The 70562-nt window shown below is 45.5% G+C and overlaps 4 protein-coding genes and 2 long non-coding RNA genes across 7 annotated transcripts; 3 read left to right on the top strand and 3 right to left on the bottom strand.

Annotated features, from left to right (window-relative positions):
- Window positions 1-2458: 2458 nt before the first annotated feature.
- LOC100136736 (tubulin alpha chain, testis-specific) lies at window positions 2459-5798 on the top strand. Its single transcript, NM_001124691.1, has 6 exons — window positions 2459-2569; window positions 2826-3048; window positions 3145-3293; window positions 4479-4631; window positions 4799-5326; window positions 5439-5798. Exons 1-6 carry the CDS (start codon window positions 2567-2569, stop codon window positions 5733-5735), a joined length of 1353 nt encoding a protein of 450 aa, NP_001118163.1. The 5' UTR covers window positions 2459-2566; the 3' UTR covers window positions 5736-5798.
- Window positions 5799-10174: 4376 nt separating this feature from the next.
- On the bottom strand, window positions 10175-13720 carry LOC118945263. The gene is made up of 3 exons (XR_005040329.1): window positions 13488-13720; window positions 11310-11372; window positions 10175-11198 (listed from the first exon to the last, which is right to left on the bottom strand). It is a non-coding gene; the product is annotated as an uncharacterized LOC118945263 (long non-coding RNA).
- Window positions 13721-19839: 6119 nt separating this feature from the next.
- Window positions 19840-23318, top strand: LOC110509613 (tubulin alpha chain, testis-specific-like). The gene is made up of 6 exons (XM_021590611.2): window positions 19840-20233; window positions 20360-20582; window positions 20699-20847; window positions 22000-22152; window positions 22323-22850; window positions 22963-23318. The coding sequence occupies exons 1-6, from the start codon at window positions 20231-20233 to the stop codon at window positions 23257-23259; spliced, it is 1353 nt and encodes a 450-aa protein (XP_021446286.1). The 5' UTR covers window positions 19840-20230; the 3' UTR covers window positions 23260-23318.
- Window positions 23319-23434: 116 nt separating this feature from the next.
- LOC110509615 (vacuolar protein sorting-associated protein 37B) lies at window positions 23435-31800 on the bottom strand. Its single transcript, XM_021590612.2, has 4 exons — window positions 31595-31800; window positions 27283-27454; window positions 26158-26240; window positions 23435-24898 (listed from the first exon to the last, which is right to left on the bottom strand). Exons 1-4 carry the CDS (start codon window positions 31706-31708, stop codon window positions 24521-24523), a joined length of 747 nt encoding a protein of 248 aa, XP_021446287.2. The 5' UTR covers window positions 31709-31800; the 3' UTR covers window positions 23435-24520.
- Window positions 31801-34504: 2704 nt separating this feature from the next.
- On the bottom strand, window positions 34505-70211 carry LOC110509317 (electrogenic sodium bicarbonate cotransporter 4-like). 2 transcript variants are annotated; one of them, XM_036967899.1, is made up of 27 exons: window positions 70094-70211; window positions 65495-65559; window positions 65085-65321; window positions 60739-60868; window positions 60244-60404; window positions 59847-60002; window positions 59345-59470; window positions 58309-58364; window positions 51672-51829; window positions 51508-51595; window positions 51113-51267; window positions 50782-50913; window positions 50401-50575; window positions 50179-50312; window positions 49878-50058; window positions 49713-49803; window positions 48933-48991; window positions 48502-48693; window positions 48196-48309; window positions 47268-47429; window positions 45957-46135; window positions 45693-45765; window positions 45535-45603; window positions 45231-45404; window positions 35620-35790; window positions 35011-35117; window positions 34505-34721 (listed from the first exon to the last, which is right to left on the bottom strand). In XM_036967899.1, the coding sequence occupies exons 2-26, from the start codon at window positions 65556-65558 to the stop codon at window positions 35013-35015; spliced, it is 3342 nt and encodes a 1113-aa protein (XP_036823794.1). In that variant the 5' UTR covers window position 65559; window positions 70094-70211; the 3' UTR covers window positions 34505-34721; window positions 35011-35012. The 2 variants fall into 2 exon arrangements, with proteins under 2 accessions (XP_036823794.1, XP_036823795.1); XM_036967900.1 differs by lacking the exons at window positions 65085-65321; window positions 65495-65559; window positions 70094-70211 and adding an exon at window positions 63696-64404.
- Window positions 45297-48226, top strand: LOC118945308. Its single transcript, XR_005040443.1, has 4 exons — window positions 45297-45422; window positions 45968-46120; window positions 47142-47414; window positions 48116-48226. It is a non-coding gene; the product is annotated as an uncharacterized LOC118945308 (long non-coding RNA).
- Window positions 70212-70562: the final 351 nt, after the last annotated feature.

Genomic DNA, 70562 nt, shown 5'->3' with positions numbered 1-70562 from the left:
CCACTGAATCGATAAGTAACACTTTCACAACAAGCTTTATTCTTCTGTCTTGATCAAGTTACAAATGTGAAGTATTTCATTCCTAAATACAGTTACTTGCATTCTCTTTCTCCAGCTAGTCCACCTTTTTCTTCTGGGGCTGCAATTGTCTTAGTGGCGCTCAGTACCTCTCCGAGAGCCATCACCTCCTTTTTCTGCTCCTCCACCTCCCTCACTGGCTGTCATTCTGGCACCCATGGCAGTCATTACATAAGAGAGGAACGTGAGTTAATTTGTCTCATAAACTTCATTTAATTCAAATATATATTTGCTCTTATCATTATCTGCATTCTCTGTGTCCAGCTTGCCAACTTAGTTTTTTAGGAACTGCACTTCATTCTTGGTGATTCCCAGATCTGTTGTTAGTACCATCGCTATGTTTGTCTGCTCTTCCACCTACCCCTCACTGTCCCCCAGTCAGGTCTCACATGTTCCTCAACTCCACTCTGCACCACCAACATGTCTCTCAGCTCTCTCAGCTCAGCCCAAATGTCAGGTGGTGGTGGTGGTTTGGCTGTTTGTTTGTTTCCGGGACATCTCTGCAGCTTCAGTCTTTCGGCTATCAAGTCCTCTCGTTCTGTTCTCTCCCTCAGTCTCTCTGACCCCTCCACTCTCTCCCTGAGCCCATGTCCCGGACAGGCAAAACAGCAGCAGAAATGACACTATAAAGAAATGTACATAACATCTTTACACAACGTGATAGAAAATGTGAAACAGTGTCAAGGACTGATAAAGAAATACTAGGTGAGCTGACCTCATAGCAGGTCATTAAACTAAAGGCTGTGGGAGAAGGTCTCTTCGACACCATAAAGTTAGTAGATCAAGTGCTAAGAGCAGTTAATTATTCATTTATAATGATTCATTACTATGGCCAATATGAGTTTTGATTTAGTACATTAGTTTACAGTGGACGGGAAAAGTACACAATTGTCATACTTGAGTAAAAGTAAAGATACATTAATAAAAAATGACTAGAGTAAAAGTCACCTGGTGAAATACTACTTGAGTAAAAGACAAAGTATTTGGGTTTTAATTAAATGTACTTAAGTATCAAAAGTAAATGTAATTGCTAAAATATACTTAAGTATAGTATCAAAATGCAAGATATAAATCATTTAAAATTCCTTATATGAAGCAAACCAGATTGCACCATACATTTTTAGTAATTTTTTATGGATAGCCAGGGGCACACATTATTTACAAATGAAGCATGTGTGTTTAGTCCTCCAGATCAGAGGCAGTAGTGATTACTGTGTGAATTGCACCATTTCCCCGTCCTGCTAAGCATTCAAAATGTAACAAGTACTTTTGGTTGTCAAGGAAAATGTATGGAGTAAAAAGTACATTATTTTCTTTAGGAAAGTAGAGAAGTAAAGTAAATATAAATAGTAAAGTACAGATACCCCAAAAAACAACTGACGTAAAACTTTAAGTATTTTTACTTAATTATTTTGCTAGTTTATGGCTTTAATGATGTCCCATGTTTGACTGCTTTTAGTGTCTTAAAACTATTTAATTTGAGTGGTCTACAATGTACTTTTTTGTATCTGTATTTTATATAGTCAACTATTGTATCATTTGTGGAGTGAAACTTTGTTTATCTAACTCTTTTTCAAACGTTTTTTAATAGAATAGCTGTTCTACAAACCAGATTGAACCCTATTGAATGTTAATCCCCAACACATTTGAGCTATGTTCTCTCCTCCCCTCACTCACTTCTCCCCTTCTCTCCTCCTGTCTCGCACTCCTCTGCTTTCAAATGATGCTGGAAAATATGTTGTCTTTTCATTTTTATACAGATGAGTAGAAGAACAAGGACAAGAACAACACACACATCAGAAAGATGATTTCATTTGAGCACTTTGTCCAGCATCATTATTGGTAACCCTGGACAAGTGCTATAGAGAGGTTTACTTTGGGCTAGAAGATAAAGCATGCTGCAGGACTAAAATAAGAGCTAGCCTTGACCTAGTAGGCTACTGCTGTTTCCAGTTCTTGGCCAGTTACAAGTTTACCTGTAAGTTTTTGTCATAAATAAGAGTTTGCGTTTTTTCTTTGAGCTGAATCAAAAATAATCATAAATTCCAATATTGCCAGCTACACAAGTAGTGAATAGCAGAAGGAAGCATTGAATTCACCTCACTGACTTGGGTAAAATTGAATTTTTTACATTTGACCTAAAAAAGCCCGCGCTGTCGTTTGAAAATGCAGGATTGGTCCAACCAAACATCCAAACTAGCCAATATAACAGCCGTAAATCAAGTTGATTTTTGAAACTTTATATAATGGTCCAATTGCAAAAGAGAAAAGATTGATTGACACATAATCTGTTTGAAATACACCCAATTGGGTTTAAAGGAAGGCGGGCTCATTCAGGGGCCTATATTATCGTGAATCGGCGATGTTTTTCAATTTTTTTTGTCAGTTAACCGTTGGAAGTTGTAGAGCCAAGGTAGCCTAGCTTAGCCAACTGTCGAACGCATTTTTGTTAAACATTAATTAGCTACAGGTCTTACTTATAATCAACATGGTAAGTTTTCTGTCAGGAAGATGAGTGACAAACAAAACAATTTTGGTCAAATGATCTAATGGTAGCCAACATTGGCTATTTTTTTATATATTTTTTTTACATTGGCTACCTAGCTTGCTAACTTAATATTAGCTACCTCGTAACTAATAATTCAACATTGATGTAATAGCTAGCTAAGTAACAAACACAAATATGCCAGCTTTTACACATTTGTCTGAAGAGCTAGCAAATTGTGTCAAGTGTTATTTCTCCACAGCGTGAGTGCATCTCTATCCACGTTGGTCAGGCCGGTGTTCAGATCGGGAATGCCTGCTGGGAACTGTACTGCTTGGAACATGGGATCCAGCCCGATGGGCAGATGCCCAGTGACAAAACCATCGGCGGGGGGGATGACTCCTTCAACACTTTCTTCAGCGAGACCGGAGCGGGAAAACATGTCCCCCGTGCTGTGTTTGTGGATCTCGAACCAACTGTTGTTGGTAATGATGACCATTTGCTAAAATATTGACATGACTAAGATTTTTTACATTTATTTTTCAAAATCTCCACTGAACTGAGTTCTGATTATTTCATAGATGAGGTTCGCACCGGGACATACCGTCAGTTGTTCCACCCGGAGCAGCTCATCACCGGTAAAGAGGATGCCGCCAACAACTATGCTCGTGGCCACTACACCATTGGCAAGGAGATCGTCGACCTGGTGCTGGACCGAGTTCGCAAGCTGGTTAGTAACAGCGATGTTTTTCCAACTGCTAGTTATGTAACTTTACTTGCAAGCTACTTGAACAGGGTTGTACACCAGTGAGGCCAGTCAGTCGCTAATCTAGTGTCTTGCACAGGTCAGTTTTTTGGGATCTGCACCCCCGAGCCGTTCACATCAATGCCAAGCCTAACCTGATATTCAACATCAGAGACTGTAATTGTTGGACTTAAAAAATACTGTTAAAACACCACCAAATCATCTTCCATTTAAAAAACAAAACAATTGGTATAATAGAAAGATATGTGATTGTAAGCAAGGTTTGACATGAGTATGTCTTAGCCAAATATTATCTGTTTGGGCTTGCAGTCTACAAATTGTTTGCAATTACGTTCTGGCCCGCTGACCATCAGATCGAGAAAAAATTGGCCTGAGGTGGAATCTAGTTGATGATCATTGGGTTATAGGGTGCAAAAGGGGCCTATTTATTTAGTAGGCTATTAGCTGCTAGCATTAGCATTTACCAGCCGCACAGGTTTAAGATTTTATATGGCCTGTGTGTAGTGTAAATGAACAAAAGCTGGAATTAATGAAATAATTATCAGATATTTAACTCGATTGTTGTAAACGAATACCTGCTTGCATTTTTGCAGGCTGTGTATCCATCTCCCGGGTTGTCCTCAATGACTCCAAAATCCTTCCAAACTGGGGAATTTCACTGTCATAATCTTTCTTTTTATTTCTCCTGTTACATTAGCCAATTTTGCATGATCTAGGATTCAGGGAAAATAAACTTAGTAATGTATTGTCAAGTGGCGGAAGGGAACATAAGCTCTGCGCTTGGACAAATTAGGAATGTTTCAGCACTACACAAATAGGCCTACGAATGGACAGTTCCTTGCTCCACTCTCACTGCGTGGCTTGTATTCTAGGCCTGGCTATGTCAGCCTCACTGCTCAAGTAGCCTAATGAAATTTGCACCACAATTAAAACTTAAGCTCCTGTGGTTGTAAAAAAAACAAGTATTATCTTGACTTAAAAAGTTTCTGGCCTGCAATATAATTGTTCTGAAACTTGGGCTGAAAGAATGTTTTATTTCCCACCAGCCAATTTTTTTTTGCGGGTCAACCGCAGCGAACCGTGAGTATCCAACAGATGCAGGGCTCTACCCTTACCCCTTGTATTCTTTCCCCCCCCCCCCCCCCCCAGTCGGACCAGTGCACTGGGCTTCAGGGCTTCCTGATCTTCCACAGCTTTGGTGGTGGAACCGGCTCAGGTTTTGCCTCTCTGCTCATGGAGAGACTGTCTGTGGACTATGGCAAGAAGTCCAAACTGGAGTTTGCCATATACCCCGCCCCTCAGGTATTTCTAAGGTTTAGTTGTTCACATTAATATTTGGAAGATTTCCATGTCAGCAAAATTAGTACTGTACTTTGTCCTTGTACTCAATACTTGTGTTTGTTTAATATGTACATTTTCATTATGTGTAACCTAAAGATGACTGTTCTACCTCTTGTGTATGTGTTCAGGTGTCCACAGCAGTGGTGGAGCCCTACAACTCTATCCTGACCACCCACACCACCCTGGAACACTCAGACTGTGCCTTCATGGTCGACAACGAGGCCATCTACGACATCTGCCGTCGGAACCTGGACATCGAGCGCCCCACTTATACTAACCTCAACAGGCTCATTGGCCAGATCGTCTCCTCCATCACAGCCTCGCTGCGTTTCGATGGAGCCCTCAATGTGGACCTCACTGAGTTCCAGACCAACCTGGTGCCATACCCCCGTATCCACTTCCCCCTGGTCACCTACGCACCTGTCATCTCTGCTGAGAAGGCCTACCACGAGATGCTTTCTGTGGCAGAGATCACCAACGCTTGCTTCGAGCCAGCCAACCAGATGGTGAAGTGTGACCCTCGCCATGGCAAGTACATGGCCTGCTGCATGCTGTATCGTGGGGATGTGGTGCCTAAGGATGTCAATGCTGCCATCGCCACCATCAAGACCAAACGCACTATCCAGTTTGTTGACTGGTGCCCCACCGGCTTCAAGGTAAACATATAATGGGTTTATTCATTCAGTGATCTATCTTCCTAAACCTTTTCAAGTACAATTGGTTAGTCAGATTATTCTACTTTATTTGTTTTGTTCTTGTGCCCTGTAGGTAGGCATCAACTACCAGCCACCCACGGTGGTGCCAGGTGGAGATCTTGCCAAGGTCCAGAGAGCCGTTTGCATGTTGAGCAACACCACAGCCATCGCTGAGGCCTGGGCTCGGCTCGACCACAAGTTTGATCTGATGTACGCCAAGCGTGCCTTTGTACACTGGTATGTGGGAGAGGGTATGGAGGAGGGGGAGTTCTCTGAGGCCAGAGAAGATCTGGCTGCCCTGGAGAAGGACTACGAGGAAGTGGGAGTGGATTCGGTGGAGGGAGAGGCTGAGGAAGGAGAGGAGTACTGAATCCTGACCTGATTGAAAAATGTTTTACTGTTGATTGGTAATTTTAATAAAAGTTCTGTTTTCACTCCATTCTCCTGTGGATTTTTCCCTACATGATTTGCGTGTAAGCAGGAAAATATACCTTATTTTTTCACAAAGTTATTCAATTAACAATTTCTGCACAGAAGATATAACACACTATGTCCAATTGATAGAACAAATGGAGCTTACTGGGACATTATGTTAAAAATATATATTGATTAAAAGGAAAATGGGTAAATCAACCAGCCTGCTAGTTTTGTTTCAAGATCATTGTAAATTCCTATGGAGTATAAAACAGGTGTACAGTACCAGAGGGGACTTTTGAAAGATTTGTAGATCAAGTTTAATATGAATAACCAAAGTCTAAGATTAACAGGCTTAGGAGATCTTATATGTTTTGTTCGATGAGATAATAGTCATTTAACATTACCTTTATGAGTTATGAAGCCTTTAGGTACTTTTTTTATAACAAATTCTTCAACATTCACAAAAAGTGACGTTAGCTGATGCAGATTATCTCAGGGGGAAAAAATGAGATTTTCTAAGTCTGTTTAACAAAGACCTTATTTTCGGTATTTATCTGAAAACGCAATTTGTTTTCTTAAAAGGCTTTGTCCAACAAACCGTGGTGGAGTTGGTGCCTACAAAAATACGCCATTACTATTTCTCACGATTGCGAATGTACCCATAGGAGCAAAGCAGAAAGAGTTCCATCAGTCTGCTGTGATTTGTTGAATCAATGCAACTAGCGTTACAAATACATTCCATTGCATGAGCCACATGAATTGTCATAATTTAAAGGGGAATGGAAACACTATGATTTAGAACATCAGCTAACTAAATCGTCATATTGGCATTGTTGCATCACTGGCAGGAGAGAACATTTTGGAACTCCCCAAAAATGGTTGAATTTCCCAAGTAGCGCCGAGTCTGAGAATGAGTTTATTACAGAGAATTAAATAATGTTAGGGAGCTAATAAACTTACTGAAACCGTTCATGTTTGAGCCGCTCGTAGCCCCTGATCAAAGAGTTTGTTCTCGTAGCAGTGACAACACAGATATGCCGCTTGAAACACCTCAGCTAGGAGGTCGGCGTAGGCAAACAAACTGGTGTGAGGGGATGCTGCCAGATAATGGCTAGGGTATGAGTGTGTTTTTTTAGTTTTCTTTATTTCACCTTTATTTAACCAGGCAGGCTAGTCGAGAACAAGTTCTCATTTACAACTGCAACCTGGCCAAGATAAAGCAAAGCAGTGCAACAAAAACATCAACACAGTTACACATACAAACGTACAGTCAATAACACAATAGAAAAATCTATGTACAGTGTGTGCAAATGTAGAAGATTAGGGAGGTAAGGCAATAAATAGGAGATAGAGACTAAAATAATTACAATTTAGCATTAACACTGGAGTGATAGATGTGCAGATGATGATGTGCAAGTAGAGATACTGGGGTGCAAAAGAGCAAAAATATAAATAACAATATGGGGATGAGGTAGTTGGGTGTGCTATTTACAGATTGGCTGTGTAAAGGTACAGTGATCGGTAAACTGCTCTGATAGCTGATGCTCAAAGTTAAAGGAGATATAAGTCTCCAGCTTTAGTGGTTGTTGCAATTCGTTTCAGTCATTGGCAGCAGAGAACTGTAAGGATTGGCGGCCAAAGGAGGTGTTGACTTAGGGGATGACCAGTGAAATATACCTGCTGGAGCGCTTGCCATGGGTGGGTGTTGCTAAGGTGACCAGTGAGCTGAGATTGGGCAGTGCTTTACCGAGCAAAGACTTATCGATGACCTGGAGCCAGTGGGTTTGGCGACGAATATGTAGCGAGGGCCAGCCAACGAGAGCAAACAGGTCGCAGTGGTGGGTAGTATATGGGGCTTTGGTGACAAAACGGATGGCACTGTGATAGACGACAGAGTATGAGTGTGTGTGTTGTAGAGAGATGGCAGCGATACAGCAGAAAATCCCAGCGGATGGTGGCTGTATTACATCCAGTCAGAGGTTCAAATCAAATTTTGTTGGTCACATACACATGGTTAGCAGATGTTAATGCGAGTGTTGCGACACGCTTGTGCTTCTAGTTCCAGTGCAGTAATATCTAACAATGTATCTAACAAATTCACAAGGACTACCTTATACACAGGGATGAATAAGGATATGTACATATAAATATATGGATGAGCGATGGCCATGCGGCATAAGCAAGATGCAGTAGATGGTATAGAATACAGTATATACATATGAGATGAGTAATGTAGGCATTACATATGTACATATGTAATATCTACATATGTAGACATTATTATTATTTTTTTTTAATTATTATTTTTTTGAATTTTTACCCCTTTTTCTCCCCAATTTCGTGGTATCCAATTGTTGTAGTAGCTACTATCTTGTCTCATCGCTACAACTCCCGTACGGGCTCGTGAGAGACGAAGGTTGAATGTCATGCGTCCTCCGATACACAACCCAACCACCCGCACTGCTTCTTAACACAGCGTGCATCCAACCCGAAGCCAGCCGCACCAATGTGTCGGAGGCTACACCGTGCACCCGGCAACCTTGGTTAGCGCGCACTGCGCCCGGCCCGCCACAGGAGTCGCTGGTGCGCGATGAGACAAGGACATCCCCACCGACCAAGCCCTCCCTAACCCGGACGACGCTATTTTAAAGTGACTAGTGATATCTTTATTAAATCCATTTATTAAATGTATTAAAGTGGCCAGAGATTTGAGTCTGTATGTTAGCAGCAGCCACTCTATGTTAGTGATGGCTGTTTAACAGTCTGATGGCCTTGAGATAGAAGATGTTTTTCACTCTCTCGGTCTCTCGGTCCCAGCTTTGATGCACCTGTACTGACCTCGCCTACTGGATGATAGTGGGGTGAACAGGCAGTGGCTCGGGTGGTTGTTATCCGTGATTATATTTTTGGCCTTCCTGTGACATTGGGTGCTGTAGGTGTTCTGGAGGGCAGGTAGTTTGCCCCCGGTGATGCGTTGTGCAGACCACACTACCCTCTGGAGAGCCTTGTGGTTGTGGACGGAGCAGTTGCCGTACCAGGCAGTGATACAGCCCGACAGGATGCTCTCGATTGTGCATCTGTAAAAGTTTGTGAGGGTTTTAGGTGACAAGCCAAATTTCTTCAGCCTCCTGAGGTTGAAGAGGCGCTGTTGCGGCTTCTTCACCACACTGTCTGTGTGGGTGGACCATTTCAGTTTGTCTGTGATGTGTATGCCGAGGAACTTAAAACTTTCCACCTTCTCCACTACTGTCCCGTCGATGTGGATAGGGGAGCGCTCCCTCTGCTGTTTCCTGCAGTCCACGATCATCTCCTTTGTTTTGTTGATGTTGAGTGAAAGGTTATTTTCCTGACACCACACTCTCGTCGTCGTTGTTGGTAATCAAGCCTACCACTGTAGTGTCGTCTGCAATCTTGATGATTGAGTTGGAGGCGTGCATGGCCACGCAGTCATGGGTGAACAGGGAGTACAGGAGAGGGCTGAGAACACACCCTTGTGGGGCCCCGAGCTTAATGACAGTTTGGAGCGCACTATGATGTTAAATGCTGAGCTGTAGTCAATGAACAGCCTTCTTACATAGGTATTCCTCTTGTCCAGATGGGATAGGCTCCTGTCAGTCTGTCAGTTAGTGGACTTGCCACTAATTGTTATGAAGGACTTCCTTGCAGAGATGTATTTTTTATATATAAAAAAATAAAATAATTGTGAGTGCACAACATTAAAAAAAAAAATATATATATATATATATACATTATATACATACATTTTTTTTTTATTATGAACACAACAAATACAAAATAATAGGTTACTCGACCAGTCAGCAGCCGAGATACCAGTTAAATAATTTGTCAAATGTAGCTTGATTATAAATTGTTTAAGGTTTAATATCAGTAGTGGGTAGGTGTTTATCATCAGCGCTGTTTGGCGCGTTAGTAACACATTACTAACGCGCCAAACAGTATCATGATTCATGAAATCTCATTCTTACCAATAATGGGGCGTGCTCATTATAAATACATTGTAATTTAGTTTCAGGCGAACTTTTCTCATGCTTTTGGTTGCAGAGCGTACATGCTGGCAGTTTATCGCCAGTTCACCCTATGGGTACAAGAGAGAATTGGACGAGGTGTACGGTATCTCATCCCTGCGTGTGTCGTTTCTTCCATAAAGCGCGCATAGCCAGAAGCAAAGCGATTGAATAAACGTTTGAATAAAACCAGTTCATTTAGTAAATCTAGCCTAAAGACATAGACCTAATGCCTGCACCTTATGTAAAAATATTATTTGTTAGCTTGTCCACTATAACAGGTTCAAGCGTAACCAGATACACTTGCTTTGAAGATAAAACTACTTTCAGTGCGCACTAATCATGTGTCCCTGTCGCTAGAATAGCGACTTCAACTAGATTTGGCTGCCATCTATTTGGAAAGGAACGGTAACTACACCGGGCAGCTAGTTGGCTGAGTAAAAGTAGACTTTAATAATATATGCCATTTAACAGACGCCTTTATCCAAAGCGAACTGGGTAGATGGTAGTGGAAACAGATCATAGAAACGGGATTACAATTTTGATATCATAGTCCTTGCATCTATAGCTCTGTCTATGCATTTGACAGAGCTTACATTTCTCCAGACCCATCCCTCAGCTTTTTACCGAAAGAGGAGCAGAGAGACACGTTGTTATTGTTTCTACTGCAGATTGCCACTTTATGAAGTTAAGATGCAGATTAAATACACACCAAAATACATTACAGATACTATTAAAATGTCCCAGCACTCAGACAGTTAGTGAATACACAGCATCAAGCACAGCAGACAATCAATCAAATGTTTTTATTTTATTTATTTTTTACAAAAGCCCATTTTACATCAAAATTAATAACCACAATGGTTATAGAGGGTGCAACAGTTCAACGCCTCAGGAGTAAATGTCAGTTGGCTTTTCATAGCTGAGCATTCAAAGGTTGGAAGAGAGAGTTGAAACAGCAGGACCGGGACAAGGTTGTACATCCATAGAAAAGGGTTTTTAAAAATAAAAAATCTGCGGAAAAACTATTCCACTCTGATTCCCTTTATGAACGGGTGTATCTTTGAATTCGCTGTTGAATGGCATGCTCCTTTCCCATTTTCGGAACGCCACCCCGGTACCCCAAAGTGATCGATAGTGTATCTTGGCTCGCACTGTGATTGTGATTCTGAGCTCTCAGGTTCATACAGGGAGTTAGGGTCTTCACTGTTCTCACTCTCCGTCAGCTCCATCTGTGGCGTATAGGGGTTGTATACTGATGGTCGTGAGCGTAATCTATCTGGGCCCCGAGCTCTTCAGTGATGGTCCCGGTGGACCACTTCTCCACCCACAGCACAGGAACACTCAGGCAACCAAGTGTCAGTTTGGCATGCTGTTCTAACTGTTCTTTCCTGTTAGTAGAAAACAATTGAGACATCTATTAGGCTATAGTTATATTCAAGAATCACTGCAGATACTTGAAATAAACAATAGCCTTAGAAATATCATGGATTTGCATGTACCTCCTCTGCCTCCTACACAGTCTCCTTCAGGATGAAAACCGTTTCAGGGATGAAGATGGCATCCTGAAAACAAACAAACGTTTTGTTAAGACAACTGAACCCAAATATATTAGTTGGCATTAACAAGCTTGTATGCTTTGTCAACTAGCACACACGCACACACACACACACACACACACCTTCCTATAATTGTGAGGACCCTAATTTCTGATAAAATTGGGAACAAACAGACACCTCATTCCAGCCCAAAGTGGTCACATAAACCCAGATAGCAATTCAAAACCTGAAAAACTTGTTAAAGAGGTTAAAGTTCAGCTTCTATCCCAGTTCTATCTGCCTGTTAAATCATTCTTTAAAAACATAACTGAGCCTTTTATTTTATTTTATAATCTTTCCACTGCATTTTATATTGACGTTCTTATGATATATTTGACTGTTTATGTGTATGTACCACAGGAGGTTGGTGGGACCTTAATTGGGGAGGACAGGCTCGTTGTAATGGCCGGAGTGAAATGAACGGAACGGTATCAAATACCTCAAACACATGGTTTCCATGGTTTCCAGATGTTTGATGCCATTTCATTCTCTCCGTTCCAGGCATTATTATGAGCCGTCCTCCCCTCAGCTGCCTCCACTGGTATGCACTTTCCTATATGTGAGAGAGCTCCTACAAGGAATTCCAATGCATGTATTACTTTTAATACCTGCAAATGGAAAATAAACTACTTGAACTCCTTATGAGTGTCTGCAGACGACTAGGCCGTTGCCATCTGACAAAAGGTGAAAGCATCACAGGAATATTCTGCAAATGTTGATGAAGACGTAACTCAGTACACCCGAAACATGCAGTCTTTCCAAAAGACTCCCATGAAGTTATAGTGTGACGTTAAAGTAACATACTCAGAATCTACTGCACTTTGCTGTACTGTTTTTGATGTTCCCTCTGTTTAAACATTTCAACTCTTACAATAACACTGTTGAAATACCAGTGGTATTTTTTTGGTTTTAATGTCTTTCAGGGTGAAAAACTAATTGTACATGAATATATTGTAGTTTTCATAATAAAACATACTTGAAACAAGAAAAAAGCATGTTAATTGTCAAAACAATTTTGTTATCGATTGCCTCTCCCAGTCACAGGTTGACATTTGTCATGAATCTTGCCCTGGAGGCAGAACTGCGCGATTATTTCTAAATATGCCGGCTGCAAAGTCGATATTGGCTATATCGTAAACATTTACGGAAAATCATTTTGTTTTATGGTCTTAATTTAAGTTAAGGATTAGCAGTGTGATTCAGATTTTATTACTTTATGCCTGTGCCAGCTAGTGACCACCTTGAAGAACTGCCTCTAGGGCAAGATTCATGACAATAAATGCCAACCTGCCTCCCAGTCATCCTCTCCTTATCTTTACAAGGCTGCAGAACATGCAAGCTAGTGATGCTGGGGTTGTCTCATAACCCACAGTTCCCAGACGGGTGGGTGGCATGCAGGTTGAATAAAGAGAAAACAATACACTGTGTACAAAACATTAAGGACACCTGCTCTTTCCATGACAGACTGAACAGGTTAATCCAGGTGAAAGCTATGATCCCTTATTGATGTCACTTGTAGATCAAGGGGACAGGACAAGTTAAAGATGGATTTGTAAGCCTGGAGACAATTGAGACATGAATTGTGTGTGTGCGCAATTCAGAGGGTGAATGGGCAAGACAAAATATTTAAGTGCCTTTGAACAGGGTATGCTAGTAGATTATTGCCAGTTTATATTCATAAATAAAACTTCACCAAACACATTCAAATTAATAAAAAATCAAATAAAACAAATTTCCCATCTCAAGAGGTTCAATAAAATAAATACTATAATAAGTGCCAGATAAAGTAACGGTTGCCTATAACAGGGTTTTATATTAAATCATGCATACATTCCTTGTGACAGGGGGAATAGAAGCGTGTTGCGTGCAACAGGAAGTGGCAATTGAATGCAAGCTTCACCCAAAAAATGAAATTGCAATTGTCTATGGGTAACAGGGTTGACGTGTTATGCTCGACACACTGTTTTCCACCACAAAAATAAAACACATTTTTAAAAAAAAGAGCAGAACCAGATCACAAGCTTAACAATGACCTGCATTTTGGAGATATGTCTAAAAAGCTTTTCATCTTTTACAACTCACCTGTGTGAACTTCATCGCATGCTAGCCTTTTACTGGCTGCGGAGAGCCTGTTATTTTCTGTTCTCCATGGCCTGAGTGCTGCCCTCAAATACGGCCACCCCTGCTTGGACTCCTTGTGCACCTGTTAACCTGAAACATGCTCTGTGCACCTGGTGATCCGCCCGCTTTTATCCGCTCAGAGACTAAGTCCCCAACCCAACCTCCACAGCCCAAGTGCTACCCCCTACTCTGAGTGCCCCTCACTTTGGGGAATGCCTCCTCGTGCACCTGGTGGCCTTTTAACTTCCACAGCGAGTCCCAACCTGACTCCCAGTCCCATCAGAGGACGGGCCCAGGTGGATGGGCAACCACCACCTAGACCCCTACCTATCCAGAGCCCAATGTCAATGTCTTATGCCTTCTACCCACCTGCCTGGGCTCTCTCACCCTGTGGCTGGCCTCTGGCCGCTGGCCCTTCTCCGTGCACCTGGCAACCCGTAAGTAAAAAAGGAGGATGGTGGAGGAAGACGCTTCTGTCCCTGACAAAAGCTTGGATCGAGGGCTGACTTTTAATAGATCGCAGCGAGTGAGCTGCTCCGCTACGTACGAAACCCTGACCCAAAATCAGGTCGTCTACGAATGATTTAGCACCAGGTTCCCCACAAACATGCGGTGCGCATCATGAGAGGGACAGCAACTCATCCGGCTACACCTCAACCCTGTCACGAACGGCTCTACTTGCCTGCCAAAAGAGGCTATCTCATGTCTCTTCACAGTGTCAGACTAGAGTCAAGCTCAAAAGGGTCTTCTTTATCTGCTGATTCCGTCAAGCCCGTTCCCTTGGCTGTGGTTTCGCTAGATACAGTGGGGCAAAAAAGTATTTAGTCAGCCACCAATTGTGCAAGTTCTCCCACTTAAAAAGATGAGAGAGGCCTGTAATTTTCATCATAGGTACACTTCAACTATGACAGACAAAAGTAGAAGAAAAAAATCCAGATAATCACATTGTAGGATTTTTTATGAATTTATTTGCAAATTATGGTGGAAAATAAGTATTTGGTCAATAACAAAAGTTTATCTCAATACTTTGTTATATACCCTTTGTTGGCAATGACAGAGGTCAAACGTTTTCTGTAAGTCTTCACAAGGTTTTCACACACTGTTGCTGGTATTTTGGCCCATTCCTCCATGCAGATCTCCTCTAGAGCAGTGATGTTTTACGGCTGTTGCTGGGCAACACGGACTTTCAACTCCCTCCAAAGATTTTCTATGGGGTTGAGATCTGGAGACTGGCTAGGCCACTCCAGGACCTTGAAATGCTTCTTACGAAGCCACTCCTTCGTTGCCCGGGCGGTGTGTTTGGAATCATTGTCATGCTGAAAGACCCAGCCACGTTTCCTCTTCATTGCCCTTGCTGATGGAAAAATGATACATGGCCCCATTCATTCTTTCCTTTACACGGATCAGCCGTCCTGGTCCCTTTGCAGAAAAACAGCCCCAAAGTATGATGTTTCCACCCCCATGCTTCACAGTAGGTATGGTGTTCTTTGGATGCAACTCAGCATTCTTTGTCCTCCGAACACGACCAGTTGAGTTTTTACCAAAAAGTTATATTTTGGTTTCATCTGACCATATGACATTCTCCCAATCTTCTTCTGGATCATCCAAATGCTCTCTAGCAAACTTCAGACGGGCCTAGACATGTACTGGCTTAAGCAGGGGGACACGTCTGGCACTGCAGGATTTGAGTCCCTGGCGGCGTAGTGTGTTACTGATGGTAGGCTTTGTTACTTTGGTCCCAGCTCCCTGCAGGTCATTCACTAGGTCCCACCGTGTGGTTCTGGGATTTTTGCTCACCGTTCTTGTGATCATTTTGACCCCACGGGGTGAGATCTTGCGTGGAGCTCCAGATCGAGGGAGATTATCAGTGGTCTTGTATGTCTTCCATTTCCTAATAATTGCTCTCACAGCTGATTTCTTCAAACCAAGCTGCTTACCTATGGCAGATTCAGTCTTCCCAGCCTGGTGCAGGTCTACAATTTTGTTTCTGGTGTCCTTTGACAGCTCTTTGGTCTTGGCCATTGTGGAGTTTGGAGTGTGACTGTTTGAGATTGTGGACAGGAACCAAATACCAATCGACAGGTGGGTACACTCCTTTCAATTTCATCAAGTTGACATTCAGTGATCCGTGCCCAGTGGGAACCCAGGCTTCTTCCGTTCGTTTTATGGTTCCGCAGCAAATCCATGGGAGTGGATGGTACTACCCACATCAGATGTAGGCCTCCCTCCCCAGACAAGCTGGAGATACCTCTCCCCACTTCACAGGGCATGAGCCAGATCCATGCAATGCCCTGTCACTGCGTGGACAATGGGTTTAGTTTAGCAGGACCCAACCCCCCACCGGTCCGCCTTTGGCCCGCCAGCGGACACCACCCCGACGAATCCCCGCACGCAGCCCCTTGTGAGAACACAGACGAGAGACAGCAAGATGGGCTGCACAACAAACTTCCAATGGTGGCAAGAGGAGGGTGATGGAGCGACTGTTCCCCCAGCCGCAGATCAAGCCCAGCCCCACTTCGCACTCGAGCCCGACCCAGCCCTTAAATCCAATCCTAATCCCGAAGTTAAGGATCATTTTTGCCAACTTCCCTTACCTACATTGTTATAACATGCCAGAGGCTGTTCACCTTGGAGACCTGCTGTGGATATCGGTACAGCCCAGCGTGAGATTTACACCTACTCCCCCGGATTTTCAAGGGCCAGTAAGAGATCACTGGACGATGCCAAAACCGCAATGTTTTCAAGGGCTTGGGCCTTACTCTCGGGGCGAACCCATTCCAGGGCGCCCTGCCCTTCACAAAGAAAAGAGAACTCTCCCCGGGGCTCCCGCCAACTTCTCTGGGATTGGTCGTGTTACCGCACTGGATGCCTCGCGGCGCCCGTCTCAGCCAGTACATTCGGAACCTTGTTTGAAGTCAGTAGGTCACATGACCTAGGAGGTATTGACATTTTGAAATATTCATGTAAAAACGTGTGAGATGAAAATGGACAAACTAAAGGGTGTGAAATGTGTAGGCCCACTGAGTGTACATTCTGAACCTTGTTTGAAGTCAGTAGGGCACATGACCAAAGAGCTATTGAAATTTGAAAATGTAAATAAATAATTTGAAAAGGGCGAGATGTAAATCAACACAAAAAAGTGTGTGCAATGTGTGTATATGCCATCGGGTTAGCTAGAATCAGTTTTGAAAATTGTAGGAGTAATGGTTAAAGAGCTATTGAAATGAGAAAACTTTGATTTGTCACTATGTTGACGGTCCCTAACTGCTGTTGGTGGACGTAAGGAAAACTACAGGCTAATATCCTTGAATATCCAACCGGAATCTGTCTTTACCTAGGTGATTCGGGACTGTATACTACAGTCAGCAAAAACACGATAGTAATTACTATAGTATATACTCGTCTTTTTTTGCTGCAGCATTTACTGTATACTATAGTAAACTGTAAATACTGCAGTATACTACAGTAAAGTCAACAAAAACAATACAGCGAATACTATAGTATTCCTACCATAGTATACACTGTAATATTTTTTCAAATTCATTGAGTTACTGGAGACAAGCTGAAACACGTCTGTATCAAGAGGTGTACGTAAATACTCTTAAACGAGCTAAGTGGAACAAAGATGACTTCATTCCCCTTACAGAAGATGAAAATAAACGTCATACTCATCTCAGGGGTGTGGAAGATGATGCAATACAACAGCTATCAACAACAACAAAAAGTTCCTGTTCTTCTCACAGACCGTACAGCATCCTCTATTGACATGCTCACACCACATAGGAGCCAGGTGGGAGTTCCCAAAGAAAACCCTCTTTGCCAGACTGTCGTCCAACACACCCATCAGGGGATCTGACTTCCTACGGCACTTTACCTCTGTCTGCGGAGTGGAATATCCCGAGCGCCTCAGGTCAACTAAACGTAGAAAACAGATGATGAATTCACAAGATCACAAAATGGACCAAGTCGTTAAGTTTATGGGTCATGATATTCGCGTCCCCCATGAATATTATAGGCTATCTGAGAACACCATGCAGCTTGCCAAAGTTAGCAAATTGCTGATAGCAAGCAATAGAAAAGGGACCACATGCATACTAAAGCAAGTCTTTGGATCAGATCGACTTGGATACAGATGAAGACTCAAGAAGACATGGAAGCAGGATCAGCGGGTGTTGTTCAGAACTCACTCAGTTCGGTAAGTTGGTGACGGTAGATTGGCTGCTTTCGTAAAGCAAGTGGAACGCTGTATTGTCGTTACTTGCTAATATGTGGATTTGTTGTTACCGTTATGTATGTGCCATCTTTTTGTGTTTTTCAAGCAAGCCAGAGAAAGAACTGAAAAAATGCACTACAGAGTCAAGACAGAGCCACCAGAAAGAGCCCCAATAATACTTGGACGCAGGATCAGAGAACAGCGAGGGTTGTTCAGAACTCAGTCAGTCCGGTAAGTTGGAGAGGGTAGACTTTGAGGCTGCTTCCCTGACATGAAGCCCCCCAAACAAATATTTGTATTTGTTTGCGATTAGGTTTTGAAGAGAATGACTCCTCAACCCAAGAGGCCCTGGAGCAGCTGTGAGAAAGCTTAGACTGTGAGCAGAAAAAAGCAGGCAGGTCACCAGGAGCACAGAGTCTGTTTCGGGTTACCAGATTCACAGAGCCTGTTTCAAATTCCCGCTCCTATAGACGTCTTAGTAATTCCAGGGAGTAAGCTGTACACTCTCAGGCCCAGGGAGAGGGCAGGCAGGCGGGCAGGGAGTGTAGGCCTAGAGGCCAGAAGTCAGAGGTCACCAGTTCAATGGGGGCCTGCCTGGAGGTCAGGAAGGCCCCAGGGAAAAGGCTCGAGTGAATAGGTGTATGAGTGACCAAAGAGCTATTGAAATTAGAATGTTTACAAAAATTCATGTAAAATTTTGTGAGATGAAAATGGACAAACTAAAGGGTGTGCAATGTGTAGGGCCACTGAGTGGCCTGAACCTTGTTTGAAGTCCGTAGGTCACATGACCAAGGAGCTATTGCAATTCAAATGTAAAAAGAAGTTTGGACTTTGTTTACACTCCCTAAATAATCTAGGAATACAAAATGTTGCTCACATTTCCAAGTTTATTAGCGTTGCAAATCGAATTAAGGTCCAAATCGTGAAAATAAGACCTGCGCAATGTTGTGCGCAATTTTTCCAACATCATGACACTTATTTGGAGTCTGTGGCACAAGTGGTTTGAAAGCTATTGAGGTTTGAAAGTGCAAATATCCAACCTGAAACTGTTTTTACCCTAGTTCCCGAATCCCCCAATTGCCCCCCAGCAAAACGTGCCTACATTTAGGCTTTTGTTTATGTCTATTTCACTCTGTTGAGGTATACATTGGAGAATAATGCTTGTATGGATGTCAACCCCAATACATGTTGACGTCATCAATCAACTGCATTACAGTTAAAAACTACTTTGACTACCACCACCGATTTCTATATGCTAGCTATGCTACCAGCTTATACGAATGGGAGTTAGCATTTCGCAGTCACATTTCTTAACCTGAAAAGGGACAGCTTCCAAATGTTATGCAACATATCCAAATCGGATTTTCCGATTGATAGATCAGATTGGTTGAATGTGCGCCAATCCAGCGTCCTTGTATTCCATTGACCTCTTTACAGCATTTACCTCCCCGATCTCTTTCCAGTTACTTCAACTGTACTGCAGCGCCAGCTGTGCCATCGGAGTCCCTGGGTTCGCGCCCAGGCTCTGTCGTAACCGGACAGAGCCTACATGAGGTACCATAAATCCCTACATGAGGTACCATAAATATGTTTTTTATTTGTGACATTGTTCTGAAAGCCTTGCTTTACAGTTCTCCATGTTTGTTGTCAACCAATCATGTCAATGCAGTGCAAAACAGAGCCCTCGCATTGTTATAAAATGCAAAATATGGGAGGAGCAAGGCGATTTGGCCTCTGCAATTGCATCACAACCTCTGTACAGAGCCACATGAAGCATAAACTAGCGCAGCGCTAGCTTGACCTGCAATAAAGTTAAGAGAAACAAGTTGAGGAAAACGTAACTAAACCAAACATGTTTTAATATCACATGAAGCAACATAATTATACTGACTCGAATAACAGGATCATATTATATTATTATATTATATTAAATAAATGCGATCTCTGACATAGACTCCTCCATTTTGCGTTGAAATATATTTATGCCGCGTTCAAAACAACTGGGAATTCGGAAAAAAGCAAGGTCCTACATGGGAAATCGATTTGAAGGGTCATCCAACTCGGAATTCCAGCTATTTCCAACCTGAAGATCACTGACGCAGTATTTTTCCGAGTTCACGCGGCACGAGTGTCCGAGTTGGAAGACCGTTCAAATCGATTTTTCCCAGTCGGAGCTCGTTCATTTCAGAGTTCCCAGTACTGAACGCGGAATATGTTTTGTCTGTTCATTCGCGGGGCTCGGTGAAGACGTTAGGCGTAACGAAATGCTTCGTACGTTGCATGATGTGAACGGAGCACGTCACACAGACAGAGAGACAGACGCAACCAATCGGGTTGAAACAAAGGCGGGGCTCATTCTGGGGTATATATCATTGTGAATCGACGTGTATTTTCGAAACAGTTGGGCAGTTGACCGTTTGAAATTATATAGTCAAGACCGACGTTTCTCAGCAAGCCATAATAACTGCAGGTCATACTTTATAGAATCGAAATGGTACGTTTCATGTCGAGAGTAACTTTAGTGGCGGTGGCTAGCTCAACGGACGAACTCATTTTGGTCTCGCTAACGTTAGCGGAATCAATTAGCCAGTCAATATAATGATTTCATTTCTACCCACAGCGTGAGTGCATCTCTATCCACGTTGGTCAGGCCGGTGTTCAGATCGGGAATGCCTGCTGGGAACTGTACTGCTTGGAACATGGGATCCAGCCCGATGGGCAGATGCCCAGTGACAAAACCATCGGCGGAGGGAATGACTCATGCAACACCTTCTTCAGCGAGACCGGAGCGGGAAAACATGTCCCCCGTGCTGTGTTTGTGGATCTCGAACCAACTGTTGTTGGTAAAGGACGAAAATAAAGTTGGTATTCAGATGTTAATCTATGTGACGTTAGATAGCGAATGTAACTTGTATAAAAAAGGCCCGTTTAAGAAATCGCGCCTGAACTGTTTTTGTAGATGAGGTTCGCACCGGGACATACCGTCAGTTGTTCCATCCCGAGCAGCTCATCACCGGTAAAGAGGATGCCGCCAACAACTTCGCCCGAGGCCACTACACAATTGGCAAGGAGATCGTCGACCTGGTGCTGGACCGAGTTCGCAAACTGGTTAGTAACGTTGTCTTTTTGTTACCCTGAACTGAAGCCGTATGCTTTCAATTCCTAGTTGTGTAAGCTAGCTACTATAGCTGCATAGCAGCGTTTTATTTTTGGGGAGGAACAAATAGTTAGAGTAACGTTAGCTTGTTGTATTGCATGGCTCTGATGACCCATTTTACGAGGAGAACGTGTACGCTCAAGTTGAGAAATGTACTGTTGACTAATCACATTCCGTGCATATTTGCGCAACCGTGGAATTCAAACCGAGGCTGCAATGAAAACTAGTGGGACTGTTGGCATAATATTGGGCGGGAACTACGTTTCTATTCAAGCCTTGCTTGAGATGACCCGATAGAATTGGAGGAAAGATGAGGAAAAAAACGGACCCCTCTGACGCTGTACGTTAATGTGACGTGCCATGACGTAACGTGCAGCACGCATAATTGCAACTCATTCTGTGTCGTATAGCCTCTCTCCACCAGGTGTAGCGCTTCTCGCAGATTTAAAAACAAGAAAAGGACAGGGTAAGAGGGATGGATACCTAGTGAATTGTACAACTGAATGCATACATTTTTGGGTCATCACTGCAAGCCAACATGACTCTCAAAAGCCGTGACAGCAGCTGTGTACTTCTGAAAACAGATGAGCATGCTTTGATGTTTCTACAACAATACATTGTATTACTAATAAGACTGTCTTAACCAAAATATCACAGATGAGACTAATTGCACCTGACCCTTTAAGGGCAGTAGGTTACCGTGGTAGTGCTACTCAAGGCCATGTTTGTGCCTGTCGAGTGTGAGCAATGAGCGGGATTTGAAAATGGCCTTAACCAGTACTCCATATCCCTTTCTACCACTGCTAAAATCTGCTCCACGCTTACACAAAAAAACCTGCTCCAAATTTGCTCCATTCATTACAATCATAATTTAACTAACACCCATCTATTTTTGTGACTACCTGGACCTTCAAATTGGTTTAAGTATGGAAACCAAACCATATGATTTGAAAAGTATGAATTTGCAAATGCTAGTGAAGTGCTTATACTGTGGAGCCCTGACCACCTGCCAATGTGGCTGGTGAAAGCCTTCTTAGCCACAAATGACAAATCTACCTGCGGCGGTTGTTAAACCTGTGAGGCCTGTCTGTTTCTCACCCCAGTCGGACCAGTGCACTGGGCTTCAGGGCTTCCTGATCTTCCACAGCTTTGGTGGTGGAACCGGCTCCGGCTTTGCTTCTCTGCTCATGGAGAGACTGTCAGTGGACTATGGCAAAAAATCCAAACTGGAATTTGCCATTTACCCTTCACCTCAGGTATGACAGTGGTTTAATTTACTTGCTCACATTAATATTTGGTAGATTTCTACATTAGCAAAATCGTATTGGACTTAATTGTCCTGTACTCAATACTTTTCTTCTAAATGGAGATGTTGATTATCAAACCGTGACACCAGATGACAGGTCTACCTCTTGTATGTGTTCAGGTGTCCACAGCAGTGGTGGAGCCCTACAACTCTATCCTGACCACCCACACCACCCTGGAACACTCAGACTGTGCCTTCATGGTCGACAATGAGGCCATTTATGACATTTGCAGTCGGAACCTGGACATTGAGCGCCCCACTTATACTAACCTCAACAGGCTCATTGGCCAGATCGTCTCCTCCATCACAGCTTCTCTGCGTTTCGATGGAGCCCTCAACGTGGACCTGACTGAGTTCCAGACCAACCTGGTGCCATACCCCCGTATCCACTTCCCCCTGGTCACCTACGCACCCATCATCTCTGCTGAGAAGGCCTACCACGAGATGCTTTCTGTGGCAGAGATCACCAACGCTTGCTTCGAGCCAGCCAACCAGATGGTGAAGTGTGACCCTCGCCATGGCAAGTACATGGCCTGCTGCATGCTGTATCGTGGGGATGTGGTGCCTAAGGATGTCAATGCTGCCATCGCCACCATCAAGACCAAACGCACTATCCAGTTTGTTGACTGGTGCCCCACCGGCTTCAAGGTAAACATATAATGGGTTTATTCATTCAGTGATCTATCTTCCTAAACCTTTTCAAGTACAATTGGTTAGTCAGATTATTCTACTTTATTTGTTTTGTTCTTGTGCCCTGTAGGTAGGCATCAACTACCAGCCACCCACGGTGGTGCCAGGTGGAGATCTTGCCAAGGTCCAGAGAGCCGTTTGCATGTTGAGCAACACCACAGCCATCGCTGAGGCCTGGGCTCGGCTCGACCACAAGTTTGATCTGATGTACGCCAAGCGTGCCTTTGTGCACTGGTATGTGGGAGAGGGTATGGAGGAGGGGGAGTTCTCTGAGGCCAGAGAAGATCTGGCTGCCCTGGAGAAGGACTACGAGGAAGTGGGAGTGGATTCGGTGGAGGGAGAGGCTGAGGAAGGAGAGGAGTACTAAACCCTGACCTACTTACCAATGTTTTACTGTCGAGTTTAATAAAAGTTCTTTGGTCTATTCTCCTGTGTCCTTTGTACCATCTGTTCTTAATGTTTGGTGTCCAGTAGATGGCAACGAACAGACCACTGGGACATTAGGCAGAGCACACAGTATCAATTATAACAAGTTTATTATGGAAAGTGAGCATGTCAACCAGTCTGCTAGTCTAGCATTACATTAGTTAGTTCCTAATGGAGTATAAAACCGGTACCATACTGGGGGGGGGGGGGGGGTTAATATTCAAATAGTTAATATTTGAACCCCTATATGCTTTCCCTACTTGAGGTGAGTTGTTCTGTAAGTGCAACTGAGAACCCACTGTACAGATTACAGCTAGGTGTGCATATAATTAGTCATTAAAATAATTGAATAGGATCAATCACTGATGCTAGTCCAAGAGTGCTGTAGCCTGGCTGGCGAGCACCCAGCCCATCAGGGAAACAATTACTTTGGCATACAAACACTCCCTACCCTGGACAAACTGACATCAACTTAAGCTGCATGGTTATTGCTCTAAAAATGTTACAATTATCAATTCCAGTTGGGAGAACTCCTTATACCAGTATACAAAACTAGCCAAGTGTGTAAGATTCATATCCACCCCAAATGTTTCTCCTTAAGAACACAGTACATTCCTAGTCTTGTTTCTATGAACTTTTTGCACGTGAACTCACATCCTCCCAACCAGCTGGAAAGAAACTGAAAGACTCATCGATTAGTTGATTTTAAAATATTTACGATGCCATGCAGTACATTTTGAATTCAAATGAAACTATGCTATTTGTATAGTTCTGTTCATTGTTGATGGACTAGGAACTTTTGAGCTAACTATGTTGATTACCAACCTCTGTGTGCGCACACACCCTTCAGAGAGGGACCTTTAGCTTACAAAAACATCTATACTGCAAGTTACCATATCTACCAGACAGATGGTTAGGCTTAGCTATGTGTTCAGAAGATTAAATCAGAAAGTTAGTCTTGGAATAAAACTAAAAGAGAACCAACCCCTAATGTACCGTCCAGGCTGTAGTCACTGGACAGAGTCCGTCTGAGAGCGGAGAGCCTCTGAGAAGCTGGTCAGAGGACGTTTCCCTCAGTGTTACTGACAGAGGGGCTGTAATTGGTTAGGTCACCAACCCTCATTGGGTCAACCCTTCAGTGTGCCACAGGTCAAAAGGTAGGGAAGGTCATCCATGGCGTTTCTATGGAGACGGACACCGCCTCACTGCATGATGAAGCCAGTCCTGGGGGGCGGGTGTTGCTGGGAGGTTTGAAGGTAGGGCTGGGGCATGTAAGGGCAGCTGGGGAAAGGCATTGGGGGATAGGGGGCGACTGGATAGGGTAGGCCGCTGTGCTGAGGGGAGGGAGAAGAGGCAGCTCGTGTGGATTGGGGGGAGGGGGCCCCATTGGTAGAGGGGAGGTCCTGGGGTCGGCTGGGCTGGGAAGGAATCTGGGGGGGCCGAGTGAGACCCTTCAGCGCCAGCTCTCGGAGTTTGTCAATCTTGACGCGGCGCAGGTGAGCGAGATGGCGCCTCTGCTGGTAGTCGTCGATAAAGCAGTCGAGAGGCAGCTCTCCATCCAGGAACGAGTCTGCCATGTTCTACACAGGGACGGCACAAGCAAACACACTTAAACTAACACACGTCAACACAAAATACCTTAGAGTGAGTATTATTGTACGTGTCGCAGGGGTGAAAATAAGGCTGTACGGTATCCCGGGCAAAATAAATAGTGAGGGTATGCCATACTGGTAAAACATGAACTTATCACAATAATTAAAACAAAATGTCAAGAAAACTGTAGGCTATTACACTCCTTTTTTATCATTACCGCATGTCTGAGGCATGAAAAATGCAAATGGAATTGAAAACAAGTGGTATAGCCTACACTCCAAAATCCGAAGTGGTTAAATGAAAACACGGACATTTTGCCAAGGCAGAGAGGAGTGGCCGGTGCACGGACTGAAGGGACAAACAATCACCAAATGTCATTATACTTTTTGCTGTTTTGTGTAACATGTCTCGTTCCATTCACCACTGTTTGGAGAATGGAATGTGTGAACGTGTGCATGTAGCCTAGTAAAGCCCTTTGGAGTGATTGTTTGACAATCAGATAAAAAAACATGACTGGTTGTGTTTATGCCCCAATAAAAAGGTCATACATTTTAAAAGTGAAATGACAAGTTTTTATGACAAGGCCCACAGAGATCCTATTGAATTAATATGGATTTTATATCAGATCGGTAAAACTTTCAGAGCAGCTTACCGATTGCTGCAGCTGTACACAACCCATCTGTAAATAGCCCATCCATCCAACTACCTACCTCATCCCCGTATTTGTTTTTGTTTTTCTGCTCTTTTGCACACCAGTATTTCTACTCGCACATCCTCATCCCACATCTATCACTCCAGTGTCAATAGCTAAATTGTAATTAGTTTGCCACTATTGACCTATTTATTGCCTTACCTCCTTACTTCATTTGCACACACTGTATATTTCTATTGTGTTATTGACTGTACGTTTGTTTATTCCATGTGTAACTGTTGTTTGTGACGCACTGCTTTGCTTCATCTTGGCCAGATCGCAGTTGTAAATGAGAACTTGTTCTCAACTGGCCTACCTGGTTAAATAAAGGTGAAATAAAAATAAAAATGAAATAAAATACGTAATTCTATGATTAGACCCATAAAAAAAATGTTGGTGCACGTGCAAATATAGGAGATCCTGTACCGGGAAGAAATGAATTATACTTTCACCCCCGAGTGTGTACATGACTGTATTAATCTGTGTTCGTGTGTAGTTGTGAGAATGTATTGTAGCATAAGTGTAGTTGTGAGTGTATTATTGTGTGTCTCTCACCTCAGTCTCTTCCTCTATCTTGGCTCCCTCCGCTTGCAGCAGAGCCAGCAGAATGTCCAGAGAACTGTTCTCTGTACCAGGGTCTGAGAGAGAGAGAAACAGTTAGAAAACACTAAAACAAACACTGATCACCACACAGTGAATCACTGTCCTGAATCTAAGTCGTGACCTAATTTCTGGGGCAGGGCTGGAATGTGACGGGACTACAGTAGCTGGCTGGCTGGGCCATTCAAAGGATGCAAAGCAGCATTGAGTACAGGAAAGCCAGGGGTATCAGGTAACAGCTGACTGACACAGTGATCACTAGATGGCCATGCTAGAAAGGACAAAGAAAATGTATTGAAGATCAAGCACATAAGATATCTGTTCTTGATTTAGGGGTTAATGTTAGGGCTTAGTTTGGTGGTGGAAACTGTGGTTAGAAAGTAGGTCCGGGACGATCGCGATACTTGTTAGTACTGTGGAAAGGAAACAAAACATGAAGCGGATTTAGCTTCTTTAGGAAAACAGCCCTAATGTTGGAAACAAAAATAATTATGTTGTCATCCAGAGTCACATTTATTTATTTTCCAAACTATAAAATCACACAATATTTTACATACAGCAGGTTTTTAAAAGACCAAAGAGTTTGGCCTGCTTCGTGTTTGAATTTTTGACATGGGGGAAGAAAAAAAAAAACATTGCGATACTGGTATCGTCACAGCCATTTTAGAAAGGCTGTGTGCTTCCCTCCTTTCTATCGTGGCCATGTTGTGACAACTCGAATGACAGAGGATCAGTATCTTGGAACGACAACTGACTGAACTGGCTAGACCAGACAGACATGTAGCTGGTAGAAAACAGTCAGCTACCAACACAGACACAGAGAGAGAAAGACTGGTCTTTCAGAGAGCAAGAGTGCACAGATGGAGATGTAGAGACAGAGACTGGTACACGCTGTGGACTTAGTAATGTGGACTAGCTAGGGCTCTTATCGAATGTGGACTTGCTAGCGTTCTTATCTAGTGTGCACTAGCTAAAGCTCTTACCAATGGTGGACTAGCTAGGGCTCTTACAGAGTGTGGACTTGCTTGGGTAGCGTGCTAGGGCTCTTACCAAGTGTGGACTAGTTACTAAGGCTCTTACCGAGTGTGGACTTGCGTAGCTGGTAGTTGTCGTAGAGCTCCTGTAGGTGGCGGTAGCGTGAGGTGAGCTGGTTCTTCTGCAGGTCCAGTCTAGGCTGCAGCTGGAGGTTCTGTTCAGCCAGGCTGATGTTACTGCCTAGGGTCAGCTCCTTCACCTGCTGCACCTCACGCATCTATAACACACACAGTGACATAGACACACACACCGTACACACAGGGAGAGAGGTAAAAGGGAGATAAGGAGACAAGGGGGAAGGTGGGGTCAGTAGCACTAAACACAAGACATGCAGACAGAGAGAGATCGACCCACCCAGACCTCCACGCCGTGGTATGTAGACCTATAGGTCAGGGACAAGCCAGCTTAGAGCCTAACCGCTGGAGGTTAAATATGAGTCTATTCTTATGGAGGACACTGATTACTCCACACCTTTATTGAGTGCTGTGTTTCAGCCTTGCATGGCCCCAGCCCTGCACCGGCTCACTATAGAGTTCAGCAGGCTATCAGTGACGGTGTTTAAACTGTGTATGTCCTGTATTGATTTCACTGCCCTCAGAGCGATCAGAGCTCTGCTTTCTGCAGCGATACAATGCAGATATAGTAGCCTACGACTCGTGTGTCTATTACAGGGATTTATAATCTGCGTGTGGGTTTTTGGTGAAGGGGATTGTAAAGATATCAGTACTAATGAACTAAGCTATAATTAAATCATAAATAACATGGTTGGGATAGTATGGTGCCTTGCTGGCATCAAGCCAGAGTAGCAGGCACTAGACAGCCTTCCAGCCGTAGAGGCAGCCACAACCACAGATTTGCATCTCTGCTCACAGGTTGTTTGTGTAAATATATTTCCACATTGGTGGGTAAGGATTAGCATCTTCCACCAGCGTCATGGTGGGGAGTCTTGATTCAGCCTCATACAGTACCGGTCAAAAGTTTGGACACACCTAATCGTTTCCATTTTTTTTCTTCATTTGTACTATTTTCTTCATTGTAGAATAATAGTGAAGACATAAAAACTATGAAATAACACATTAAATCATGTAGTAACCAAAAAAAGTGTTAAACAAATCTAAATATATTTTATATTTGAGATTCTTCAAAAGTAGCCACCCTTTGCCTTGATGACAGCTTTGCACACTCTTGGGATTCTCTCAACCAGCTTCATGAAGTAGTCACGTGGAATGCATTTAAATTAACAGGTGTGCCTTAAAATGTTCATTTGTGCAATTTCTTTCCTTCTTAATAATGCGTTTGAGCCAATCAATTGGTGTATACAGAAGATGGTGAAGGAAAAGCAGTCAACAAGTGCTCAGCATATGTGGGAACTCCTTTAAGACGGTTGGAAAAGCATTCCTCAGGAAGCTGGTTGAGAGAATGCCAAAAATGTGCAAGTGTAGCCGACGTGAAATGGCTAGCTAGTTAGCAGTGGTGCGCGCTAGTGGCGTTTCAATCGGTGACGTCACTTGCTCTGAGACCTTGAAGTAGTGGTTCCCCTTGCTCTGCAAGGGTCGCGGCTTTTGTGGAGCGATGGGTAACGATGCTTCGAGGGTGACTGTTGACGTGTGCAGAGCGTCCCTGGTTCGTGCCCAGGTCGGGGCGAGGGGACGGACGTAAAATCTATACTGTTACACAAAGCTGTCATCAAGGTAAAGGGTGGCTACTTTGAATAATATAAAATACATTTGGATTTGTTTAACACTTTTTTGGTTACTATGTGCTTCCATATGTGTTATTTCATAGTTTTGATGTCTTCACTATTATTCTACAATGTAGAAAATAAAGAAAAACCCTTGATTGAGTTGGTGTATCCAAAGTTGACTGGTACTGTACATGTCTAATGGATATACAAATACAGAAGATGAAGAAGCCAGAAGCCAGATTTCCCAAAACCTACACTACACAAGGCTGGCTAGGGATGGAGAGATGATGAACAACATAGTGGCAGAATGCTGTACAGTTTTTGAAAACACTGACATCCGTCCTCTGCTCCAGCTTCTCCAACCTAATGTGTGTATATCGGTGGGGTTGGATAAACATAGTCCATCTGTAAATAGCCCACCCAATCTACCTACCTCATCCCCATACTGTTTTTATTTATTTACTTTTCTGCTCTTTTGCACACCAGTATCTCTACCTGCACATGACCATCTGATCATTTATCACTCCAGTGTTAATCTGCAAAATTGTAATTATTCGCCTACCCCCTCATGCCTTTTGCACACAATGTATATACTCTTTTTTTCTACTGTGTTATTGACTTGTTTATTGTTTACTCCATGTGTAACTCTGTGTTGTTGTCTGTTCACACTGCTATGCTTTATCTTGGCCAGGTCGCAGTTGTAAATGAGAACTTGTTCTCAACTAGCCTACCTGGTTAAATAAAGGTGAAATAAAATTGTAAAAATAAAAAAGAAGACGACAAATGTCCATCTTGCATGGACTAATAAAGTATATCTTATTTAACCAGATGTCAACCGGTTGTGAGAAGTGTTTATAGGGCTGGGCGATATGGCCAAAATATTATAGCACTGTATTAAAAAGAAATAAAAAATGACGCTATGATGTTATTTTATGTTTGTTAATAAGAAATGTTCTAAATTTGCGTTATGAGTAGTGTGTGACCCTGGGGTGGCAACACATACATTCTAAGTGATTTCAATGGGTCTTTCTCCATACTGATTGTTTCATACTGTTCAATTCAACTTCAACCCCAAAAGTCATAATTTTCATTAATTTCTGCATTTGAGATCAACTCCACACTGCCACTTGGGCTGCACGATATGTGCAAGTAATCTGGGACTTATTTTTAACCAAATGTTGCAATTTGACTTGCGATTTAGAGCAAAACACTTGGGTTAACTTTTGGAATCATCGGAATAGAATGTATATTCTAATTATATTGTTAGAATATAATGGTGGGCACTTTCAATACAGTGTTGTTTGACATGACAACGAATGAAAATACCAGGGAGGAGTTATTGTGACAGACTAGGAACCAATGAGTTGAGAGGTGTTTCCTTGGGGACCCTATAATCTTTGGCAACATTGTTTTTTTTTGTTGGGCTACATTGAATGTGTTCTCTTAGCTACTTTATGTAGCTAACATATTATTGCTTTGCGTTTGCCTCTAATTTAGAAGACACTGTTGCAAAAACAACATGGTGATTTAGGTCTACACCGGCACTGGTATTATCATGCTGTATAGCTAATTACGCTTGCTCTGACTCAGTACATGTAATAGCTAGCTGGCGATTAGCATTAGCGGCTAACAAGATTTAGGAACAACTTTCTAACAAAAGACAAACTGGCTGTTTGCAGATGTAAGAAACACAAGATAAGTGTAATTATAGAATGCTAGTGTATTTATATTAAGAAGCAACGTGACAACCGCATCGTTGTCATCAACAGTGTTGCATATGCTGCATTGACCATGCAGACTGAATGCAAGTGTCCGGTGGTTGAGGAACATCAAATGCGCTCCTTGAGTGACAGGGGGGGCTTGGCTAGGTCCGTGTGGGAAAGCGGCATAGAGAGTGGAGATAGATGGCTCAAGTAGCGAAGTAAACTATAAAAATGGACGTTACACACTGCTTTTCACATTTAACAAACCAAACATTCAAATACCGGTATTGAGGGTCAAGTAAAAACCCGTGCATCAATACCGGTATACCGCCCAGCCCTAGGTGTTTATAGTCGTAATATATCTGCGTATGAACCTGCTGTGCTCTGTGTGCTAAATGTGTCAACAATGATGACTAAAGAGGTGTGCTCCACCTAGGTTACTCAATAGGAAAACCTCTCCCAACTTTTCACAGATGTCGCACCTTCCAGAGAGAGCTGATGGCCGGTTGTCTTGTGTGTACCCTTAGCATATAATAGGATCAAATACCACCACTACTAGGTACCATAAGACAGATCAGGGACCAGGTCCCCTCAAATCTGTTCAGTTCCTAAACGCGGGTGGGTCCATTACTTCTGTAAAAATGGGCATCAGATTGCATTTGTGCCTTAATGACAATGCCGCAATACCATTTGTGACCTGCTATATGTACACAAACAGGGTTATTGTCGAAAGTGATTCGACAATAGAAATATTGTGCCAAATGTTGAGTACAGTACAAGGAGCATGCTTCTCAGCTGTGCTGCAAAAAGGTGGATGTTGATGAGCTTGCTCAATGCATTCAAGAAGGAATTTATGAATGAAGCCAGGTCTGCCTGACGACATACATAAGTGCACAGCTAGCTAGATGTTTTGATTCTGGTTAGCGTTACTAGGGATAGCTAACGCTAGCAAAACACAATGGGAACTTACCTCGTCCATTTCTTTGACAATATCATTTAGTTTTTCATCGTCTTCAAGCAACTCGTTTAATTGAGTCATTGTGAATGAGCTAAATTTATCAGTGAGTTCTGCCATTTCACCCATGATGGTTGTTGTCTATCGATCCGTCTAGCTACAGTTGTTTCGGCTCAGAACAGAGAAGTGTTTGGATCACAAACCGGAAATAGGGACGATTTCTGGCAAATCAGAAGGGAGCAAAGAATCATGAAAATGGTTGTGGAATTTCTGATGTAGTTAGCTGGCAACTTTTTCAATAAACATTATCTTTACTTGTATGCTAGTTCTGTGTTTCTTAAAAACGTATCTGAGAAGACCATGACGTTATTAGGTTGTTTACATGCTAAAGGATAAATTCTCAGGGATAAAAAAAAATCACAAAATTCAGGCAAGACCTGTAGCATATTTGCATACCATTTTATTAACATGTGTTTGTAAATCTTCACAATACAAAGTAAATATACTCTGAAATGTATACACATACACTCATAAAGGTGAATGCACTGAACACAAAAAAATGAATAAATGCTATAAACCAGGGGTTCCAAATTACATTCAGCCGCGATTCGATTTTTTCTTGAACGTAGTTAAAAATAGTTATACATAATTTGTACACTGAAAATTGACCGAAAGAAGCTCAAACAGATACAGTATTTGACAAAAACAGAATCATTTCAAACCTTGATTACATTGGGATACGATCACATATGCCTCTATTTATGCGTGAGAATAATTGGTAACAGATTATCTAAATTAACATCACTTTCAGATAATTTTTTTAATTTACTTTTAATTTTATGTCCAAAACATTATTATTATAATACATTTATATATAAAAAAGAGAGAGAGAGCGAGAGAGACAGAGGCACACACACACACAGAACAAAAATGTAAATGCAACATGTAAATTGAGTGTCCAACGTTTCATGAGCTGAAATAAAATATCCCAGAAATTTTCCATCCACACAAAAAAAACATGTAAAAAATGTGCACAAATTCGTTTACGGATGTTAGATGCTGTTATGCTGTTAGGGTGAGCATTTCTCCTTTGCCAAGATAATCCATCAACTTGACAGGTGTGGCATATCAAGAAGCTGACAAAAGAGCATGATCATTACACAGATTAACCTTGTGCTGGGGACAATAAAAGGCCACTCTAAAATGTGCATTTTAATCACACAACACATTGCCACAGAGCGTGCAATTGTCATGTTGACTGCAGGAATGTCCACCAGAGCTGTTGCCATAGAATTGAGACGAAATCTAAAACAAAAATCCAGAAAATCACATTGTATGATTTTTAAGTAATTAATTTGCATTTTATTGCGGAGGCCATTGTGGAGAGGTTGGAGTCTGTTTGATTGAGTGTGTGGACAGGTGTCTTTTATACAGGTAACGAGTTCAAACAGGTGCAGTTAATACAGGTAATGAGTGGAGAACAGGAGGGATTCTTAAAGAAAAACTAACAGGTCTGTGAGAGCCGGAATTCTTACTGGTTGGTAGGTGATCAAATACTTATGTCATGCAATAAAATGCTAATTCATTACTTAAAAATCATACAATGTGATTTTCTGGATTTTTGTTTTAGATTCCGTCTCTCACAGTTGAAGTGTACCTATGAAAAAAAGTACATGCTTTGTAAGTAGGAAAACTTGCAAAATCGGCAGTGTATCAAATACTTGTTCTCCCCACTGTATGTGCTGTCAACCTACAGTACAATTTAGTTGCCTAAGTAATAGAGACAAGAGTGTGAGTGTTTGTATTGTTGCGGGCCTCGTTGAGTCTTAGAGGTCAGATAGCATCCATTTGGAGGACAGAGGTTAATGCGGGGGTAAAGGGCGTGATGAGGATCCGTAGGTAAGGCTAACCTGGGATTCAGCTGGTGGGGGGGGGGGGGGCAGATCTTCAGGTGCAGAGGGACTCTGAGGGAGGCACATTCAGGTGCAACAAGCCCAGGTTACACACACACACACACACGCTCTCACCCTCGTGAGCTCACACAATCACAGTCTCACGAGCACGCACAAACATAGTTTCACACTTAGTTTGTTCATCTTAAGATAACTACTGTAGATGAGACAACAACACATCACAATGGTATCAAGTACATTTTCCCTCAACAAAGTATTTATTGGCAAAGTCAGTGCCAGTGGAAAAAGACAGTGGTCTGGGGGCATGCAAATTGATAGCAATCTGATGGCTTCTTGCGGTCAATTTGCAGAGTAACACTGCATTATAATATTGGGTTTCCGTCACATTATAGCCGTTCCTTTGCTAACTGTGCCTTCAGAGTCGTCGTTACATTAGTACAAGAGGTTCCTGCTACAAACCACATGGCACACAGTGAATAAATTACACACGGGAGACATCATCAAAACAAACACACACAAAAAACTACTTCTGCATTGGTTTCAGGTGCATGGGCTCTGGTATCTAAACGACTGTCAGTCGGCCCTCACAAACTACAGTAGGGCCAAAGGATAGCGCAGGAAAAAACACACACAGCATCCAGTGGTTTTAAGCAGGCGCTGGAGATCAGAGAATATGTTGAGGGAAAAGAAACCTCAGTCCACACACCGAGATCTATGCTCCAACAGCCTCGGACAGTAAACTTATGGTTCCGAGCGGCGTGGGATTCATGTGTCTGGGTATGTCTCCCAGACCGTACTGTGATTTGTACAATGTTTAAAAGTGTAATAACTAACTACTATCCAGCTGAATGTAATAGACATATGTTTACATGTTAAATATCACATCATATCTACATTTTATAGAATATTTGTATACATTTATATGAAATTCAATGTGTATTACGTTTTTTATTTTTTAAGTAAAAACAGTGGTAAAGAATGCTAATAGTAAATGGATGTTTGCTAATAGTTATTAGCTGTGCGTGGGATTATACAGTAGTTGTCAGTAGTCTAGCTGGCAGTAGTAAGTGGATGTATGCGTGCGTGTGTGTTTTTACATGTGTGTGTGTCAGTAGTCATAGGTGTGGACATTCTGGCAGTGTAGTCCCCAGTCGATGTGTGCGTTAGGGCCGGGGGAGATGCATCCGGTGACTTTCATCTGGATTTACACTAGTGTAAACATTCTTCTCCTGTACACACACACACACACACACACACACACACACACACACACACACACACACACACACACACACACACACACACACACACACACACACACACACACACACGGTTGAATGGCAGAGGTAAGAATTGGTGAGGGGGGACAAAAAAATATATAAAACCTTCAGTGTCTCATAACATACATCAGTAACATCACAGTATTATGTGCTCTATCTGTCGCACAATAATGACATCACAGTAATACATACAACAGTCCACATTCATTGGGTCCCTCAAAAGAGAGGTTTTACTCACAGTCAGACGGGGGGCTGGGTGGGTGGGGTTACAGAGGGGTCAGGTGCTGAAGGCAGATCTATGGTGTCCATGGGTATCTTCACTGGAGGAGGGAGGGGACTCTTGGGCTGTGGCAGAGGGGGGAAACAGGGGGGAAACTATCAGCATGCAGGAGGAATTGACAGAGGAGTGGCTTAACAGAGACGTGAGGGATGATGCCCCAAATACACACACACACATCCAAGAACACGCTCACACACACATTGCATGCTTAAATCTAAGCAATACGGACCGATTCTACTACAAAGACAGGATTGAACCATGCAGGTAAAAGTGGGAGGGAGAAAGACATCAAGACACACCCACACACACAAAGACAGACCAACCAACATCGAGGCAGACAAACAGGCAATAGTAAGTGTTATACAGTGCCTTTTCAGCAACACTGTGGGACAGAGAAAAGAGAAAGGTATTAGTCAGAGATAACAATCCGAGGAACAACACACATCGATATAAAACACTCAACAAAACAGATGGAGCCACTCCTACACACCACACCGCCATTACATCCTACTCCCACTGCCATTCTGGCACTGTGTGTGTGTGTGTCTGCTAGTCCTCGTCTCTCACCTCCTCGTCGCTCTCCGGCTCTGCTGCTTTGGTCCTTTTGTGGTCTTTCTTTTTCTTCCCATCCTTCTCCTTCTTCTTGTCTTTCTCCGGCAGGATGTCGTCCAGCCAGGCCAGGTCGTGTTGAGAGAACATCAGGTCCATCATCTTACGCACCACCATCAGACCCAGGATCTACACATCGAGAAAAAAAAGGGTACGTATCCCCATCAACCCATGCACCGGCTCACATTTCCAATAGGAAAGAAGGTATAACCAAACGCACTTCAGCCCAGCTTAAAAGTAAAAGGTGGGATTTGGAAAATCCCCAAAACATTCCTTACCCCAGGATCCTCCCACCGGTACTCTATCCCGGGAGAATAAAGAAAAGGAGCGCTCTGCTTGCTGCATAAATCTGATTACTGATCCCGTCAATAAATCCGTCAGATTTATGCGGCAAGCAGAGCGCTCCTTTATTTTATTCTCCCAGATAGTCACCCGTTGAAGTATCCCGGGGTAAGGAATGTTTTTTTATATTGACATTTTCCTAATTTAGCAGACGTTTCTATCCAGAGCGACTTATAGTTAGTGCATTCATCTTAAGATAGCTAGGTGGGACAACCACATACTGTATCACAGTCATAGTTAGTACAATAAAGTAGCTATCAGAAAAGTCAGAGCTAGTAAACGGGGAAAAAGTCAAGTGCATGTGGGTTGTTTTTTTTGGGGGGGGGGGGGGGGTGGGGGGGGGGGGGCGTCGTGGTCTGGCATGAGAAGGGGATGCGAAGGGGGCGGATGCTGTGGGATTATTTAAGATACTCTTTGTAGAAGCAGGGTTTTGGATGTTTTCGGAAGATGGGCAGGGACCACTGCTTTTAATCAGGGCAAGGTGACCGGAAACATGACAGAATACAAACAGTGTAGCTATTCCCCCTGCAAGGCAATCAAACAAGCTAAGCGTCAGTCTAGAGACAAAGTGGATTCACAATTCAATGGCTCAGACACGAGAGGTATGTGGCAGGGTCTACAGTCAATCACAGACTACAAAAGAAAAACCAGCCCCGTTGCGGACCAGGATGTCTTGCTCCCAGACAGACTAAACAACTTCTTTGCTCGCTTTGAGGACAATACAGTGCTACAGCCCGCTACCAAAACCTGCAGGCTCTCCTACACTGTAGCCAACGTGAGTAAAACATTTAACTTCTTGGTGAAAGGGGGGCAGTATTGAGTAGCTTGGATGAATAAGAGTAAACTAGAGTGCCTAGAGTAAACTAGAGTGCCTAGAGTAAACTGCCTGCTACTCTGTCCCAAATGTGAATATATGTATATTATTAGTAGTATTGGATAGAAAACACTCTGAAGTTTCTAAAACTGTTTGAATGATGTCTGTGAGTATAACAGAACTTATATGGCAGGCGAAAACCTGAGAAAAATTCAACCAGGAAGTGGGAATTCTGAAGTTTGTAGTTTTTCAACTCTTTGCCATTCCAAGATACAGTGTAAATGGGGTCATATTGCAATTCCCAAGGCTTCCACTAGACGTAAACAGTCTTTAGAACTTTGTTTGAGGCTTCTACTGTGAAGTGGGGGCGAATGAGACGGGAGGCTCAGCTCAGTGAACGCGCGTTATTTAGCAGGCGAAACCCCTAGGACAAACCATTCAGATTTTTTTTTGAGGTCACTCTCTTTTCAATGGGTTTTCATTGGGAATCCAGATGCCTAAGGGACTTTCTTGCAGTTCCTATCGCTTCCACTGGATGTCAACAGTCTTTAGAAATTGGTTGAGGTTTTTCCTTTGTGTAATGAAGAAGTATGGCTATCTTGAACGAGGGTCACTTGAAGTGTACTGTTAGATAGAGGCGTGTGACAAGAAAGATAGCTACAGTTGGCAAAGTTTACAGGTAACTTTTGAGATATTTTGTAGTCACGTTGGGCAAGTTGGAATCAGTGTTTTTCTGGATCAAACACGCCAAATAAATGGACATTTTGGATATATATTGACGGAATTAATCGAACAAAAGGACCATTTGTGATGTTTATGGGACATATTGGAGTGCCAACAAAAGAAGCTCGTCAAAGGTAAGGTATGAATTATATTTTTATTTCTGCGTTTTGTGTCATGCCTGCAGGGTTGAAATATACTTTTCTCTCTTTGTTTACGGAGGTGCTATCCTCAGATAATAGCATCGTTTGCTTTCGCTGAAAATACTTTTTGAAATCTGACATGTTGGCTGGATTTACAACAAGTGTACCTTTAATTTGCTATCTTGCATGTGTGATTTAATGAAAGTTTGATTTTTCGCAATTTATTTGAATTTGGCGCTCTGAATTTTCCCTGGCTTTTGGTCAGGTGGCTAGCTAGCTAGCTTCCCACATATCCATATCTCTAATTCCATGTATAACACTTGTATTTTCATCAACATTTATGATGAGTGTTTCTGTAAATTAATGTGGCTCTCTGCACAATCACCGCATGTTTTAGAACTACTGAACGTAACGCGGCAATGTAAAATTAGATTTTTTTATATAAATATGCACTTTAGCGAACAAAACATACATGTATTGTGTAACATGAAGTCCTATGAGTGTCATCTGATGAAGATCATCAAAGGTTAGTGATTAATTTTATCTCCATTTGTGCTTTTTGTGACTCTCTTTGGCTGGAAAAATGGCTGTGTTTTTCTGTGACTTGGTGGTGACCTAACATAATTATTTGTGGTGCTTTCGCTGTAAAGCCTTTTTGAAATCATACAATTCTCATTAATCCAGCCACAGTGTATCTTTAAAATGGTGTAAAACACTTGTATGCTTGAGGAATTTTAATTATGAGATTTTTGTTGTATTGAATTTGGCGCACTGCACTTTCACTGGCTGTTGGCGAGGTGGGACGCTACCCTCCCACATATCCCAGAGAGGTTAAACGTGCTAACCCTCGCAAGGCTGCAGGCCCAGATGGCATCCCCGGCCGCGTACTCAGAGCATGCACAGACAAGCTGGCTGGTGTGTTTACGGACATATTCAATCAATCCTGATCCCAGTCTGCTGTTTCCACATGCCCATAACCGTAAGGCTCTCCAGAGGGTAGTGAGGTCTGCACAACGCATCACCGGGGGCAAACTACCTGCCCTCCAGGACACCTACACCACCCGATGTCACAGGAAGGTCAAAAAGATTATCAAGGACAACAACCACCCGAGCCACTGCCTGTTCACCCCGCTATCATCCAGAAGGCGAAGTCAGTACAGGTGCATCAAAGCGTGGACCGAGAGACTGAAAAACAGCTTCTATCTCAAGGCCATCAGACTGTTAAACAGCCATCACTAACATTCAGTGGCTGCTGCCAACATACTGACTCAACTCTAGCCACTTTAATAATGGAAAAATTGATGTAATAAATGTATCACTAGCCACTTTAAACAATGCCACTTTATATGATGTTTTCATACCCTACATTGCTCATCTCATATATATATATATATATATATATATATACACTGTACTCTATACCATCTACTGCATCTTGCCTATGCCGTTTGGCCATCACTCATTCATATATTTTTATGTACATATTCGTATTCATTCCTTTACACTTGTGTGTGTGTGTATAAGGTAGTTGTGAAATTGTTAGGTTAGATTACTTGTTAGATATTGCAGCATGGTCGGAACTAGAAGCACAAGCATTTCGCCACACTCACATTAACATCTGCTAACCATGTGTATGTGACAAATCAAATTTGATTTGATTTGACTCTGCTGTCCTAGCTTCAGGGGGAAGCTGGTTCCACTATTAGGGTGCCAGGACAGAAAAGAGCGTGGACTGGGCTGAGTGGGAGCTGCCCTCTCGTAGGAGTGGGAGGGCCAAGAGACCAGAGGTGACAGAACATAGTACTGGGGTTTGGGGTGTAGGGTTTGAGCATAGCCTGAAGGTAGGGAGGGGCTGTTCCTCCTGCTGCGCCATAGGCAAGTATCATGGTCTTGTAGTGGATGTTAGTTTCGACTGAAAGCTAGTGGAGTGTGCGGAGGAGCAGGATGAGAATTTTGGGAAGGTTGAACACCAGGCGGGCTGCAGCATTCTGAATACGTTGCAGGGGTTTGATGGCACAAGTGGGGAGCCGAGCCAACAGCGAGTTGTAGTCCCGACGGGAGATGACAAGTGCCTCGATTAGAACCTGCACCGCTTCCTGTGTGAGGCAGGGCCGTATGCTACGGATATTGTAGAGCATGAACCTGCGTTAGTGAGTCACTGTTTTGATGTTGGCAAAGAACAGCATGGTGTTTTCCAGGGTCACGCCGAAGGTTCTTTGCACTCTGGGAGGGGGACATTGTGGAATTGTCAACTATGATGGAGAGGTCTTGGGAGTGGGCAGCCCTACCCCGGGAGGAAAGGCAGCTGTCACGTTCTGACCTCTATTTCCTTTGTTTTGTATGTAGTTAGTATGGTCAGGGCGTGAGTTGGGTGGGCAGTCTATGTTTGTTTTTCTATGATTTGGGTATTTCTATGTTTCGGCCTAGTATGGTTCTCAATCAGAGGCAGGTGTCATTAGTTGTCTCTGATTGAGAATCATACTTAGGTAGCCTGGGTTTCACTGTGTGTTTGTGGGTGATTGTTCCTGTCTTTGTGTAGTGTTCACCAGATAGGCTGTATTAGGTTTCACGTTCCGTTTGTTGTTTTCGTATTCATTTAGTTATTTCATGTATCGTCAATTATTGATTAAAGAACATGAGTAATCACCACGCTGCATTTTGGTCCGCCTCTACTACACAACAAGAGAACCGTTACAGAATCACCCACCGCAACAGGACCAAGCGGCGTGGTAACGGGCAACAGCGGCACAAGGAGGAATGGACTTGGGATGATGTGTTGGACGGCAAGGGTTGCTACACATGGGAGGAGATCCTGGCGGGAAAGGATCGCCTTCCATGGGAACAGGTGGAGGCAGCGAGGAGAGCAGAGGCAGCCAGAGAGAGGAGCCGGCGATATGAGGGAACACGGTTGGCAAGGAAGCCCGGGAGTAAGCCCCAAAAATTTCTTGGGGGGGGGCTAACAGGGAGTATGGCTACGTCAGGTAGGAGACCTGAGCCAACTTCCTGTGGTTACCGGGGGGCTAGAGAGACCGGGCAGGCACCGTGTTATGCTGTGGAGCGCACGGTGTCCCCAGTGCGGGTGCACAGCCCGGTGCGGTACATTCCAGCTCCGCGTATCGGCCGGGCTAGAGTGGGCATCGAGCCAAGTGCCATGAAGCCGGCTCTACGCATCTGGTCTCCAGTGCGTCTCCTTGGGCCGGCTTACATGGCACCAGCCTTGCGCACGGTGTCCCCGGTTCGCCTGCATAGCCCAGTGCGGGCTATTCCACCTCGCCGCACTGGCAGGGCGACCGGGACCATTCAACCGGGTAAGGTTGGGCAGGCTCGGTGCTCAAGAGCTCCAGTGCGCCTGCACGGCCCGGTCTATCCGTCACCACCTCCACACCCCAGCCCTCCGGTGGCAGCTCCCCGTACCAGGCTGTCTCTCCGGCCCATCCGTCCAGAGCCTTCCTCCTCTCCAGCGCTGCCGGAGTCTCCCGCCTCTCCGGCGCTACCAGAGCCTTCCTCCTCTCCAGCGCTGCCGGAGCCTCCCGCCTGTCCGGCGCCTCTGCCGGAGCCTCCCGCCTGTCCGGCGCCTCTGCCGGAGCCTCCCGCCTGCCCGGCGCCGCTGCCGGAGTCTCCCGCCTCTCCGGCGCTACCAGGGCCGTCCTTTTCTCCAGCGTTGCCGGAGCTTCCCGTCTGCCCAGCGCCAGCTGAGCTTCCCGTCTGCCCAGCGCCGCCAACGCCGCCCGTCTGCCCAGCGCCGCCAACGCCGCCCGTCTGCCCAGCGCCGTCAACGCCGCCCGTCTGCCAGGAGCCGCCAGTTCCGCCCGTCTGCCAGGAGCCGCCAGTGCCGCCCGTCTGCCAGGAGCCGCCAGTGCCGCCCGTCTGCCAGGGGCCGCCAGTGCCGCCCGTCAGCCAGGGGCCGCCAGTGCCGCCAGTCAGCCAGGGGCCGCCAGTGCCGCCAGTCAGCCAGGGGCCGCCAGTGCCGCCAGTAAGCCAGGGGCCGCCAGTCAGCCAGGGGCCGCCAGTAAGCCAGGGGCCGCCAGTGCCGCCAGTAAGCCAGGGGCCGCCAGTGCCGTCAGTCAGCCAGGGGCCGCCCGAGCAGCTGCCCCTCTGTCCAGAGCAGCTGTCGCCCCTCTGTCCCAAGCTGCTGCCGCCCCTCTGTCCCGAGCAGCTGTCCCTCTGTCCCGAGCAGCTGCCCCTCTGTCCCGAGCAGCTGCCGCCCCTCTGTCCCGAGCTGCTATCGCCCCTCTGTCCCGAACTGCTATCGCCCCTCTGTCCCGAGCTGCTATCGCCCCTCTGTCCCGAGCAGCTATCGCCCCTCTGTCCCGAGCTGCTATCGCCCCTCTGTCCCGAGCTGCTATCGCCCCTCTGTCCCGAGCTGCTGCCGCCCCTCTGTCCCGAGCAGCTGCTCCTCTGTCCCGAGTAGTTGTCCCTCTGTCCCGAGCAGCTGTTTCACCTCTGTCCCGAGCTGCCCCTCTGTCCCAAGCAGCCCCTCTGTCCAGTGGGGTCATTGAGAGGGGTGGCCATGGTGAGAAGGCCACGGAGGCGGACAATAAGGCGGACTAAGACAATGGTGAAGTGGGGTCCGCGTCCCGCGCCAGAGCCGCCACCGCGGACAGACGCCCACCCAGACCCTCCCCTATAGGTCAAGGTTTTGCGGCCGGAGTCCGCACCTTTGGGGGGGGGTACTGTCACGTTCTGACCTCTATTTCCTTTGTTTTGTATGTAGTTAGTATGGTCAGGGCGTGAGTTGGGTGGGCAGTCTATGTTTGTTTTTCTATGATTTGGGTATTTCTATGTTTCGGCCTAGTATGGTTCTCAATCAGAGGCAGGTGTCATTAGTTGTCTCTGATTGAGAATCATACTTAGGTAGCCTGGGTTTCACTGTGTGTTTGTGGGTGATTGTTCCTGTCTTTGTGTAGTGTTCACCAGATAGGCTGTATTAGGTTTCACGTTCCGTTTGTTGTTTTCGTATTCATTTAGTTATTTCATGTATCGTCATTCATTCATTAAAGAACATGAGTAACCACCACGCTGCATTTCGGTCCTCTCTTTCAACAAACGAAGAACGCCGTTACAGCAGCTCCGTCTTTTCGAGGTTGAGCCTGAGGTGGTGGGCCAACATCCAATCTGAGATATCTGCCAGGCACACAGAGATGCGTGTTGCCAATTGGTAGGAGCGGCGTGCCAGGTAGGATGCAATTCAAGAGTGTGAAAAGCCTGAGATGCCCATCCCATGAGGACAGAGGAGAGAGAGTCAGCGTTGGCAGTGCGGAGAACCTCTGTGACACAGAGAGGAGCAGTCTTAGTTGAGTGAACCGTCTTGAAACCTGACGGGTTAGGGTCAAGAAGATCCTTCTGAGAGATAGCGAGAGAGTTGGTTAGAGACAGCATGCTCAAGTGTTTTGAAAATGAAAGAACGAAGGGGTACTAGTCTGTATTTTTTTTTATGTCAGAGGGACCGAGTGCTGATTTCTTGAGGAGGGGAGCGACTCTGGCCAGTTTGAAGTCAGAGGGGATGGTCAGGGAGGAGTTGATGAGGGCAGTGAGAAATGGGAGGTCTCCAGAGATGGTCTGGAGAAGGGAGGAAGGGATGGGGTCAAGCGGGCAGGTTGTTGGGTGGCCGGACCTCAGTAGTTGCAAGATTTTATCTGAAGAGAGAGGGGAGAAAGGCGTAGGGTAGTTTTGTGTGAGTGGGACCAATGGATTCTGTAGGCTGAGTGAATGAGGAGCGGATGTCGCTAACCTTCTTTTCAAAGTGGTTGACTAAGTCGTCTGCGGAGAGGGGGGGGGGGGGAGATTAAGGAGAAAGTCGAAAAGAGTTTCCTAGGGTTAGAGTGACAGAAAGTGGTTTTAGCAGCAGATACAGAGGACGAGAAGGTAGAGATGAGGAAGTGAAAGGATGATAGGTCCTCCGGAAGTTTAGTTTCCCTCCATTTTCGCTCAGCTTCCCGCAGCCCTCTTCCCGGGAGGCCCGAGCCGGCCGGGAGAAAAGGGGGACAGAGCAAGTCATAGGATGTGGAAAGGGAGGAGAGTAGGATTGAAGAGGCAGAATTCGGATACAGAGGGGGGAGAAGGATTAAGCAGAAGTGAGAGATAATAGGATGAGAATAGTGGGAGAGAGGGAGTGAAGACTGCGACCGCGCATGACCGTCTGGGTAGGGGCTGAGTGGCTGCTGGAGGAGACGGAGACAGAAAAGGAAACACAGTAGTGATCAGCGACTTGGAGGGGGAGGGGGAGGGGGGGGGTGCAGTGAGATTAATAGGCGAACAGCCTACATTAAAGATGAGGTCAAGCCTATTGCCTGCCTTGTGAGTGGGAAGAGACTGGGAAAGGGTCAGGTCAAAAGCGGCAAGGAGAGGGAAGAAAGAGTTAGAGAGAAATTAATTGAAGGCAGACGTAGGGAGTTTGAAGTCACCGAGTACGAAGAGCGGCGAGCCATCGTCAGGAAATTAGCTCATTGAGGAACTCTTAGGGGACCTGGTGGGTGATAGATAGCAAGTGACAGCATGGCATTTAAAGGAGGAGATGGACAGGTGTGCGAGAGAAAAGAGAAAATCTCCACTTAGGAGGAATTCGTAGCCCGTGGCCACCACCACCACGACCAGATGCTCTCGGACTATGAGAGAGAACGCAGTCAGATGAAGAGAGAGCGGCTGGAGTAGCCGCTTTCTCTGGTGTGATCTACTGAGATGTACTCAGCGGTCTTGACCACAGATCGGCAGTTCCAAAGACCAGGAATTTCACATGGGTTGTGTGCGCAGGGTACACTAAATTAAAAGGTATGTAAAGCCTACAGGGAGAGGAGGGAACATGTATAGAAACACACACACATAGTTGCCAAAACTACATAAGAGCAAAATGAAATCATCTGAAAATAACTAGGTAAGATAGTCCAATGAGAGAGTGGTGTGGAGTCTTCCTCTCTTTCCTTCCTCAAACAACTCGGCCGAACAACTCGTTCGAAGCGCCTTTGTTTCAGTGGCGGTCTTAGTTTGGCGATGAGACCGCCGCTGAGAAAACAGGGTAGACTGAAGTACTAACACTAATTGCCTTGTAGAGGTGAAGAGCACACCTCCCGGTACTAATTACTGATTGCCAAGGAGAGGAGTGTGAAGGAACATTTTATGTTTGTTTCTAATAACCAATTTGACTGGGTTCATGCAAGTGACTGATTGATCGTGCCTGGGAGGAATCTTCACTATCAGTCTAAGCAATTTGGCAGTACGCCCAGAACCAAGGGATATCTCAGTTTCAAGGTCTCAGCTTGGAGAGAAGAAGTCTCGTGAGGTATTGGTCGGTTGCATGCATGAATCAAACGTTAATGATGAATTTGTTATGAATAATGAATCATGTAAATCATGCAAATATGACCTGTCTGTGTAAGCAGTATATTGGAGAACTAATGGGACTCTCCCGGCCGACGTGTGCTATGCTGCATTCAGTATTATCCAGCTTGCTGATAATAAAGAATGACTCATTTAATATTGACTTCAGGTTGTCGCTGGTATTGCACTTCCACGACACTACCCCTCCAACGCAGACACACACACAGAGCGATCACCATGACAGGGAAGATGATGGCCGCTACGGTAGACTTGAGGGTCCAGAGGACAGCCAGACAGATAATCTGGACCAGGGTGAAGAGATGGACTCTCCTCAGAGGAACGTGACGCAGGAAGGAGAAGTCTGGCTGGTGCTTGGCTGGCATCAGATACAGCTTGATACGCTCCCAGAACTAGGAGGGAGAGAGGAGGTGGGTGAGTACACACACACATAAACGCGTGTGTGCGTGCAGACACATACATACATACACACACAGACAGACAGACACGCATACGAGTGCACATACACACACACAAATGTACCTGTATTCCTGCGAGTGAGGCTACTCCCATGTAGAGGAAGACACCGTAGAGAACAGGCATGGGGATGTACTGGGGGGAAACACAATATACAGGTTAACACAATCCTCCATAACACCACCCACTTTGTGATGTGGAGGCCCATTCTCTCACTGACTCACCTGAAGGACAGGAGCTAGGAAGATGGAAACTCCAGTTAAGACAAACACCAGAATACCCGTCAACCTCTGCTCCCTGTAAAACACACACACACACACACACACACACACACACACACACACACACACACACACACACACACACACACACACACACACACACACACAGTTAGAACAAACATCACCGTCAACCTCTAACACACTCACCCTGTCACCCACACCCACTATATCTCTCCTCACTCATACAAACCCTGTATCCCTCCCTACCTGACTCCCAGGAACTGGGGCTGCTCTCCTGGGGCGCTGGACTCACTCTCCATCTTCAGAGAGTCGATGTGGGCGATGGAGATGACAGTTGCAGCCACGTACCAGGGCAGGCCCAGGAAGGAACACACTGCCATCAGAATACCCACCCAGAACAGGTCCAGATGGTACCCACAACCTTTCTGTTAGAGGAAGAAGGAGGGGAGGGAGAAGGAGGGGAGGGAAATGGGGAGCGGAGAGAGAAGGAGGGGAGGGCGAAGGAGGAGAGGGAAGGAGGGCAGCGGAGAGAGAAGGAGGGGAGTGGAGAGAGAAGGAGGGGAGCGGAGAGAGAAGGAGGGGAGCGGAAAGAGGAGGAGAGCAGAGAGAGAAGGAGGGGAGCGAGGAAGGGAGGAGAGAGAAGAAGGAGGGGGAGAGAGAAAAAGGAGGGGAGTGAGAAGTGGGAGAAGGAGTGGGAGGAAGAAGGAGGGGAGAAAGACAGGAGGGATAAGGAGGAGAAGGACGGGAGGAATAAAGAGGGAAAGGTGAAGGAGGGGAGGAAAAATGATGAGGAGGAGGGGAGAGAGGGAGGGAGGGGAGAGAGGGAGGGAGAAAGTGAGAGGGAGGGAGGGGAGTGAGAGGGAGGGGAGGGAGAAGAAGCGGGAGAGAGAAGGAGAGGGAGAGAGAAGGAGGGGAGAGAGAAGGAGGGGGAGAGAGAAGAGGGGGAGAGAGAAGGAGGGGAGGGAGAAGGAGGGGAGGGAGAAGGAGGGGAGGGAGAAGGAGGGGAGAGAGAAGGAGGGGAAGAGAGAAGGAGGGGAGAGAGAAGGAGGGGAGAGAGAAGGAGGGGGAGAGAGAAGAAGCGGGAGAGAGAAGGAGGGGGAGAGAAGGAGGGGAGAGAGAAGGAGGGGGAGAGAGAAGGAGGGGAGAGAGAAGGAGGGGAGGGAGAAGAAGCGGGAGAGAGAAGGAGGGGAGAGAGAAGGAGGGGGAGAGAGAAGAAGCGGGAGAGAGAAGGAGGGGAGAGAGAAGGAGGGGGAGAGAGAAGGAGGGGAGAGAGAAGGAGGGGGATGGGGAGCGGAGAGAAAGGGAGGGGAGAGGTAGCATTCAAGAGTTATTGTGTTGCTGTTGTGTTCATGGTTTTATTTCATGGTTATTGAATGGCCGTGTTTATGTTGCATTTATATTTATGTTCCTATTTTTGGGGGGAGAAAACAGCCACGAACAGAGTGTGATGGAGAGGATTCGCCGACGGGCTACGCTCCCTTGGGAGAGACAAGCCTAAGTAAGTAAGTGTGTTCATGGTTGCAGTTGTGTTGTGTTGTCATTGTGGCCACACTGTACCTTGAGTTTGTTCTCTTTGCGGTTGACGATGACGGCGCTGATCTGTTGGTCCATGAAGATGAGGATGGTGACCAGGAGAGCAGGGACGGCGCTGGCCACATACACCCACCACGGGTTCTTACCAAACGGCATCACCACCCAGCCACGGTCTGGACGCGTCGGCTACAACACACACACACACATATTTATGTAGCCTTTATTCACACAGGGAGTTACTTTGAGGCCCAGGTCTTTTTTTCCAAGTGAGTCCTGTATGGTGCTGAACACACACACACACACACACACACACACACACACACACACACACACACACACACACACACACACACACACACACACACACACACACACACACACACACACACACACACACACACACACACACACACACACCATGCAGTTTACATGCATCACTAAATCCAACAAAAAGACACATGCAACTCATACACTACATATTGAATCACACTGAAAATGCATGCAACTCATACACAGACACATTGGGTTAAGGGTCAGAAATACCTGAAACTCTGTGGGTACAATTAATTTGGGCGTGTCCAGCCCTACAAGCATATCCAGACCCACAAACGTCATGATTGACATGAAGATGGAGAAATCACTGATCAGTTTCCTCAGCTAGGCCCACCCACACACACACACACACACACACACACAGATAAACAAGCAGACAGACAAAAAGAGGGGCGGAAGAGATGGAGGAAAAAAGACAGACGTACAAAACAAATACACCGACAGGAGAGAGGGATGAAAATAAAAGAGAAGTGTGAGTGTCAGTATGTTAATATCTCAAAATCATTCATTTAAAACTTTTTATCCCCGAATGATTTCAGGAAGAAGGAAGAGATCGAGAAGGAGAGAACGAGCGGAAGAGAGGGTGTGACAGAGCAAGAGATGAGGGGAGGAGAGGAACCTTGACTTCAGTGGGCACGTGCAGTTTGGGCGTGTCCAGGCCTAACAGGTAGTCTATCCCACAGAACACCAGGATGGAGATGATGATGGAGAAATCACCAACCAGGGAACGGCACTGGAGCACAGGCAGGAAGAGGATGGACGTGGTCAGGAAAGGACAGGGTGGGGGACGATCGGGGGGGGGGGGGAGAGTTGACCGTCAAGGGAAGAGGTTGAGTTTACGTGACCTACCCATCACCCAATAAACACCAAACAAAGATCCCCTGCATCAAATGTCTCACATTCTATGTCCCAGAGTGTCTCTCACCTTGGTGGGGAAGTAGCGGCTAGTCTTGAACTTCTTGAGGGAGACGGTCATGGAGTAGGTGCCGAAGAACAGGATAAAAGATATGAGGGCCAGGTCTGGGACGTACTTACACGCGTTCCCCAGCAGGGCGCCGCCATACTTCACACACTCCTTCTTACTCAGCTGACTCCAGTCCAGACCTGTTATGTTATACTACACACACAGAGAGACAGAGACACAGAGAGACAGAGAGACACAGAGAGAGAGAGAGAGAGAGAGAATACAGAGTAGTGCAGAAACGAACATGGACAGGCAGCACAGTGCTGCTAGTCCTGTGACTATGTTACGTCCTACAGTCTATTTTTTGGCCACAGGCAGACTGTCCCCCATAGACTCAACCATCTGAGAAACAGATGAGTGAATGAGTCCCCGTTAGCTCCCGAGCCACTTACCAAATCAGTCATATTATCGTCCGCGAGTGGAACTGAAACGTTAAAAGCCATCGCAGCAGCTGCAGAGAGAGAGAGAGAGAGATACAGAGAGAAGTCAGGTGCCCCAGCTAGATTACACGATGCCAGTTATATGGGAACATGACCGATTTGTAGCATGATGTAGCAGTATACTCACTCAGATAGCAGCCAGAGAAAGAGAGCGAGAGAAGCAGAAACAGACAGCACACCCATCAGTTACAGTAGTTGAGAGGGCGAATACAGACAGTACAAGGGGATGGCAGGTAGACTCGAGGTAAGAGTGTTGGGCCAGTAACCGAAAGGTGGCTGGTTCAAATACCGGAGCCGACAAGGTGAACAAAAATCTGTTTCTGTGCTCCAGAGGCTCTATACAATGGAGACCCTGGCCATGACCTCACTCCCTGCGGGTGTCTCAGGGGGAGTTGGAATATGCAACAAAAAAACAACATATTTTCATTACACACTTGTGTGTAGCAGACAAATATAAGCACCCTCCCCAAAGCATTATTATTATAGTATACACATCCCCCAAACGAGGGGATACGTCTCGAGTAAGAATGGGATGTGAACTCCCTAAACTGCCCTGCAGATGGCAATACTGCACTTCACTGGTCAGTTCTAGTGAAGCACCCAATTAAGGAGAGGAGGAGGACACGGAGGAGAAACAGGAGGAGTGGCCGGAGGAGGAACGGGAGAAGAGGAAGGAATGAGATATGGAGGAGAGACAGCCGCAGAAGAAGAGGAGGGAGAGGAGAGGCTCACCCTGGTCAGGTGCGATACATTCACACCTGTATGTGGTAACGTAGTCGGGCTTGAAGACACGGTTGATGGGGTAGTACTTAAAGGAGCCCACCTGTAGTAACACATTACGAAAACAGTTAAGACACCTCGTGAGTGTGTGTGTGTGTGTGTGTGTGTGTCACCCACCATCTTCTTGATGGCGTCCGAGATGAAGATGAAGGAGATGAGGCTGGAGAAGCCCTCCTCGGTGAAGCGGGTGATATATTTGATGATGTAACTGGCGTCCGTGGCGACCAGGATCAGACACTGCAGACAGGAGTGTAGACCAATCCACAGACGCAGCTCCATGTAGTCTATAGTGTTAGACCTGGGACACACATTCGCACCAGCGTCAGAAGAAACAAACTAAGTGCACAAAAGAAGGATCAGACAGATACAGCCTGTGTGTGTGTGTGTGTGTGTGTGTGTGTGTGTGTGTGTGGCTCACTTGCAGAACTCGTAGAGCAGTTTCTCGAAGATGAGGATGGGTCCAGTGGAACTGAGAATGATGAGAGGCTGACCTCCTAACAGACAGAACACTGTACCTGCTAACGCTGTACCGAGGAAACTCTCCATCACACCCTGCCACAGGGAGAGAGGTGGAGGAGTTGAGACCGGTGTTTAACTTACGCATGTTGGCGTGTAAGTGTGTGTGTGTGTGTGTGTGTACCTGGTAGTTGTCAGTGGCGTCTCCCAGCAGGCCTCCGAAGGTGATGGCGTTGGTGATGCAGCCCAGGTAGATGAACAGAACAGCAGAGATGGACTGGATGTGAAAGCCCTGGGAGAAATCACTAAGGATCCACGGAACCTTCCTCTTAATGTCCAGCCACAGGCCTCCACAGAACCTGGGACACACACACACACACACACACACACACACACACACACACAGAGACACAGGTAAGCACCCCCCCGGCTAGTTCTATTGGCCCCTGCTTAAAATGTTTTTTATTGGTTTCAAATTACAATTGTGACGCCAGAGTGCCTGCATGTTGCTTTGGGGGTCTGGAGATTCAATTATAGGAAAGTAAACCTCCCAGCACTCCCATACCTGCCAGTGAATTGCAGTTCCTCTCCCAATTCGTGGGGGATGGGCATCTCCTCGTCCTCTCCTCCCCCTGGCCCCCCAGCTGTCCCGGTCCCGTTCACCTGGCCTAGCTCGTTCAGGTTCAGCACAGACTTCCTTTTGGGTAGGGGGGAGGGGAGGGGGGGGGGGGGGGGGGGGGGGGGCGGTTCAGTGTTGAGTTTGGACTAACTAACAGACGAACTAACCCAGGAAGAATAGCTGCTGCTTATACCACATCTAACAGGGATCCAAATAAACACAACTTAATTCAATGTTTCAATTGATCAGTCAGTCACTAAATACATACAGTTTATACCTCATGTCAGCAGAGGGGACCTTCTTGGGGGGCTCAATGCGTATTTTGGGGTCCCACTCCCCTGGGGGCAGAACGATGACCTCATCCAGAAACTCATCAATCCCCGCGATCAGGTCATCCCTGTCCCGGGCTTTATACGCAACGTCACTGAACAACTGACAGGACAGCAGAGCACACTGTTATACACGGCACATGATGGTGTGTGTGTGTGTGTGTGTAAAATAAAGAGGACAGAGTTGAACTGCAGAGCCCTGTCTGTAACATACTGACTGAGTGCGTAAGGTAACATATCCACTCAATATCTAGAGGTTATATATTTTTTTATTTTTTTTATAAATGACAACAATCAATAAAAACGTTTGTCCCTCATTGTTTTGTTTTTGGCTCATTCTTACGTCATCCACCATGAGCGTGGCGATAGCTCGGCCAATCTCGTTGTAGGACTTGCCTTTGCCATGAGGACCCAGCAAGACAAACAGAAACCTGCCAGGAGACACGGGGTTAACACAGCTGTAGAGCAGCAGGAGACACACACACACACACACACACACACACACACCTGGTAGGTACGGGGACCTCGGTCAGGCCTCCCAGTGTGGTAGCCTGGGCCAGACGTACGAAAGCTACAAATGGTTTATCCAGGAAGTCCACTTCTCCAATCAGAACGTTGGATGCCTCTGCATCACGAGGTATCTTCTTCATGAACTTGTTTTTCATCTGGGGAGGGGGGGGGGGGGGGGGGGGGTAGGAAGCAGGATGGTCGAGAAAGAGAGAGACAGAAAATGGAGAGAGAGGTGGCAGAGGAACATGATAGATGTATTTAGAGACCAAAGAGAGACCAGGGCTGCATTCCAAACACGTAAAAGACACACGCTCTCCCCTCAGGTCTCAAATTAAGTGGACACTTCTGATGACGTATCATGACTTATGATGAGTTGACACTTGCAGGGCAAAGGAAGAATGAATTGATTTTAAAATGGACCGCCCTTGCCCTCGTTCGTCCCACGGTTTTGTTTTCAGTCATCACAGAACCACCGGTATCTATTGTGTGTGGTTTATCTGCCCTACAGTCAATTATGATTGCATTTCATATCTTGGCTAGAAGAGAAGGCATCTGCTGACATCGAATGCTAGCCATCCGATGATATCAGGTAAATCAAAAACTACAAGTGTGATGTCAGGGAAAGTTGGAATGCGCTAGCCAACGTTTCCAAAAGCTAACCAAACAAAAACATTTACATTTACGAGACGTGTTTGTGCCGTCATGTGCGTTAGTAGCACAATTCATAACTTATTCACGTTCGTTTTTACTTACACTTGTGTGTTGACTTCTTCATGTTGATGTCGGTTTTAAGTTTTGGCAGACTTTTCTTAACGGATGTACAATCATTGCGAATTGAATTATGGGGCATTTCAATAACCCAATGAAGGCGATTTGTAGCCAAAATACTGTTTATTATAGTGCACGAATAAAGCACGTAGGAACAGCATTTAAAATGTAAAGGCATGTTTTACTGTAATGTCATATGTCAGAGTGGCTGAAGTTCTGTCATTATTATGTCAGTGTTGAGATCTAATCGATAGCTGATCACTCACTGCATGTGATGCATAGGACACGAGGCACACACACACGGTACTGTAGCTCAATATTGCCACACACACACACACACACACACACACACACACACACGCACACGGTACTGTAGCTCAATATTGCCACACACACACACACACACACACGGTACTGTAGCTCAATATTTCCACACACACACACACACACACACACACACACACACACACACACACACACACACACACACACACACACACACACACACACACACACACTCCATTGGCCAATCAATACTGCTGCATACTTTACTGATACAAAAATCACACAAAGCTCAATGCGGTAAACATGCCTCGCTTCTACCTCCCAGTAGCACGTGGAAGTGGAGTGGTTGGTGCTGAGGTCAAAATCACCTGCCAATCTTTTAGTGTAGCTTTCAGAGTCAACTCACTATCTTGCCTCTCTCTATATCTCTCTCCCCCCTCTCTCTACCTCTATCCCCTCTCTCTACCCCCTCGCTCTCTCTTGCTATACCTCTCTCCCTACCTCTAACCCCTCTCTCTCTCTACGTCTCTCCCTCCCCATCTCTCGGTCTCTGTGACCTACAAACGTGTAGAAAAGAAGGTTCTATCTAGTGCCTAAAAGGCTTCTTCAGCTGTTCCCACTTGAGAACCCTTTGAATAACCATTTTGGGTTACAGGTAGAACCCCTTTGGGTGGAACCCTTTTCACAGAGGGTTCTACATGGAACCCCAAAAGGGTTATTCAAAGGGTTAAAGTGATTGCCGAAGAACCCTTTTGGAATCCTTTTTGCTAAGAGTGTTCTCTGGTCGTAATTTACTGCCTCGAACATGACGTCAACAATACCCCTATTCAGTATAACAGTCTACTTCAAGGAATACCTCCCCCCTTCTCTCTCTGTGACCTAGTCAGGTGCTGGTTAAAGCCGGGCTGTCAAAGCCCCTACATGTACAGAAGTTTGAATATGAGGACATGGATGTGTGTTTGTGTGTGTGTGGCAGGCAGGCAGGCAGGCAGTGCAAAGTTAATTTCTAAATGTAATCTGTTACAGTTACTATAATGAACAAAAATGTAAAATGAAACATGTAAAGTGTTGGTCCCATGTTCCATGAGCTGAAATAAAAGATCCCATTAATTTTACATACTCACAAAAAGCTTATTTCTCTCAAATTGTGTGGGCAAATTTGTTTACATCCCTAGTAGTGATAGTGAGCATTTTTCCTTTGCCAAGATAATCCATCCACCTGACAAGTGTGTCATATCAAGAATCTGATTAAACAGCATGATCATCACACAGGTGCACCTTGTGCTGGGGACAATAAAAGGCCTCTCTAAAATGTGCAGTTTTGTCACACAACACAATGCCACAGATGTCTCAAGTTGAGAGAGCGTGCAATTGGCATGCTGACTGCAATTGGCAAGTCTACCAGAGCTGTTGCCAGAGAATTGAATGTTAATTTCTCTACCATAAGCCATCTCCAATGTTGTTTTAGAGAATTTGGCAGTATGTACAACCGGCCTCACAATCGCAGACATTATGTTTCCATGCCAGCCCAGAATCTCCACATCCGGCTTCTTCACCTGCTGGATCGTCTGAGACCAGCCACCCGGACAGCTGATGAAACTGAGGACTGTTTGTAATAAAGCCCTTTTGTGGGGAAAAACTAATTCTGATTAGCTAGACCTGGCTCCCCAGTGGATGGGCCTGGCTCCCAAGTGGGTGGGCCTATGCTCTCCAAGTCCCAACCATGGCTGTGCCCCTGCCCAGTCATGTGAAATCCATAGATCAGGGCCTAATGAATTTATCAGTAAAAATCGATAAAATTGTTGCATGTTGCGTTTATATTTTTGTTCAGTATAGTTCAGTTGTAATCAGTAATGTAACCTTTGAATTGCTTTCAGTTACTTTTAGATTACTTTCCCGTTAAGATGCATTAGAAGACAGAAATTAATATTACCAATGTCAGTGAGGAGAGACGGAGCAAGGCGCAGTGGATGTTGAGTTCCACATATTTATTATAAAGTGAAACTTAGCAAGAACAAAACAAATAAATCAATAAACTAACAACGAAACGTGACTACGTGGTGCACATGCACAAAACAATATCCCACAAACACAGGTGGGAAAAATGCTACCTATATATGATCCCCAATTAGAGACAACAATTACCAGCTGCCTCTAATTGGGAATCATACAAATCACCAACATAGAAAATAAACTAGAACATCACATAGAAATAATAAACTAGAATACCCCAGTCACGCCCTGACCTACTACACCATAGAGAAACAAGGGCTCTCTATGGTCAGGGCGTGACTGTGGACCGTCGCAGGAGATTCCGGACCGTGGACTGTCGCAGCAGGTTCCGGTCCATGGACCGTCGCAGGAGGTTCCCGGACTGTGGAGACACGGACGTACCGGACTGATGACACGCTCTTCAGGGCAAGTGCGAGGAGCAGGCACAGGACGTACCGGACTGATGACACGCTCTTCAGGGCAAGTGCGAGGAGGAGACACAGGACGTACCGGACTGATGACACGCTCTTCAGGGCAAGTGCGAGGAGGAGACACAGGACGTACCGGACTGATGACACGCTCTTCAGGGCAAGTGCGAGGAGCAGGCACAGGACGTACCGGACTGATGACACGCTCTTCAGGGCAAGTGCGAGGAGGAGACACAGGACGTACCGGACTGATGACACGCTCTTCAGGGCAAGTGCGAGGAGGAGACACAGGACGTACCGGACTGATGACACGCTCTTCAGGGCAAGTGCGAGGAGGAGACACAGGTGGCACCGGACTGATGACACGCTCTTCAGGGCAAGTGCGAGGAGGAGACACAGGACGTACCGGACTGATGACACGCTCTTCAGGACAAGTGCGAGGAGGAGACACAGGTGGCACCGGACTGATGACACGCTCTTCAGGGCAAGTGCGAGGAGGAGACACAGGACGTACCGGACTGATGACACGCTCTTCAGGGCAAGTGCGAGGAGGAGACACAGGACGTACCGGACTGATGACACGCTCTTCAGGGCAAGTGCGAGGAGCAGGCACAGGACGTACCGGACTGGGAAGGCGCACTGAAGGCCTAGTGCGTGGAGCTGGCACAGGACGTACTGGGCTGTGAAGGCGCACTGAAGGCCTAGTGCGTGGAGCTGGCACAGGACGTACTGGGCTGTGAAGGCGCACTGAAGGCCTAGTGCGAGGAGCTGGCACAGGATGTACTGGGCTGGGAAGGCATACTGGAGACCTGGTGCGTGGAGCCGGCACAGATTTTACCAGACTGATAGCACGCTCCTCAGGACGAGTACGGAGAGCTGACTCAGGTGGCATTAAACTGATAACACGCTCCTTAGGGCAAATGTCGTACATCCTCCACCAACTCAACAACTCTCTCCGTTCTTTTTCCTCCAATATCTCCATCCACTCACTGACGGTCTCTGACTCTCTCCGTTCACTCTCCTCCAGTTTCTCCCTCTTCTCCCAGACTGGCTCTGGTTCACTCTTCGGCTCCACCGACCACCCCTTGTGCCCCCCCAAAATATTTTCAGGCTGTTTTTTGGGGCTTTCTTTGTGGCCACGAATCTCGCCGTCGTCGCTGTCCTCCTTGCGTCCTCTGTGACTCCTGCCAAGGAAGGATCTCCTGTCCTTCCATTATTTCTTCCCAGGTCCAACTTATTTCCCCCATTGTAGCACGCTGCTTGGTCCTTGGTGTGTGGGATATTCTGTCACATACGTGTGGAGAGACGGAGCAAGGCACAGTGGATGTTGAGTTCCACATATTTATTATAAAGTGAAACTTAACAAGAAGAAAACAAATAAATCAATAAACTAACAACGAAACGTGACTACGTGGTGCACATGCACAAAACACAAAATAATATCCCACAAACACAGGTGGGAAAAGTGCTACCTAAACATGATCCCCAATTAGAGACAACGATTACCAGCTGCCTCTAATTGGGAATCCTACAAATCACCAACATAGAAATAATAAACTAGAATACCCCCAGTCACGCCCTGACCTACTACACCGTAGAGAAACAAGGGCTCTCTATGGTCAGGGCGTGACAACCAATCTATTCCAGGATAAATCAGTTTACCTAACTTGCCATGAATGGATACTGCATTTTCCTTTATAGGTTGGTTTTGTAGGCTTCGTCTAACCCATTGCTTTCTACTACAGATAATAATATGATTGGGTTATATCGTTATATTAAAATCCAAAGTCCGTCAGAATTCCAGTCACTCCATTTAATACGCCTTGATCTTCAAGAATATGACTTGGAAGTATAGATTAGCCATATGGTTTTACTGAAGATTAACACCAAAACTAAGGACTTATTAGCCAGCCCTACTCTGTTGTTTATGATTGTGTTGTCATGGAGGACTGATTGGGATCATTGATTTCAGTTGAAAAATAAATGCTGCTCTCACGGAATGGCATGCTTTGAGCACTACTGAAAAGTGCTATTTGCATATGAAAAATGGATGCCATACGCTGCATTTGCTAGTGGGGCAAAAAGGTATTTAGTCAGCCACCTATTGTGCAAGTTCTCCCACTTAAAAAGATGAGAGAGGCCTGTAATTTTCATCATAGGTACAATTCAACTATGACAGACAAAATGATAATTTGCAAATAAATTCATTAAAAATCCTACAATGTGATTTTCTGGATTTTTTTTCTCTCATTTTGTCTGTCATAGTTGAAGTGTACCTATGATGAAAATTACAGGCCCAGCAATGGGATTGACAATGTTTACAAATATTGGAGAAAAACAAGCTTATATTTGGGTTCTCATGGGGTGGGTCATTTGTGTTTGTATTTTATTATTTCTGTTTATTATGGATCCCCAGAAGCTGCTACTCTTCCTGTGGTCCAGTAATATTAAAGCCATTTACATACAGTTGCTGGGCTGCTGGTTTTAAACATTACACATGATTACCCACTACTACAACACATCTACAATACACAGGAGGTTGGTGGCACTTTCTTTCAAAGCTGATCTGAATGTCATTGAGAATACAGAAAAGGTGTTGAAGATGTTCTCCCCGCTCAAACATCCTTTGGGAATGTAAAAGTAATCCTCAAAAGTATTTACAATCCGATTACAATATTTGTGCTGGTAACGTAACGGATCACATTGACCGTTTTGTAATCTGTTACTCCCCCAATACTGGTTATCAAGCCACTGTATGGGGGAGTAAATCATTCAAGTGGACTCAGATGGTGTACTGTATGTGTGTGGCTTTGAAGTCCCGCGAACTCTGTCAGGGTGGGCATTGACCCCCTGCACATACTCAGCGTCCCCCTCACACACACACACCATCTCCATCCACAGCTAAACAATAATACCCAAATCTGTCCTTTGGCCCACGTCGAAAGGAAAGGCAAGTGACTCCCATGAGAACAGTACTATTCTTTATCCTGCTCTCCCTCTCTCCCTCTCATTTTTGACGGGTGGACGCACCCAAACAATTAAGCCGAGACGAACAACAGGAGCTTAGGGTTATGCAATGTAATAACTTTTCCATCATCATTCACACACACACACACACACACACACACACACACACACAGAACAATGATCTTTGGCGTTACCTGGTCTGTGCTTGGCTTGTCTGAAATGTCGTTCATGCTTCGGCTTTGCGCGGGATCTGAAACATCATATGAAAAACAAGTAGACACACACCACTTTCTATTGCACTCCACACAAACTCACATGCACAATAATATGCTCACACGATTCCCCTATTGACACCAATGAATGACTTCGGTGGGTGGCAGTCTGAGTTAACTAGACGTGAAGTTAGCAGTCTCCTCAGCGTATTCACGGGTCGAGAGTTTGTGTAGTGTCATTTTTCATTTTGGAAGTTGCAGCAGTAGACGTCTCCAACCCATCTTTATAGGCAAATACCAGCTATAGATATAGTGTGAATGCGTCTTTCTGTGGCACTGTAGATGGCTTGGGGGGGTGTGAGCAGAGCTTGCCTGATTGTTTCAACGGCCGATTACATCTAATGGATCATTCCCCCCAAAAGCTGATTTATGATTTAGGGACAAATTAATTAGCAGAGAAAGAACCGGAACAAACCCCTTCCCCCCCACACACACACACACAAAAATGGACCCACTGTGTATTTAGTAAGCTGTCTGGCTCAAGAGACTACTGTGTATTAGGAGCTCTCCAAAATACAGTGTGACCAAAAACTTGCACACTGAAATCACACACATATCTCTATGAAGTTACGAGGTTAGATATGTGAATTGAAAACACATATCTCTATGAGGTTACGAGGTTAGATATGTGAATTAAAAACACACATCTCTATGAGGTTATGAGGTTAGATATGTGAATTACAAACACACGTCTCTATGAGGTTATGAGGTTAGATATGTGAATTACTAATACACGTCTCTATGAGGTTATAAGGTTAGATATGTGAATTACAAACACACGTCTCTGAGGTTAGCCGCCAGAGACAGGAAAGAGGGTGAAAGAATATTAGTTTGCATGTATACACGTGTGTGTATTGAGTGTGTGTGTGTGTGTGCCTGTGCACTTGAGGGTGTCCGTACACTCGCAAGCGTGTCTATGTGTCTGTGCGCTTGAGTATGTGCGTGCGTGTAGACTCACGCAGGCGGCCAAGGCTGCCTGACTTGGCTCGTAAGTCCTCTGTGGAGTGATGGAGGCCAGAGGCTGAACTAGGAAAGCGACTGACGTTACTACGACTGACATTATGAAAAGACTGGGGACTACGGCCTAGAGAGAGAGTGAGAGAGAGAGACAGAGGGAGGGAGGAGAGGGGGAGAGAGAAAAAGGGGGGAGACACAGGAGGGGGGAGAGAGAGAAGAGGAGAAAAAGGTGGAGGAGAATGAGAAGAGAGTAAACAGAGGAGAGACGGTGAGGCAGTTTGTGAAAAGAGGAGAGAGAAAATGTTATTGCTGTATGAGTCAAATCAGCATGATACTACGACAGAGATGAAAATCAACAAGAGAACACAACACAGCACACACACACACACACACACACACACACACACACACACACACACACACACACACACACACACACACACACACACACACACACACACACACACACACACACACACACACACACACACACACACACTCACTGGTGGGGGAATTGTTTGATTTTCCCATGTCGGCTAGCGAGAGGTGGATGGGTTTCTTATGCTGGTGGCGATGTTTCCGTAGCAACACAAAGCTGACCTTCTCCCTCAGTTCTGGACCAATCAGACCGTCTGCCACCTGGCGGTCCACGATGTCATCTGGGGTCAGAGGTCAGGGTGAGAGTTCAAGAGTCAGTTGTGCTCAATCCCAAGTCGACCCATAGCCCCTGTCCACTTCCTTATGCACTTCCAACCGGCCAATCAGAGGGCAAGATGGATTTGAACCATATTGCTTACACCTATAAAAATCGTTTGAGTCTCCAGAAGTGCACAGGGCATAGGGACGACTAGGGCTTGATTTGGGAATGGGCCATGGTCTGGGTCACACATACACACTCACCCACTATCTGTGGCAGGGAGTATCCCTCCAGATCCAGCAGTACACTGCCAGTCTGGATGCAGGTCCTCAGCTCAAACAGACTGTGGAGGGTCAGGGTGGACACATGGGGCTTACTCCACCTCTCTCCTCCCTCCTCCACCTTCTCCTCAAACTTCACCCACCTGGAGAGGAAGGAGAGAAGCCCCATGAAGTCTTTCGATGTCTGGTTATTAAGGCAGGGTGGACCGAACCCAGCTCCGTGACACTACCGTAGGGCTTTGCTGCTAACACTCTTCTAATGAAACTATCTACAGGTTCCCTACCAACACCTCCCCCTAAATCCACAACTAAAGCCCCCTACAATCTCAAACTAATGAGGGCACACACTCCAGGGTGGACACACACAAATGGTTGAGGTGTGTGTGTGTGTGTGTGTGTGTGTGTGTGTGTGTGTGTGTGTGTGTGTGTGTGTGTGTGTGTGTGTGTGTGTGTGTGTGTGTGTGTGTGTGTGTGTACCTAGCAGACTCTTTCCACTCCATCTCGTCTCCATCGTGTTGCAGCGTGTCCATCTCCGTAAACAGAGTGGGCGTCGGCATGTCGTCATCTTCACCCAGGATGTAGCGCAGCCTCTCCGCCGCCGGGGACACTGGGAAAGGGAGTTCACGAGAGAGGAAACATCAAGCTACAGAAATAGAATTAAAACACGTACGTATCTAGGCATCAAACACATTTCCTAACAGCGTGTGTGAGAACTGTATAAGATATTCCACTAGGATGTACGGCTGATTGACAGTACTGAACGTGTACTAAACTAGGGCATCAGGTTATCAGAAGTCTTAAAAGAATGTGTGTGTTTATTTCTTTGCTTATTTGGAACTATTAGGAACCCTTTTGAAATGTTCAGCACACAACTGTAACTGAATAGGACTGGAAAAACTGTAGTACGACCAACCCAGGACTCTCAGAATCTCCTGGCGGTGGATCAAAGCTCATTATTATGCTCCTAGCCCCAGGGCTCTAATCACACTGCCACACCACTGTGTGTGTGTGTGTGCGTGTGTGGGGGGGGGGGGGGGGGGTTGAGTGTGTTGCTCCGCTCCTGGGTGTCCTAATGTAGCTTACTTTGATCCTGTGTGAGTTCCCTTCGACCCTTAACCTAAAACAACACCTCTAATCTTTAACCCCCCCCGTCCCGTCCCGCCGTCAGTCACAGAGTCACATAGTCCCAGTCAATGTGGGTAAATACCCCCTGCACCCCTCTATACAGTACATGAGTAACAGCCAATGAATAACCTTCCTCTCGTCACTGGGTAGCTAAGCTAAGCAGCACACTGCCTAAGAGCACTGCCCAGCACTGGTCAAGAGTTAGCCAGCGTGAACACATGGAAAGGTCCTGTTCCTAAGAGATTACTGCCCGCTGAGCACACACTCGTTGACTCAGCGTTGTTTCCATGTCATTTCGATAAAATTACATGGAGCCAATGTGGAATAGATGTTGAATTGACGTCCGTGCCCAGTGGGTGAGGACAGACATGCAGACCTCGAGGCCCATTTTTAAGAACAAAGTGAAAATCAAATATAGTTCACAGAGAAGGGAGTGAGAGGAAAAAAACCCAGAGTGAATCGGAGAAAGAGAGAGAGGGCAGACAGAGAAAGACTGGTCCTTCGGAGAGCACTGAGGCGAGTGGCCTGCTCTTGACCTCAGACTCCAGTCAAAGACAAAACAGACACCGCATTATGGCTCTTCACCTTAGATTAGTTCTCGCGTGATAGTTTGAATCTATGTTCAGTCTACCCGAAGGGACCGCTCAGTAACATCCTGGGGACCGGTGCCGGTCCAAAGACCAGAGGTTGAGAAACGCAGGCCTCAATAGGACATTCCGAATGCCACGGCCATGTGACAGCGACGACGCCCATGTGACAGCGACGGACACCTATTACGTGCAGGTCGTCGTTCAACGTCATTCATTGAAATCAGTTCCAACGTGGTCGACGGTGACCATACACCTGACAAGTCACCCCTGAAATACACCCAAATAAGAACCAAGACTCAACCAAGTCTTACTACACAGCAATGACACAAACAACATTGTTACAATAAGAAAGCAAATAAATATTAAGATCGAGCTGTCCCCTCCATTCTCCTCCTGTTCTCTGTACCTCTTCCCCTCCATTCTCTTCCTGTTCTCTGTACCTCCTCCCCTCCATTCTCTTTCTGTTCTCTGTACCTCTTCCCCTCCATTCTCCTCCTGTTCTCTGTACCTCCTCCCCTCCATTCTCTTTCTGTTCTCTGTACCTCCTCCCCTCCATTCTCTTTCTGTTCTCTGTACCTCCTCCCCTCCATTCTCCTCCTGTTCTCTGTACCTCTTCCCCTCCATTCTCTTCCTGTTCTCTGTACCTCCTCCCCTCCATTCTCTTTCTGTTCTCTGTACCTCTTCCCCTCCATTCTCTTTCTGTTCTCTGTACCTCCTCCCCTCCATTCTCTTCCTGTTCTCTGTACCTCCTCCGCTCCATTCTCTTTCTGTTCTCTGTACCTCCTCCCCTCCATTCTCTTCCTGTTCTCTGTACCTCCTCTGCTCCATTCTCTTTCTGTTCTCTGTACCTCCTCCCCTCCATTCTCTTCCTGTTCTCTGTACCTCCTCCGCTCCATTCTCTTCCTGTTCTCTGTACCTCCTCCCCTCCATTCTCTTTCTGTTCTCTGTACCTCCTCCCCTCCATTCTCTTTCTGTTCTCTGTACCTCCTCCGCTCCATTCTCTTTCTGTTCTCTGTACCTCCTCCCCTCCATTCTCTTCCTGTTCTCTGTACCTCTTCCCCTCCATTCTCTTCCTGTTCTCTGTACCTCCTCCCCTCCATTCTCCTCCTGTTCTCTGTACCTCCTCCCCTCCATTCTCCTCCTGTTCTCTGTACCTCCTCCCCTCCATTCTCTTCCTGTTCTCTGTACCTCCTCCCCTCCATTCTCTTCCTGTTCTCTGTACCTCCTCCCCTCCATTCTCTTCCTGTTCTCTGTACCTCCTCCCCTCCATTCTCCTCCTGTTCTCTGTACCTCCTCCCCTCCATTCTCTTCCTGTTCTCTGTACCTCCTCCCCTCCATTCTCTTCCTGTTCTCTGTACCTCCTCCCCTCCATTCTCCTCCTGTTCTCTGTACCTCCTCCCCTCCATTCTCTTCCTGTTCTCTGTACCTCCTCCGCTCCATTCTCTTCCTGTTCTCTGTACCTCCTCCCCTCCATTCTCCTCCTGTTCTCTGTACCTCTTCCCCTCCATTCTCTTCCTGTTCTCTGTACCTCCTCCCCTCCATTCTCCTCCTGTTCTCTGTACCTCCTCCCCTCCATTCTCCTCCTGTTCTCTGTACCTCCATTCTCCTCCTGTTCTCTGTACCTCCTCCCCCCCGTTCTCCTCCTGTTCTCCTCCCCTCCATTCTCCTCCTGTTCTCTGTACCTCCTCCCCTCCTCTCTTTCTGTTTTTGTTTGTTTACCTGTGTGTGAGCCAGGCAGTGTCCAGCGAGAGGCCATGCTGGAGGTGATGGAGGAACCAGAGTCCTCCATGACTAACCACTGGAACCACAACCAGAGACTTTCGGTATACACCTGTACTCCCAGCAGCTCAGAGAGAGAGATATCCCCAACCAGCTGATAGGTCAACACACAACAGGAGGCTTCTGTCAATGTCCGTCCAGCCCAGAGAGGTAGCAACCTACGAGACTCGCGGTACCAGACGAGTCCCTGACACCGTATTCCCGTTTGACAATTGGCTTGTTCTGGAGAAAACTAGAGATACCGGAGTCAAGGCTAGACCTCCACTGATGGGACAACCAGGAGAAGAGTGGACAAACTCCTTCTTTCCTTCCTCTCCACAACTTTCCTGCTCTCTCCCGTTCCGCCTCTCAACGCCTTGCTCCGTTGTCGTCCTCTTCTTATAGCTTTATGCTCTTCTCTTTGCGCCAACTCTGCCTCAACACCTTTCGCTATCCAATAGGCCTTCGTTGTTTAGTGAGCCATGTTCTGCCGTGTGTGGGATGGTGTGTCGTCAGTCAGAAACCCAGCGGTCCAAAGGGCTGAACACTGTTCTGTGTGTTCCGTCCTGCTCCGGAATTGTTTTCCTGTGGAGTTGTTTTGGTCTGCTTTAATCTGAAGCAGAAATCCACTGAAATCTCCAGAGCAGCGAAGGACCAGAGGCTTAAGAGGCCAACACACACCCCACAGCACCCTGAAGCACTCTCCACCCCCTGACACACACACACACATGCATGGACACACACATGCACCTGCGCACAAACACCCACCGCAGCAGCCTCAAGTACCCTTAACCCTGTGACACACATGCGTGCACACAACAACTACATCAACTTCACTCCACTTTTGTCTGTACGCCCCTTCCTTCCCCTTTTGTGTCCGGGTTCTTCTCCTTGCCTCCGTCCATCCCGGGATCTATACTCTGATGAGTAAAATGACGTGACATATTTCTCCTGTGGAACTGGGGCAGTGGACCCCCTTGATCACATACACACACACACACACACACAGAGGACCGGTGGTATACCAGGGTTTGAGTTCCTCAGCTCTAATCAGCTTACCAGCTTCAAGACGCTGGTCTCCACGGGAACAGGAACCACGCTTTGACACATTCATTACACACACGCGTGCATACACACACACACACACACACACACACACAAACCCTGCTGCTAGTTATAAGCACGCCTGGAAATGACAGGGGATCATTCCTCAAAACAGCAACAACTGTGGCTGGTCATATACTTCTCACATGTGTGTACTACTTAAAGTGCGCGTGTCCGCATGTGTAAGTCTGTGTGTGTGTGTGTGTGTGTGTGTGTGTGTGTGTGTGCGTGTGCGTGAGTGCCCACCTGTGGAGTCAGGGTCAAATATGTCATGTTGTTCCTGCTCCTCCTCCTCTTTGTAGTGTTCCTGGTAGTCATGGTGATTGTCATGGTGTATGTGTTCGTGACGTGTGTGTTCATGGTGTGCGTGTTGGCCGCGGTGTGTGTGGTGTTTCTCTTGTTCGCGCTGGGAGCGGTGTTTACGACGTCTCCTTTTGCTGTAACCGTGTGTTACCGGAACACCAATATACACTGGCTGGGGCTCTGAGAGAGACAGAGAGAGTAGACAGTAAGGAGGAGACAGAGAGATGGTTAACATCCACGCAACATTATTTTCCCGGAACCCTTTTCTTGACTTAATGAACGTACGCGCGTCTGCTCCTTCCATACATTGGACAATGTACACACTAAACAACCGTGTGTGTGGCCATACTCACCCTTAACATCTTCCTCATATCGGTGGTGACTCCTACTTCTACCTCCCTGCCAATCATGTGCCATCCTGAAAGAAAGAAAGAAAGAAAGAAAGAAAGAAAGAAAGAGAGACGTTCAATTCTACAACCACCTAAAAGGAAGCGATTCACAAACCTTCCATAACCAAGCCAACATCTACAGAGAGATGAACGTGGAGAACAGTCCCCTAAGCAAGCTGGTCCTGGGGCTCTGTTCACAAACACAAACACACCCCTCATTTTACACAGACCCACAAAGAATTTGACAACAAACCCAATTCTGATTAACTCCTATATCTTTCGGGTGAAATACCACAGTGTGCCATCACAGCATTAAGATGCGACCTGTTGCCACAAGAAAAGGGCAACCAGTGAAGAACAAACACCACTGTAAATACAACCCATATTTATGTTTATTTACTTTCCCTTTTGTACTTTAACTATCTGCACATAATATGAAATGTGTACCGTCTTTATTTTTTGGGGGGCAACTTTTGTGAGTGTAATGTTTACTGTTATTTTCTTATAGTTTATTTCACTTTGGTTTATTATCTAGTTCACTTGCTTTGGAAATGTTAACATGTGTTTCCCATGACAATAAAGCCCTTCAACAGAATTTGAAATTGAGAGAGAGAGAGAGAGAGAGAGAGAGATGAAGGACGAGAGCCTGCACACTTCTTCCTCCTTTGATTCTCTATCGCTCCACCCTGCCTGCTTTCATTACGGAACCCTTTGATATAGGTTTCCCTTGAACACACACAGACAGATGAACTACACGCCGATAACAGGCCCTTCAGACCTCTCAGACACAATACACTGACGAAGCGACGCAGGCACAAACTCCATCTTAATCTGACACAGCTGTATATGTAGAGGCATGTAGATCTCAGTGGAACAGTTTGACAGCGGGTGTACACTTCTGATCTGCAGTAGTGCATCACATATCTCCCATAATGTTTGAGTCTAGAGATCTATGGCTGTGGCGTGAATGAGGCAAACAGGTGAACAACTTTGTTCTTCGCTGTTGCATGTTGTATTCAAGTCATCCCTTCATACAAATTGTTCAAAGAAGAACCTGAATGACCCCCTGTTTATTCCCCAGGTAAACTCATTTGCATTCCACGTAGTGATCACGCCCTCTCCTGGGCAGGATCATCACAACACACAGTATCACCATCTGGCAGTGTGGTTCTCACTAATATTCAAGCCAATAACTTTTAGTTGGGTGTAGGTGTAAGCAAAATGGTGATGACTCCACCGACAGTGCCTTGCAAAAGTATTCATCCCCTTTAGCGTTTTTCCTTATTTTGTTGCAATTACAACCTGTAATTTAAATTGATTTTTATTTGGATTTCATGTAATGGACATACACAAAAGAGTCCAAATTGGTGAAATGAAGAAACAATAACTTGTTTCAAAAAATTCACTAACAAAAAAAACAAACGGAAAAGTGGTGCACACATATGTATTCACCCATTTGCTATGAAGCCCCTAAATAAGATCTGGAAGCAACCAATTACCTTCAGAAGTCACACAATTAGTTAAATAAAGCACACCTGTGTGCAATCTAAGTGTCACATAATCTGTCACATGATCTCAGTACATATACACCTGTTCTGAAAGGCCCCGGAGTCTGCAACTCCACTAAGCAAGGGGCACCACCAAGCAAGCAGCACCATGAAGACCAAGGAGCTCTCCAAACAGGCCAGGGACAAATTTGTGGAGAAGTACAGATCAGGGTTGGGTTATAAAAAAATATCTGGAACTTTGAACATCCCACAGAGCACCATTAAATCCATTATTATAAAATGGAAAGAATATGGCACCACAACAAACCTTCCAAGGGAGGGCCACCCACCAAAATTCACAGACCAGGCAAGGAGGGCATTAATCAGAGGCAACATACCCCAAGCGACTTACAGCTGTAATCGCAGGGGGCTGAATAATTTTGCACGCCCAATTTTTCCGTTTTTGATTTGTTAAAAAAGTTTGAAATATCCAATAAATGTTGTTCCACTTCATGATTGTGTCCCACTTGTTGATTCTTCACAAAAAAATACAGTTTTATATCTTTATGTTTGAAGCCTGAAATGTGGCAAAAGGTCGCAAAGTTCAAGGGGCCCGAATACTTTCGCAAGGCACTGTACAGGGAAATTCTTGAGGGAAACCTGTTTCTGTCTTCCAGAGATTTGAGACTGGGACGGAGGTTCACCTTCCAGCAGGACTGCTAAAGCAACACTTGAGTGGTTTAAGGGGAAAAGTTTAAATGTTTTGAAATGGTCTCGTCAAAGCCCAGAACTCAATCCAATTGAGAATCTGTGGTATGACTTAAAGATTCCTGTGCACCAGCGGAACCCATCTAATTTGAAGAAGCTGGAGCAGTTTTACCTTGAAGAATGGGCAAACATCCCAGTGGCTAGATGTGCCAAGGGGGGGTGAATAATTATGCACGCTCAAGTAAAAAAATATTTTGCATCTTCAAAGTGGTAGGCATGTTGTGTAAATCAAATGATACAACCCCCCCCCCCAAAAAACAATTTTAATTCCAGGTTGTAAGGCAACAAAATAGGAAAAATGCCAAGGGGGGGGGGGGGGGGGGTGAATACTTTTGCAAGCCACTGTGGCCTCCAAGATCTTCAAACACTTAAGTAGAATGGGCTAGAGAAGTTAAGCCAGGTCTCCCTGATTATTTATCTCAAAGGGATTTCCTGGTTTAAATGATGGTTAAAGGAATAACCCCGTGACTACCCGTTCAAACCACACAGCAATCTGGTAACCCCGGAGATCAATTGGTGACTGACTGATTGAGAAAACTCAATGGAAAACCACAGCTGCCCTGAGGATGATGACACAACAGAGAGAGATGAAGAGGGAGATCAGTGTATGGGGACATGCTCAAGGAATTTCCCTCAAAAGGATCTGTAATGTGATGCACAGTTAATAATCCACCCCTAACTCCTTTCCCATAGACACTTCTTACAGATCTGAAAGGGTCGGATTGGTCTAAGGAATATGGCAGAAACTCCATCTGGGCTAGGTGGACCTATACTTTCAGGCTTAAACCCAATCCGATTCTTTCAGATCTATGAAAAGTGTCCAGGGGGGGATAGGGGTTCATTTCTGACTGGGCAACAGTGTATGCAGTGAGACAACATATGCAACAGATATGTAATGATTTTACATCTATGCCCCTGTGTGTGTGTGTGTGTGTGTGTGTGTGTGTGTGTGTGTGTGTGTGTGTGTGTGTGTGTGTGTGTGTGTGTGTGTGTGTGTCACACTCCCAGTGTTTTTCTAGGCTGATCAATACCTCTGTCAGTCCTGATCACCAGCTGGGCCCTGAGCTCCTGATCACTGGGTGTGAAGGACATGTTTCACACCCCACATACACCCTAGTTGCTATTCATTGGAAAGACAACTCTGAACATGGAATATTTTGGACTGATTAGGCCTACTAACAATCCCAGTGGTAGGCTTACAGCTGGGGTGCCCAGCGTTGGTCCTTGAGTTCCTGCTTATTTGGGGTTTGATTCCTTTGATTTATAATTATTTTCTACCTGGCAGCCAGGTGTATGCATTTTCATTCCATAAAATTGACTGATTCATTAAGTAGCAGGGAGAAATTAAAACCAGTGGAGCTGGAGGGCCTTAGATTTGCATCCCTAGTCTACATCTTTCACTGCATCACAATTCTCATATTCTCAAATTAGTCAAATTAGGGTCATTCCATTCAGTTTACTTCCTGAGTTGAAATGGAATTGACCCAAACCCTTAGCTTGGTAATGAGGTAGAGCAGATTACGCAATCAACCCATGCCAATAGTTCCGAGTCCCTGTCACTATCACAACCAACTGGCGTTGAGCTAAAACCGAGATGAAAGGATTCTAAAATCTCTCAGATCTATTCTCAGACCTCCAGCTTTCGCACATATTATACTCTCCCCACAACAGCACACCTGATTCAACTTATACGGTAATTATCAAGCCCTTGATTTTGTCAGGTGTGCTGGTGTGTGGCTAGAACACATATGTGCCCTGAACCGTGATAACTTCTTTCCACGGCGAACTAACAAAGCAACACAACTCGCAGAGAAACAGCTCATGTTCTCAATATGTACTGTAGCTCATCTGGCCATGGTATGCTATATCAGTACTCGTCTCATTGGTAGCATGATATGCAGTTACTCTATCAAATACTCTCCTGTCTTTTCAATATGATCCCCAAAGGCTTAAAATAATGCAATAAATGTAAGTAATGGCTGGGCCAGATTTCCAAACCGTCACTGATCAATTAGATCAGGATTTTTTTTTAAATGACTCTCATAGTGTTTCATTAAACCCATTCATCTTTCAATGTAACAAAATAAAACACTCATGGGCAAACACAGCAGAATCCGGCCAAACTTTTTAAACAAAGAAGTTTACCGTCTCTCTCTTAAACCGTCAAAGAGTGACGTTGTCAGAACAGGCAGACCAGTTTGCAAAGAAAACATATTCTCATCCAATCAGAAATAAAAGGAGAAAAAAACTCAACCCCTCAAACATGTTTTGAACACCATTCAGAAGAGAGGCAATCAGAATGTATTACCTGAGCAGAGGGCTGGAGTTGAGCTGAGAAGAGTATTGCAGTAAAGGAGACGCAGGTCTCAATGTCACTCTGGGCTCTGCTGCATCCAACTGTGCTGTGGCAGGGCCAGATAGTTGTAGGATCTCCTTCCTGTGTGTGTGTGGACTACCCTGTACCAGGGCTTGTGTGTTGAGTGTGACAGAGGCCAGTGATGTATGCACTGATCCAGTCATGTTCCCCATCACCTCTCTCTACTGGGCCCAGTAACATGGCCTGGGGCGCGCATGTACACACACACACACACACACACACACACACACACACACACACACACACACACACACACACACACACGGGTAGCCTAAGATGGCTTGATACCGAACCAAACCTCAGAACAGTCGATTTTACAGCCTCATAGTTGTACCTCCATACAACTAGTCAACCCCACAGGCAGCCAGTGAAGTAATATACTTTTTTAGAATAGTAAAAA

The sequence above is a fragment of the Oncorhynchus mykiss genome, chromosome Y, assembly GCF_013265735.2.
Source record: "Oncorhynchus mykiss isolate Arlee chromosome Y, USDA_OmykA_1.1, whole genome shotgun sequence".
NCBI lineage: Eukaryota > Metazoa > Chordata > Actinopteri > Salmoniformes > Salmonidae > Oncorhynchus > Oncorhynchus mykiss.
The sequence above is the reverse complement of the archived record's forward strand: the minus strand, read 5'-3'. Positions and strand labels throughout refer to the sequence as shown.

What these genes read in the sequence shown, in the direction of transcription:
- LOC100136736 (NM_001124691.1), top strand. An exon ending in TGGACCGAGTTCGCAAGCTG is followed by an intron (nt 3,294 to 4,478) that starts GTTAGTAACAGC and finishes CCCCCCCCCCAG; the next exon opens with TCGGACCAGTGCACTGGGCT. An exon ending in CCATATACCCCGCCCCTCAG is followed by an intron (nt 4,632 to 4,798) that starts GTATTTCTAAGG and finishes GTATGTGTTCAG; the next exon opens with GTGTCCACAGCAGTGGTGGA.
- LOC110509613 (XM_021590611.2), top strand. An exon ending in TCTCGAACCAACTGTTGTTG is followed by an intron (nt 20,583 to 20,698) that starts GTAAAGGACGAA and finishes CTGTTTTTGTAG; the next exon opens with ATGAGGTTCGCACCGGGACA. An exon ending in TGGACCGAGTTCGCAAACTG is followed by an intron (nt 20,848 to 21,999) that starts GTTAGTAACGTT and finishes TTCTCACCCCAG; the next exon opens with TCGGACCAGTGCACTGGGCT.
- LOC110509615 (XM_021590612.2), bottom strand. Translation starts at nt 31,708, where the DNA reads ATGGGTGAAATGGCAGAACTCACTGATAAATTTAGCTCATTCACAATG. An exon ending in TTGTCAAAGAAATGGACGAG is followed by an intron (nt 27,455 to 31,594) that starts GTAAGTTCCCAT and finishes TGTGTGTTATAG; the next exon opens with ATGCGTGAGGTGCAGCAGGT. An exon ending in GCTACGCAAGTCCACACTCG is followed by an intron (nt 26,241 to 27,282) that starts GTAAGAGCCTTA and finishes TCTCTCTCTCAG; the next exon opens with ACCCTGGTACAGAGAACAGT.
- LOC110509317 (XM_036967899.1), bottom strand. Translation starts at nt 65,558, where the DNA reads ATGGCACATGATTGGCAGGGAGGTAGAAGTAGGAGTCACCACCGATAT. An exon ending in GAGTGGAAAGAGTCTGCTAG is followed by an intron (nt 60,405 to 60,738) that starts GTACACACACAC and finishes CTTCCTCTCCAG; the next exon opens with GTGGGTGAAGTTTGAGGAGA. An exon ending in CTGCTCTACGAGTTCTGCAA is followed by an intron (nt 50,059 to 50,178) that starts GTGAGCCACACA and finishes TGTGTGTCCCAG; the next exon opens with GTCTAACACTATAGACTACA.